Below are 72089 nucleotides of genomic sequence, written 5' to 3'. Positions count from 1 at the left end.
TAAAATATACAATGACATAATAATCAAGCTAGTGTTATTTTATATATTTTTTATAGTTAAAAAATCTCATGTGCAGATCCAAACCAGCAAAGTGTTAATCCATCTTGCAATACTTTTACTTTCCTATGTGTGGTTCTCAGCTCTAAGCCCACTGGTTCCTGCAGAATATTTAAATCTTTAAAAACACTGTTCAAATATATTTCATTTTTTTAAATTAAAAAAACAAGTTCAGATGACTTCCTGAAACAGCTGGTCACTGTAGTTTTTATCAAACAAACAGGAGGAAATATTGTGTTTGTTGGGAACTATATTCAGTAGTGGATTCATCCACAGTAGGTGCTCTGGTGAGCATTTGGGGCACAGGATGGTGTGTGCAGGGTCGAGTCGAAATGCAGTGTATTTCACCCAGTACAATAGTGTTACTTATTGGTGTTTTTTAAAGTTCCTCTCCTGGCTCCTCTCTCCTCTCCTGACCTACCTTAAAATGTCTAAGGTGTAACTTTACGCCTTTATCTTATTTAGTATGTGCTCATATATGAATATGCATATAAGATCTGATATGTAGCTACACCAGGTTTCTCATCTGATATCTCTTATTTTGCAGATTGACAAGACTGGTTCTAGATGTGATGTATGAGACATATGAAGTCACTGATGCACTGCAGGCAGAAATGCTCAAATATGTTGTTGACTGCTTATTTTGCTCATGACATGTCTTGTACAGTAGCATGTAAAAACTAAAGATCATCTTGCAATGGGATGACACAGCCAATTCTCATGCCAAACTTTTTCATATTTGTCAGTGATGTCAGTGGTGGAATGATACACACCTGGAGTGTCAGTTTTAGAGGCAGTGGGCAGCAACACAACTCTTCAAATTCAGCCACATTTTGTAGTCAGCATCAGATACCCTTCACGGTGGTATGATACGCACCAGACAACGGCAGTAATGCCACCAGCAACTACTGTAATATAAGAGTGGGCAAGTCCGTATAGGACAGGCAGGAAGTGTGGCTGATGGGTCAAACAAACTCTGGACTTTCACTGCAGAGCCCAATGTTCACTTCAACTGCTTAACCTGATAAACCAATTCCTATGTAGTTTTAACAAAAATGCATTCTAAAAATTTTTTTTCTAAAAACTCAGTTAAAATTTGTACTATATTTGGATGGGAACCTATAGAATATGGGCTGAAAGCGTTTAAAACAGTCATTGTGTAACAATTTAGTACGAAACTGGGGCTCAGATGCAGAGAAAAGCACCACACACAGTTTGTCAATTCCAAATCTCTTTTTAGGAGATCAGGGGTCATACACGTGTGGGTGGTTAGAAATATTCATTCAATGAAGTCACACAAGAAACAAAGTCAATAAATCCAAGTAGAATCAAAAACCAGGTTGGCAAACACGAGGAAAAGGCTGGAGAGCATGAAAACATGATGACCACAATGAGTCTGACAACTGAATGGAGGAAAAACAAGGGCTGATTACTAACTATGCACAGGTGAGTGAAACAAGACAGGTGAAACACACGTGGTGATCAAAAAAGGCGGGAAAACTCTGGAAGTACAACTAAACACAATGAGAACACATTTCAAAATAAAACAGGATGTGGACACAAACACATGAACAGAAACTTGACAGAAAATCACACTGGCTGTTACATAAAAGGCAATGATCCATACATCTACATAAACACTACGCCGCTTTGCACACAGTAGTTGTAATTTTTTATTCTGTCTAAATTATTTGTAGTAGGTATTTATTCTGTTTTTAGGAATACATGCTGTATGTCTACTGCCTGAGGCTGTTTTGCACTGTATGTTGAGCCACGTCTGAGATGATTTTCTATCATGACAGACAATAAAATTTTATAAATCTGAATCTGCCTCCACATAGCCTTTGCAACAAAACAATTTGCAAACAAATGAGTTGCATTAAAAAATCTGTTGCATTTGCAGATGCCCATGATGAACAATAAATGCTGATCAGTGAATGTTGTAGAAATTTATTAACTCAGCTACTTTTTTTTTAAATCAAATCACTCTTGACTTTATTATGTGATGAACATTAGCAGTGGGGGTATCAGTGTATTTGTTCTATGATCACTTGTTTCTGGCATCTTCACCCCTCAGGGACATGCAGAGAACAATAAGGACCAGGCGGGAAACAGGAAAAAGAACAACCCTGTTGATCACAAACCCTTGATTCCTAAACAAACCCTTGATTCCCACCACAGCAATGGGGCTGTAATTAAAATGGATGGTGTGTGTGAGAGTGTGTGTGTGTGTTTGTGTGTGTGTGCGTGTGTGTGTGTTTTGGTGTAACAGTGCTAGCTGTTACTCTGTATATATGATGGTGTGGCAGCTGGTCTTCCAACTGACACTGAAGGGAAAAAAACACATTTGCTGTTATTTATTTTGTTTTTTATAAAGTAAACTCTTGCATATAGTTGTGCGTATCCAATAGACACAAACAAACACATACAAACACACCAATCAGGTATTCAGACCGCCATCTGAGAGACTCCACACAATCAGCTGGTTTTGTTTAGAAATGACAATCAGGCAGTCAGAAGAAACACACACATCTGCACTTCCATACTTGTGAGGACCCTGATTTACATGATGCATTAACTTTCCCTTTATCTTGAGGAAATAAGGACAAAATGTTACCCCCCCCAAAAAAAAAAAGTCCTCACTGTCAAGGTCTAAAGCTCAAATTGGTCCTAAACAAAGGTGGAAGGACAAGAACACACACAAACACAACCACAAGGCTGACAATCAGTCCCTTTTGTGTGCGCTCAATTGATTTATTTGGCTGTGAAGGGAGTGAGTGTTATTTGTTAATGTCACAGACAGAAGACTCTGATTAACAAACTGCCACTTCTCTCCACTTACACACAGTTGAAGAAAATTTCGTAAAAGCACGTAAACACTTCAGTGCCATCAGTGGCTGCAAAATATTTCATTTTAAATTCTAGCTGATGTTGAAAGGAATACGCCACCCACAAAATGATCATTTGTATATCAGTTATTCAACATTACCTTGACTCCATAAAGAAAACTTTGTTTTTTTGCACGCCTCCTTGGTGAGCAAAGAATCCAAAATGGAGAAAATTCTTGATAAATTGAAGGAAATGGGAACCACGTTAACCAACAACAAAACTATATCAAAACATTTGTTATCAATCTCTCAAACAATTTGTGCAACATAATTCAAATCTTATGTATTCAGCCGTATGCTCAGTCAATTGCTCTCAGTCCTTTGGCATCAGGTGGTCACTGGCCTTCAGCGTCTGATTCCGATGCACTAGGCACCATTCAGCGTCTATGAGAGACACACTGGACTTTCAACTAACCCTGATGTGAACTAATCTGCAGAAATGACGCAGTAAAAACACGAAAGTCTGAACAGATGGGTCAAGCAAACACAGGACTTTCACCCAGGGGGATGCTGTTTGGGTCCTGTATGAAATGTTGTATCTTTTTGTGTTACCCAGATGATGTCACATCACATGTGTCAGGTAACATAGTTGTTATCTTATGTCACATCACATGTGTCAGGTAACATAGTTGTTATCTTACTTAAGTTACATAACAAATGTAGTTATTTTATCCCAAACCATGATTTTTATTTATTTATTTTTAAAAACTTCTAATTTTGCTGCCTTAACATATTAATAGTAATTTTGGTGACAAAGCCTGGGTGAACATGGAGGTTTATTTTGAAAAGACATAATGTGTAACGAGAAAAAAAGTGACATGCTGTCCGTAAACATCCAAAACTGACACTAAAAGGGGTACCAAGAGTGTTATAGATTAAAACAGAGGGCCACTGACTTGGTAGTGAGAACATGTTGACTCAGTACTTCCAAACGTGCATTTTCACTTAAACATTACTATTTAAGACACTTCTGCATACGCCTGGACAAGCATGTGCATTTGAATTACTCACCCTCACCACAGGCTACCTTTCGGTGCTGCAGACTGTTTATGCTGAAGTGTTTTTAAAAGTAAGGTTTTAGTGAAATGCATGCGTTTGGGAGGTACTGAGCATAGAGCTGTATAAATATGTCTTGGAGTGTATGCTGCATGAGCTGAGAGTTTATAGGCACATGTTTGATATAGCTGTTGTTAAACATGGACCTAATTTACTTCAATTCACCAAGAAATTTCTCCATTTCTGGATTTTAGTTCACCATGGAGGATGCAAGAAAAACAAAGTTTTCTTCATTCAGTTCAATGTAACTCTGGATAAGTAATTGATATACAAATTATCATTTTGTGGGTGAACTATTGCTTTAAGACCTGAAAAGGAAATAATGTGTAACACAAACCAATACAGCTTATTTGGAAAAAAAAAGAATTGTTCATTAAATATAACTTACTTCTGTCTTTGTGAAACTTTAATTGTCCAGCTTTCATCCCATCCTCATTACCTACTGGTCCCAACTGCCAAACAGGAAGTGAAAGCATCCAATGGGCTTTTCTGTAGAGTGAATGCAGACTGTACCATGTTAACAAGTATACAGAGAGGGGTTTTCTGTTAGGACATTTAGAACTTTGATTTAGATATTGTTTTGTTGTTGGAGTTGAAGATGCTTCATCTGTCAGCTTTTAAAGCTCTAGTGGCCCAGCTACATATTTGCAGCTTTAAAAACAGCTTTTATTTGTCTGAATCCTATTCTGTCAAGTTTTTTGGATACTGACTTTATGCATTTTCTCTTTTTGACCTTTAATGCTCGTCTGCGTTTAAATAATACAACACTTAGAGCATCAAAGGGCCACTCCCTGATGCAACCTCACAGTAATAGTCCAGTTAAGAAGCTGCTAAGATCTCTGAAGAGTCCAGACTGTTGGCCAGGGAGGCACTGTTGGTCAACTTTTGGGGTTGAGGCCATCTGTTGGGTGACTGGATAGGCAGATGGGGTCATTTGACAAATTTTGAGATGTTTGTTTAATGTATTTTTGATTAAAGAATATTGACTTATATAGTGGATTCAAGCATCTAAGCATGTAAAGGCATGACCATTATCAGTAAAATACTCACAGTTGAAAACAGAGATATATGATGCAAGGGACGAAGGAGCAGGTGTGCAGTTGGATGGGGAAGGTCAGATGATGGGAAATGGTGAGAACGCAGGGGTTACTTTAGGGCAAGAGGGAGTGGAAGGATCTGAAAGGAAAGCAGAGTTAATACATGGCAGAGGAAAACAGCAGACAAAGGAAAATGTGAGGCTAATATTATGACAAAGCAGCAGTAACAAGTGTTTACCGTTTAATATTAACATACTCCTGCATGCACCAGCGCACTGAAGTGCTTTATTTGATCAGGTGGTGGAGAAGACCACTGAGCACTGTCTGTGACAACCTGTTGTGTAACACACAGACGCGTGGGAAAAAAACAAAAAAAACAGTGGCAGTGTCAGTGGCATTAAACTGAAGAGGGACACAAATCACAGGGACACATAAGCTTTCCAGAGGCACATCCCTAAGGTTGAGTTTAAAGGAAGGTGATATACAACTGTCTCCTCTCTCCAATAAAAGCCACGCACCCAGCGGGATGTTTTACAGTTGATAAGTACCAAGAGCAGTCTTGTAAAAAGTCTCACTTTTAATGAACAAGCTTCGTGGCTCCACTGTGACTTTGAAACGTCCTCTGGGATTCACCAGGATGCTCTCATCGCTGTGTTAAAGTGCTTCACTGCTCTTTTCTGTGCTGCATGTTTGATCCTGCAGCCTCACTGTACCTGCAGAGGGCTGTGACAGCGCGGAGACGTGCAGCCAGTAAAACATTTTACTGCTAATAAAGACACATCTTGATATTGTTTTTCTTGCTCTTGTCTCGCACAGTTAGAACTGGCTTTGGCAGAAAACACTTCTGTCTCTGAACAAATCATTTGCTCATTGTTAACATGAGAGCTTAGTGTTTAACAAGACATTTGCCTCCGCTCAAACTAGATTTAATTAGCTTACAACTTTAACTGACTGCCTAAATATAACCATCATGACACATCCTGAGCTCAATCACATGCACTTTTCATTACAGATGCAGCAGTGAGCTCATGTTTCTTTACCAGCACAGAATGCACCCAGGCACGAAGGCTAGCACTGTTCCCTTTCCTCTGAGGAAACTGTGGACTCCATGTCCTGCAGGCTGGAGTTTGTGCAACCCGCACACCATGTTGAAAAATGCAATGTAAAACTTTTTTTTAAAATTACAACCAAACCTCACTACCATCTAGCCCGCTGACCTGAGGCAGAGTCAGGGATATTGATTCTCTGTGTAAAGTTATGTGATGCAATGTGAGGGAGAAAAAAAAACCAAAAACATTTTCACAAACATTGCTGAAAATGTCTACTTTTTGCTCTGAATGTCTGGTCTCATGTCCTGTGAAGCATACAAAATCCTGCATTAACTTTTCAAATGTGCATTTCCAGGTGATGTTGAATGAATGAATGAATAAAAAATATATAAATAAATAAATTTAGTAGGAAATTCAACCTGCATATTGCTCTTTAAAATGTTGGGTCTCCTGCAGGACCATCATGCAGTTTTGCTGGTGGTTTGGAGCTCTGTGAGGTTGTGAACGGTCAATTAACAAACTTCATCCATAACTTTTTATCAAACAAAGTGGAGTTTAATAGTCAACAAATGCCAGAGGAGAGTAGTGGGGTTGACAGATTATCGGCATGGCCATAATCACATGACCAAAGTGCTGATGGGAGTCAAGAGGGAGCTCGTCCCAAGCAGTCAAATCAGGAGGCAGGTTGTGGTGGATGGGACACAAAAAAACAGGACTTTTCCCAGGAGACCGTTGTCCAGAACCAATGTGAACTTTTGAATGATTTTAAGGTACGAAGTCACTATTCTTTTGTTAAACCTGACATTATGTTGAGGATGTAACATCATTTGTGGGGCACTTATTTGTTGGATATCATACAAACTGTTGTATCAGGATTTATTGTATTAATACATCTAATATTCTTTGCTATGGTTTGTTTCCAACGTGTTTTCTTTCCCTATTACTGCACTCATCAATGAATTTTTCTCATTTTGAATAACTTCTACAACTGCTAAACTCTCCCAAATATCTTCTACTGGACTGAAGAGATCCAAGTGTTTTCTTTGTGGTCCATATTTTTTAGTTTGTGTTATTTTTGTTGCACAACAGCTTTAGTCGGAAACATTCAGCTCCCCTGACCAGATGCATAAAATGTCATCGTTAATGGGAACAGTTATGCATTGATCAACCTCTGAGAAGCCCAAGAAGAAGTGAATCCGGGGTGAGGGATGGGCAGTTCAATTCATGAGAATAAAGGGTATCGATTGGTGGGATGTCTCATTGGAAATGAATTGTATCATTATAAATGCCTCCTACTTTCTGATGAAAAAAATAACCCTTTTCCACTCCTTCTTCTGGATGTTTTTTGTGGCCTATTTATGAACATTACTCATGCCAGGTTCGCTGCAAACAAAGCCCAGTGATGTATATCCAACCTGCAGTGAATAAAAGCCGTTGTTTAATGCCGTGTTGTCATTAATAGAGAAGGTCATACAGTGAGCCTGTTTGTTCAGACTGAAAAATACAGGTCCACCTTGAGATGAAGCATTGCTATCATCAAGCCCCATTAAGCCCAGGAGCGGCACAGAAATATGCATCTAATGTATTCTCCAAGGACTGAGACGGCGCTGTAGCTCATTTAGTGCCAAACAAGAGGTTCGTGTCATTATTTGGACGCTGTGCAAGTGCATTATGTTCCAAAGAGAAATGTGCTAGGAAGTTAAATTAATTTTTACCCACGTCTCAACCAATATGTGATGTTTTTTTTTTTAAATTTGAAGCTGTACAAATGAAATCTTAAATAGTTTTACTATATGACTTGAAAATTAAACTCAGTAGAGTGCAGATCAGTGAGTTGATCGTGGCCACCCTTGACAGTTCTTGTTATTCTAGCAGATGCACAGCAGTGCATTTCAGAAGCCTAGAAGCTAATAAAAATATGCGTCCTGTCTATTTTTGATGGAGCTGCAGGGCGTTGCACAGAGCAGAGTTTGTTATCCTTCAAATAGGCAGCGTATGTAAAATAAACAGTAGATGATTATCAGGATGAATGCTTTTTTAGTGACTAAAACACCACCACACATCTTTGATCGATGTGGTTCATAACTGGTTTTTTGACGGTAATACCTTTGACTGCAGATGGTGAAATTGTTACTCTCAGCTCCCTTACTGTCAAGATAATGAAATTTGGGATTTATTGCCTAAGTTTAGACATAACATATCAGGTATGGAATTAATCCACAGATAGTCTGGACCAAAAGAAAACTACATTTTTCTATATTTTTGAGCCATGACATAGGCTGAAATGTGGCCTACAACACACGGCAAGGCTTGTTGTTTTTGACTGATCCGATTTCTTGTGGCCTCATACAAGACAGAATATGAAAACAAATGTTCTTTTATTTTTGCTCATATCCAGGATTTGTTCTTATTTTGTTAGTACCAATTGATTTTTGGGATTCACCAGTGTGTCTTATTTTTGCTTTTTTTGTAGGTAAGAGAACATTTTAGTCCAGAGCACTTGTATCAAAATAAGAGAAAAATATCTCGCTTTCATAGTAAACAAATTATTGTCCAATACAAGGTAAAATACTTTTTATATTTGAGGAACATTTTAAAATGCATTCATTTCATTAATCAAATTTAGATGGGGTTTTAGAGGAATAATAGTGATTTATAGTGTATTATTAAATTTCAGGGGTAAAGGGATACTGTACTCTGTCTATTGATCCAGATTACTGTAATTTCAGTTACTGTGCGTCCCTCCGCTGACCAGAGCTGAACAGTAATAAACATTTAGTCAAATACAGTACTTAAGTACAAACTGAGGTTTCTTTTAGATGATTTGATAATCTTAATCTCACGCCACTTTCTTTTTCTACTCCTCTACACTTCAGAGGGAAATATTGTGCTTTTTACTCCACTACAATTATAAGATAACTACTTTTTTAATTATTTTTTTTCACACAAACCAAAACTGAAAATATTAGAAAGAAAATTAACTGGCAACTATTTCTGTCTATAAGTCATATTCATACAAAATAAATAACTAATAATGGTTCCAAAAACACACATATATATAAAACACTAATGCTCCAGTGCAATGAAATCACATTCACTTTGTTTAAGTGTATTTTACAGTTGGCCTTCATCAGTTTCACTGCTGCAGAACTTCTTCTTCTTCTCTCAGTCGTTTTTGGTGTCATCTCTCCAGTCTTGGCCATTTGCCAGAGCACAAAACCTGCCCTTATAGTGTTTAGGTGTTAGGTGTTGTTGGGATTCATCATTGAGCACACCTAGTTCAGAACAAATTTGGGTGATTTAGAGCGTTTGGTGCATCTGGAGTTGACTTCTCTGTTTTTTTCTCTGACCAGAAAATTAAGAGAAAATAGAACAAAATTTTAAGAGAATGTTGCTGCATAAGGCCCAATGATGTATAAAATAGTCAATAAAACAGGGGTTTTAAACAATCACATCAGTATCAGGAAATCCTTCAGTATACATTCATAAATGTTCCCACAAAAGATTAGGCTGATTGGTCCAGCGGTTTTTAAGATTAGCTCTGAATAGACAGATACACATAGTCACACACACACACACACACACACACACACACACACACACACACACACACACACACACACACACACGCGCGTGCGCTACCAGCTGCATGATCTCCTCCATTCTTACACCTGGCTGAGATAACAATGTTTTAAATGACTTTTAAGTGCCAAAATCACAAAAAAAATATCACCTGATTCTTCAGTACCACTTGGATTTCTGGAGCTGGAGTGTGTTTTGTGTTTTGCCCTGGCATTTCCTTCTGTTTCCGTGGTTCCCTGTTCTGTTCATCACCTGTTTGCCATCAGCCAATCAAATGCCCCGCCTCTCATCCGCTCATTAACACATTAACATGCAACATTTCATTTTTTTTCTCTGTCTCTCTGACCACTCACTGCAAGATTGAATGAATGACTTTATTTCAAACCAAAGATTTAAAAAATATTTTAAACAAACAAAACAAAGGAACAGTGTCTAGGTAGAAGTAAAACTTTTATGTTCCTACCCCATCTTACTTTTCCCCTTTTAACGCATATTATTTCAACAAATTCCCAAATTTATTTACAATTAGCACATGCAACCATCCCTAGTTTACTAACCACCCAAATAAATTAATAAATAACTATCCTAGGTTCATTTACATTCCCAATATCCTCCAGTGCTCCAAAATAAATACAAAATAAGTAGACACACTCCTAACAACCTTTCCTCTCCCATATACCTGCCAAAATATCTTTTTCTGTATCGTTTTTTTAAATTGATTTATGATGATTGATCAAGATTTACACCGACTCTTTTTTGTTGTACGAACATATGTTTTAAAATTAAATTCTCATCTTAAATCATGGCCCTCCCTCTCTGTCACAAAACACTTTCTGAATGTTGCCTGAATTGAATTATGTCTTACTCTAAACATGATTATTGCAGTTTAAAGTTTGACCAGATCTATGAATTTCAATGCACATCCCACATGATGTACTATCCTGGTTGCTCTCTTTGGAAGTTTGCATATTGGTTGTAGGTTGCAGCAGCCATTATTACACCTCACAGCCAACTAAGTTCACTCTGTATTATTTTGCTTTTCTTGTTTTTTTTCTCCCTTTATCTTGTGCCTTTTAACCTGTGTTTTCCTGTGCTTTATGGTCTAACTCACCTGCCTGCCAGCTTTACCTGCACCACACCTCTCACTGTCTGCCCACGCCAGCCTCATCTCAGCCACATCCACGCCTCTCAACGGACCCCGGACCCCCACACCTTACATCATGCCCATTTTAATCATCCTTGTGCCTATAAACCTTTTACCATCATTCAGTCTGTGTCTTGCGCTTGGAATCTTCTCCTGTTCATAACATTTAATGTCTTACAGATCACAGTTTTGGTTTGAATTTTGAGGTAAGATGCCAATTTTGTTTTTAAAGATTCTTCTGTTACTTGCTGCTTTAAAATGTGCTACATCATAGCATATTCACCATGTAAACAAAGAAATTAAAATGATTATCACACTCAATCTTACAGTCAATTCATTGCAATTTTTGTGCCCCAGGGCTGGATTTATTCCAAAATCTGCCAGATTGGATTATGATTTTAATGACCTTGATGAATTTAGGTTTAGGCTTATACTTTTTTCTTTTTAAAGGTTTGTGACTGGTTTGGGCCCTCAGACAGCATAATGAGAAAACAATTTCACTGCAAGTTTATTATCTGACCTTTGAAGATTATAATAACTTTCCAAACTAAAATTACAATTAACATAATCTTGTTCCTTATTTTTTTTCTTAAACAAGACAACGTAGATTAAAAGTTCTGGAATTCATCATAATCTGTACAATGGTCCCCAAATGTCAGAGCTACGGTTCATCGCTTCATTTGACCCACTCTGAAATGATGAACTTTATAAAGTGGGTCATGTGGATGTATAATCAATGAGTATATCGATATTCATGCGACAGCCACTTTGGAAAAGATTTCACATTTTCTGGTGTCTGCATGGTCCTGTGAATAAAAACAATCCTGCTGAAGGTGATGTGTTAAATGTTTTATGAATGTTTGATAAAAAATCTCTCTGATATAGAAAAGGCCGACTGTAACAAAAGGGATCAGGCTGTAAAGTATCTCCGCTGCCTCGCCTTTGAGCAGATGAAGTGTCCCCCCTCCTCCTGGGTCAGTGTGGAGCTCTGTATGTTATAAAGGCAGTCGCTCTTTCTGCGCCTTTGCTTAGTTATAAATCGTCCACCTCCATTTACAACATCCAGCAATGCAGTGGAACAGAGGCTTTAACTGCTCAGCTAATCTTCCCACTCTGCATCTCTGCCGACCATTACGACTCAGAGAGTCCATTCATCACGTCCGCGTGTGGATATATTATGGATCAAAGCGAGTCCAGCTGACACATCTGTAAGGGATGGGAGGGAAAGGAATCCATAACTGCAGGTCAGCATGGAGCTCGCTGCATCTTTAGAGGTCTCTACAAACCAGAAAAAATTCAGATGAAAGCCCTCATTTTATTTTATAATTTATGCTTTCAAATTCTAACTTTATTTGCTCAAATTATTGTCATTTATAACAATAATAATTTATGGCCCTCTCATTGCTTAATTTGTTCCCTTTAAGTCATAATTTGTGTGCGCATATTACCAAAAAAGAAACAGACTGTTGTGTTTGAAAGCCTCAATCTGATGGACATCCATGTGAAATGCTGTCATAATTTCCTCCCCTGTCTTTGGCTCGCAGCTCCAGGCCCACTGACTCCTACTAAATCTTTAAAAACACCTCACAAACAAACAGTTTCATCTTTTAAGAAGCTCAGTATTTTGGAAAGCTTAAGGTGGTGTGTGCTGCAGCTTGCCCCAATATGAGTAAGGGAGGAAGCTATAGTGCAAAATTAGCCTGACTTATGGTCATAATGAACTTATACCAGGTTAAAAGATGCTGGAATTACCTTGTAAGCTCCTTATCATGTTTGTTGATATTGTGTTTTGGTAGTGCATGTTAAATGCATGCAAAAAAAAAACCAATAGTTGATTGAGAAAAGTACTTTGCACAGTTTGCACACACAGTAAACGTGAAGCTTTTGAACATCCCATTTGAACATACCTACTATTGCTTCCTCATTTATTATCATTTAGAACATTTTATGGCCTAAAAAAGAATCATTTAATTCACAGAATACTCCATTGCTTGAATAATTGTCATCAGAAGTTTCAGCTGCAGTGTTGTGGCAGGTTACAGTTATTTTTGAGACACAGTAAGCAAAAGATTAAACTTAATGAACTGTAGTGATTCTCAGCTGCAATGTGCCTGATGTGCTGGAAGAAAATTTAATCCAGTTGGAAAAGAAGACAGGAAACAGGAAGTGTAATACATAGATAAATATATGTAAGTAAATACATTCAAACAGATGTTTTCCGTCATCACCAGCATGTTTACATCTGCGTACAGAGGAGTCATGACCTGCCACAAACCAGCAGTTTACAGACAGGCAGCACAGGGGGGATTTAGAACTTGTGTTGGGATTATGTCGGCCCCAAAAACCTCCCCGTTTCTTCTGCGACTGGCAGCCAATTTAATCCCGGCTGTTTACAATCCACCATGCCTTACATAACACGCAGATTCCCAGGCGGAGTAGCACACTGTAAGCATCCAGGAGATGTGACCACAGCAGGAGCGGGAGCTGGGATTCCTGTCCATCATATGTCTGAGTCATACCTCATCCTAAACATCACAGAAATCCCAGACATGACTCATCTGTGTTTGTAAATATTAGATATTTCACAGGGCATTACTTTGTAACGTATAAAACCAAAGTTTAATACTTATACGAGTCTTCAACCCTTTGAAACCTGTATCGTCATCAGTTTTCTTGTGCCACATTCAGGCGCCTTTCACAAGCATTGAAACGTCTGAAACGTGAGCAGATTGATTTGATTTATGTCAAAAGCATGGTTAAAAAAAAGGCAAACAGCAATTTGTCCAGAAATGTCAAAGTGGCAAAATACAAGTATTTAGGGGGGCAATTATTACATTTTTTTAAAAACTGGATAACTTCTAGTTCTAATTATTTTACTTATATTTTTTATTAATTAATTAATTAATGTATTTTTGCACTTTATCCAGGTTATTCGCCATTCTCACAGGATCTGCTTTTGTTTCCACTGCTCTAAACCCACTTTGGGGGCAAGATCTTGGATCAAAATTTCAACACTTAATCCAAGTTCCAGTTACTTACAGAGGAAAGAAATGTAACAGCAATACGACGAACATGCCAATTATTAATGCAGAATGAGTTTGAAATGCACAGATTCTTATTCAGAATATCCAAAATGCGTGTTTGGCTGCCTTCTTCTTGTCTGTTAAAATGGTAAATTGTGTGCACAATTTTGGGGACTACATTTATCTTTTTTTTTTCTTCTTTTTTTAGGGTTTTTATTGCCTTTATTATAGCCCTAATATAGCCCTGCTGGAGAGTGAAGGGAAAAGCGGGAAAAGACAGAGGGGATGGCACGCAGCAAAAGGTTGGAAATGAATCCGAGCTGCTGCAAAGGACTGAGGCTGTATGAGGCACACGTTTAACCAGGCGAGCAAGAGGTCACCCCATAATTTAAATACATTTCCCAGTAATGTAGTTCAGCTATGTGCTGAATTGTAACATTTCAAGTAGTAAGCTATTTTTTCATTCCAGGATGCATATTCAATTACACATATTTTTGAGATCTTACAGGTATCTTTTTTTTCTGGCTGAAATGATGAAATATTTGCCTGATTAAAATCAATATTTCAAAATACTGTGCAGTGCCGCTCTGCTCTTTTTATCTGCTCCTCTACCTACGGGAAGTGACCAGTGCCGTCTTTGGAAATACTGAATTAGACGCCACTTTCATCCAAGGCGATTAATTTATCTTTTTTTTTTGATAACAGATTTGTAATATCATGAAAATACCATGGCAGATACAACCCCCTTTGAATAACATTAAATAAAGATTACTATGAAACCTAATTACAGTGATGTATCCAGAACTGTGTAAAATCATGTATATTATTGCGTATCTCGTTGAAAAATCATGCAAACTGTGTGTGTTATGGCAGAAAACCATGTTTTTTTAAATCACTTGTGTCAAGGTGGAAAAATCATGTGTGTTATCACGTATGTTACAGTGAAAAGTCTTGTGTTATCGTGTGTTACAGTGGAGAATCATGAGTTATCGCATGTGTTGAGGTGGAAAATCATGTGTGTTGTTGTGTGTGTTACAGAAGAAAATCCTATTGAGTGTGTTATGGTGGAATGTCACGTGTTATTACATGTATTACAGTGAAAAAATCCAATGTTATCATGCATGTTACATTGGAAAATAACGTATGTTATCATGTATGTTGCAGTGGAGAATCGTTAGTTATTGCATGTGTTAAGGTGAAAAAATTGCTTCCTTATCAAGAAATAATGTTTACATACCACTGTATTATATTGTGCAGTGTATTGTTTAACGGCCTCATCGTTAATGACCACGTTGTATCACCTCTGTGCTACTGCATAAGTAGGTCTATTATAAGCTTACTGATTACTGATTAGGCTAATGTATCATTTGTCCTGCTTATCATTATAGATAAAAATGTGTTGCCAACACCAGCACAGCTAGTGAGTGTCGCAAACTCATGAAGTCAGTACAAGTTACAGTTATATTGAAATTTGAGGTTGCATTGTTAACCTTGGTGTCATTGTAAGAGGGGCTCGTGGCTCATTCAAACTAATGAACACAAGGTAAGGATGATCGTTTTAGGCACATCTACACAATTTCTTCTCCTACCTTGGGTTCTGAAAGAGTCTGATGGAGGAGATGGGCCAAGCTTGGAGCTCTTAAAAGTTTTAAAGGGTTCAAGTTATGGAAAGCTCCAGGTTACAGGCTGTTAAGTTCCCACAGTGGAAAAAAACCCCTTTAGATTGCTGTATCTCTTTTGGCCTGGACATCACCATCTCAGTCCACTAAATCCATTGTCTTTTAGGCCGCTACCTTCTGAACCATGGACACAATTTTAAGCCTTTCATAGATTATCTTTAAAATATTCACGGAAAAAGAAATAACACTTCAGTGTCCGTTCAGCTGTGATGTATAGGTGTCAGCTGCCCACACAGCCGCTCAATTTCTGCTCTTTCTTTTTGAAATCTGGAGCGCTCACTTACTACCAGGATTTATTTCATAAGTACAGTATTCATCCCCTTGAGACACACATGCAGCACATTTATGCAGTTAATTTTCAGAGAGGTCAGAGGTGAATGGTTCCCCTGCAGCAGGCGGAGGTTCGGCAGAGTCCCCAAGGACACTGTGCCGCTGGAGCACATTAACTTTCTGAGAGGATTGACCTTCTGACCTCTGGGTGATGGAGCTGTCAGTCATGGGTTTGGCCCGAAAAATATGTATGACCCTACAGGCCTGCCAACAAACAGCACTGTCAGAATGGGGACACTTTCCATGAAATATGTTTTATGAAAAAGAATGAAGTTAGGACAAGAGTGAAAGCCTTTATCATTTGCTTTGTGCTCTATTCATTTTTTTTTTATTTTATTTGCCTAAAGCCTTTTCAAAACTGTCGGACTGCTGCATGTGAAAGGATTGTTCCTCTTGACTTCTTAACTATATTTAAATATACACAGACAGTATGAATAAAGACTCATACCAGAACTTTTTCACATTCTTATCATGAAGCTCTCTTACTGTATTGCCTTCTAAGGGTGTTCAAAGTGGGATTCTCTTGTCATAAATTGTTCGTTTCAGCCTGATGAATACCACCTGTTCGTGAGCAGGTGCGCAACTGCGTCGTTTGATCATTAAGGTAATTGATGTCCTCAAATTGCTCCATTTGTGGCGAAGTTTTAATTAACAAAAAAAAAAGTCAACTTCACACAGGTCCTGCTGTCTGGAATCAGCAGACAAAAACAGAACAAATTTAGCAGTGACAGTTGTAGGAACCGTTACTAAAGCGAGGATGTTTTGAAGCTAAATCAAAGTGCTCAGCGACTAAAATAAAAGGCAGTCCCGTTAAAGTAATGAAAATAAATAGCGACTGGTATAAAGAGTTTGCAGAGGCAGTTTGAGGGTGAGAATCAATGCTGACAGCTATTGAACTGCGAGTTGTCATTCCAATTAAATATTTTTCCACGACTTATACAACAGACTGGCACTGTTATTAAATCTTGCTTGTGCCCAAGAGAAAAATCTAGATGCAATGATGAACTTCTTAAATCACTTGTACTTGCCACTTAAAGGTACCTTGTGGAGGTTTTGACTACTAATAGCGCTGGTGACGTACTTGCCAGTGGTTTTATGCTATCACCACATAAATGCAGAGAAGGGAAACTGTAAAAATTGATGTTCTGTAAACACAGCAGATTTAAATGTTTTATGTGGAAGGAAAAACACTGAGGAATATAAATGTGTTTGTTTAGTGGAAGAATCCACCTTTAGAGTGCATTTGTTTGTATACAGAAAGGGATTCCTGCATGAGGTCCAGTGTGAACTTATTTTTGACAAATCGTGTAGTTTTGTAGTTTTACAGACAGTTTGAAACACCTACACCTAGAGAAAAAGCAATAGCCAGTACAACTGTTATCATGCCATTAAATGGTTATTATAAGTGATTCTAAGCATCATAAATAAAGCTTAGAAGGGGCCACACCTACTGTTAGTTCAAGAAGGCCATAATCAGGCCATTAAATGGCCATTTACATTTATTTTTAGGCGGCAATCTGTTGTGTTGGTAATAATTAGGACGGGAGCAAGGGAGGTAGCCAGGTGATGTAGAATAGTTACAAAGTCTGTGGTGGGTGAAAAAGGCAGGTGCTGAACGGGTCAAACAGTCACAGGAATTATGCCCTGGAGATTGGGGTTCATGTTCCGTCTGAAACCAAAAGACACTGTTGTCACTTACAGCGTCAACAGTAGTTGTGTCACTTATTGTGACTGATGTACCATGAAATTATAAAGTGAGATTTACTTTTGTGAAGAGAAGTCTGTGGATAACCTTGTTCTATTCTCTGGTTTGTTTGGACAGTTGGGTTGAAACTGGAAACTACATAATGTGGTGCACCTTCCCTTCAAGGTCAAGGATGGTTTAGATCATGGACTGATATGAGAGATGTGAAGTGACCAATCACCTTGCTTTGTGTTCAATTGACTAGTTGTTGTTCTACTGATGAAGCAGACATTAAGGTGACGGAAAAACTGAGAAGACATTGTCCCTCTGCTTTTCTTCACCATAGCCCCTACAATATATTTCTAAACCTAATCAAGTTTTTTTTTTCCACCTAAACAGGTAAAAAGTCAAACTAACAAAACTGCAGATGTTTCACAACGCTGGATGTGTAAACAGTCATTCAGAGGGCTGATAAGTCTGAATCTATCAGTAGGTGTGGCAAGCCCCTCAAACACAGAAAAAGGTAACTTAATGGACTGATGACACCCCAATCAGTCCTCGTTTTGCCCTTCGGAAATGACCAGGCTTTTACTTTTGTCACAATTCATCCTGAACCTAGAATAAAATATGAAAACCGTCACAAAGCCGCTATGGACTAAAGAAGGACATTGTTATTCCAAACTTTTGTCATTACACTCCAGTTTTCACCATCAGCAACAACACAGATGAAAAAAATGAACAGACATGTAGTTTTAATAACTTTTAACACTAGTTTCCACATTCAGCGTCATAAATAGAGCATAGCCCGGACACAACCTGTTTAAAAGGGCTATGTGTAGTATTTTGTGTTTATGAGAAGGTTTCTGTCCTGAGGCAGATCATGCTCCTTCCTTGTTCCCTGTTTCACCACCTCTGAATCAGTCTCTGTTTGTTCTGAAGATCCAAAAAAAAAGGATGAGAGACAGTAATGGACTTTGTGGACTTTAAAGCCAGTTCTTCTAATGGCTACAAGGTGCTGGTGAGAAAACAAGAAAATTCATAAATAAAGCCGAAGTCCTGACATCACATCTGGGCTAGCTCCTGCTCCTCTACCTCCTCAGTAAGTTTTTCTTTTGTCTCCTCCTGAAAAAGTGACACATGTTCCTTTGGTTTACTGCCCATATTCGGGTCTCCTTTGTGATGTTAACAAAGTTAAACAGTTAAATTCTCTGCAATTAAACTACAGCTCCCATTAATTTCAACCTGCATGCATAACACTCGATTGTAATTGTTGATTTTTCTCTTATCCAAGATATCCACCCAAGCTCTTTTCTAATGTCATCTCTCTGACTTTTTAGTTGTAATCTGTCTAATTATATCTATGACATAAATATAACATATTCCTCCTGTAACAAACAAAAGGTTTAATATATAAGCAATATACGCTCCTCAACTCAGTTCACTAATCTCAGGTGTGGCTATAGCCTCGGTTTGTCTGGTACAACTTGCACCTTATGGTAGCTAATGTTAGCAACTTTAAGGTTGGTTCCTGTAACACTAACATTACAATGGTTCTCTAGTTGTGCTACTGATGCGCTACTTTTCAACATTCATCATTATTTCGTAACTGCCACTTCTGGCCACAGTGGCCTACTTTAATGTATCAAAATTGATAATATTGATGTTGAAATACTACACATAGCACCTTAAAATATGCTGGAGAAACACCTGCTTTCCATCCATGAAGAATTGTAATTCTCAAAGTCAAAGCTGTTTTTCACACTTTATACTGGTTTTCATTTAATATATAAAGAACATATCCACCTAATTTAATTAATTTCTGTGACTTCATGTGTTCTTTTCAAGTTAACCTTCTTCAAACAGAAAATAAGGGCTGCTGTGCTTTCGTGTTCGGTGGCGGAACTTGTGGCAAGTTCTCACCTAAAGGAGCAGTTCGTCCTGTCATCCCACATGACCCTCACGTTCCCTGGATGATTCAGCACTGCTCCTCCCCCAGTGAGTCTGTGTTCTCCCCCAGGTCTATAGAAGCCGACGCGGCTCTCATCTTGCCCCTTCCGGGACCAGGACCCGGACCTGGTCCTGGACCGGGACCGGGGCCACCGACGACAAGTCCGGTTCTGGTCCCACCGTGGCCGGGGTAGACCTCCACAGTGCTGGAGATGGACTGGAGGGAACGGTCCCGGAAGTAGTGGAAAGCTTCCTGGTCCAGGTAGTTCTGCTCCTCGCGCAGGCCCTGCTCAAACAGCTTGCGTTTGTGTCTGAACTCGATCACTGTCTTGGTGTAGGAGTTGAGGGTGGTGACGGAGGCCGCCATGCAGCAAGTGAAGGAACCCCAGGCCATGCTGGTTGAAGAGACACAAAGAGGGAAGAGGAAGAAACAATGAGTCTTTAATGTATTATGAAATATTTTAATCAGACTAGGGGATGTGACTCCATTCTTCTGTGTCAGCTGTTTATGCTGCAGGATGCCGTTTCCGTGATTTCAACAAATGCACATGTTGGGATGAAGCAGCACAACAACAACAGCGTGGACAGTCATGATGGTAATGGCATAGAGGGGAAGGGAACACACAAGCAAACTTTACACCACAACATGCTTTGTTGACTACATCCCACTTTGGCATGCACTTTAGCTGTGTCCCAATTCAGGTTCTGCATCCTCCGGAGGTTGCATTTGAACACACCATGCGAAGGCTGTCCCAATTTGATGGCTCCTTCAAATACAGCCCACAAATGCGACCTTCTTTTCCCTCTTTTTGGAGGATACACCGCTACTATCCTTCGCAGCCTTCCATATCCCAAGATTTTTTGTGCGCCCCTGCTCAGTTTTCAGAGATATTTTTCATCATGGTGGCACAGAGCGGAGACAACGATTGGAGCGTTGATTTCACTTTTAAATGTAAGTTTCTTTAGTTTGTCTTTTGTACTTTTTTCCTTTCTCTCTGTGTCGCGCAAGCCTGGGCAGCAGAAATCAATTGTGACGTGAGGGTAAGAGCAGGAACATCTGGTGACGCAACCAGGAAATCCTTTGAAGGCCAGACTGTCCTGTTTAACAATGGTTGATGCGGCCTATGGAGGTGCCTTCAAAAGAGTCGCCTCCATAAACTGCGTAGGCTGTGTCCTTTGAAGGATGCAGACCCTGAATTGGGACACAGCACATTGTCTATCATAATGATCCCTTCCAGTCCTTCTAAAAATCTCAATAATTTGATCACAAAAAAAAGGATGTTGGCTGGCGGGAGTTTATCAGGATGTTGGCTGGCTGGAGTTTATCATTGATTTATCACTGGATATTCACCCAAACGTCTATGGAAATCAGGCGAATAGCTGCCAAGATATTTTCCTTTTGACCAAATTGTTGGTGCATTAGGGGACAGATTGACAGACAATGTCGCTGAGATACTCTGAGGCAAGACTCAAACCACTCAGAGAAACATCTGTGGTGATTCAGTGAGTTCTCTGGGCTCTTCAGCCTCGGCCTCTGCTCCAGTTAATGTTAGCGGGCACATAACTGATGTGCTGCTAATTGAGAACGTGTCTCGGCTTTGACAGGAATTATCAGGTAGATAATAGGGAAGCTAACAGTCCCTTAGAGCAGACTCAAAATACTGAACACCAAGAAAAATGTCAAGCAACGAGCTGTAAACATGCTGCACACGTAATCCATGAAAAGAGACAAGAACAAAAGTCCAAAATGGCAAATGCAATACATCGCTCTTAATCTAATAAAGCAAGAATCCAAACTATGGTGTATAATTTAATATCACACTGTTTAATGTCAGTGGCTTTTTTCTCCACTGTAAATAATTTAAGGACTATTCTCACAGAGGAAGCTCAATGTGCTAAAAGTCAAGCACAAAAAAAACAGAATAAATTTACTATAATAAATCACAAAGTACCAACAAGATCAATGACACTTAAATAAATAACTATTGTTCCAAAAAGTGAATTGACTTTCTTTTCTGATATGATATGATGCAGTTCATTTGATTATCCATCTATTAGAGAATTTCTTAATGTGTCAGCTATTGTTTCAGGCTGTAAATGAAGCTAAGGTCAGTTTCTAGAGAGCATTAAACAGAATATGTGACATTGCACATCTCTCTGTCCTCAGAATAGACCTCATTCACACTTTTTATTCATCCTGAAGGAGCTTTTTGGCCTCCCGCTCTGCTAGAAATTCATCATTCCTGCTGATTTTATTCATCTTTAACGACATTGAACGACTCCCTCGTGGTGTTAAATGAGAGGCCTTCAACTGAGTGACTGACAGAGAAAAATCTACTTTTAAAAGCTTCTTGTTACAGTTATTTCACTGTTTTGTCGTCATGCTAGTGTCAGAAAAGCAGCCCTGTTTTCAGCTGTGTGACGATGCATTTTCCATCTGATCCAAGAGGGTTTTTAAAGAGTTTATTTAGCTTAAGAAGTAGGAGAATCTTCTCAGCACATATAGGAAGACTTAATCTGGCAGTTTATCACAAACACTCAACATCAACACATGTGGAAATACATGCTTTTCACTGGACAAGAGGGGAATGGAAAACTGTAGTCTTGAGAGTCTTTTTGAAATTTGTGGTTCAGCTTCGGAGCCTGTGTGAATGTGAAGTCCTTACGGTGCTCTTCACTGAAATACCCCATTTTTGATCCACAAATGAGCAAAGTGAGCTCAGACAGCAGCTGCAGCTCGGCTTTACCTTTGAGTACAGAGCCGTTGGAGGTCAAGGTGCATCTTGTCTGGCTAATTATCCCAGAAACAACAAGCGTGTCGCTCCCTGTGTACCTCAACACGCTCCAACAGCAAATGCCTCAAGCAACATCCTCAAGAGATGTTTTATGTTGACTAGATGGAGGGATGATGAGACTGTTTGTTCATCTCTTTGTTTATCCACATCGTGAGTGTAACTGTGCTGGATAATTATATATTTTGTCATCTTAAAACAGGTGAAAATACAAAAATTAAATCATTAATTAAGCAGGGGACTTTAACACAAGTTTGATCAAATTTAGGGGCATACAAGTGTGTGTGTGTGCGTGTGTGTGTGTGTGGTGTGTGTGTGTGTGTGTGTGTGTGTGTGTGTGTGTGTGTGTGTGTGTGTGTGTGCGTGTGTGTGTGTGTGTGTGTGTGTGTGTGTGTGTGTGTGTGTGTGTGTGTGTGTGTGTTAGTGTGTGCGAGCGCACTGACCAGAAGGACCAGCCATAGTCCCAGCTGTGTGGCCTCCAGTCTTCAGGACCCAAACTGACTGTGATCTGGAACACCTGAGTGTACATCATATGAGCCACCATACCCAGAAGACCTGTGACACACACACACACACACACACACACACACACACACACACACACACACTCATTAAAGGCAACATTTTCTTTAACAAACACAGTCCCCAACAGGAACAAATAACTATGAAAATGATTCTCCGTAAGTCTGTGAAGCAGAGTCATAAAATCCTGAGATGCAAACAAATCGCCCATGTTGAACATTTTAAAATCACATGGACATGTCTCCATGTCTGGAATGGCATAAAATTTAGTAGGCATATACATTTAAGGTCCCCTGGGGATAAATCCTACTGATTTTGGTGATCCTCTACCAATTTTTTCTTGTGCCTTCATCAGTTCAATATTTTATTTGTCCATTTTTGGCAAACATCGGCATGCTGACATGCTAAACTAAGATGGTTAATATGGTAAACATTACACCTGCTAGAACATCAGAATATTAGCACTGTCAATATGAGCATGCTAGCATGCTGAGGTTAACATTTTCCTCAAATTACAGCTTCACAGAGCTGCCAGCATAACTGTAGACTCTTGCTTTTTTTATTCTCGCTGTTATAAACTCAAAATCATCCCACTGGCTTTGCAGTTTCTCTCCTTGGATAGCCTCGGCTGGTTGAAAACCATTGTTTTGTTGCGGACTGTAAAGCCAACTGACATACATCTGTAATATTGAGAAGACACAAATAACATTTGTATTGACATTTTTCTGTGATTCTGCCCTTGCATAACTAAATTAAATCCCCCCTTTTGTCAGGAAGTGGTTCAGTGATCTAATGTCTGTCCAGGTGGTGAATTTAAAAATCCTAGGACGGCCAAAGAATGACACACCTTACTCTGCTTTACTTTGCCTCTGATTGGCTCATCCTGGCATTCTAAATCTAACCCTAACTAAACCCAGTCCTCTTGCCTAAACCTAACCAACCCAACCAATGAAGGCAGCAAGTACCGGCCACTTATAGGAAGAGTAGGCCGTATTATTACTTCTAGCTTCCTGGTTGATGGTTAGCAAACAGCTTGGTCTGCAAATCTCCACAACTAGAAAATAAATTGCCATTGCATTTGTTATAAATATTCATAGTCCTACGATGATGATCCCTGACTTTTCTTCTAGTTTCATCATCAGGTCAAAATGATCCCTTCACCATGACAGGATATCTCAAAAAGAAATAACTTGATTTCCATAACTGGTGCTGTAAGTCAAAATAAAGTAATTTATGTTTTAAAGTGTCATGCAGAAAAAGGTACCCACCCCACATGGGCTTACATGGCACTAAAAACATTACAAAAATGAGAGGAATAGCATAATGAGAGTGACAGAACAAATACACCTGCATGCATGCCAAACAAAGTCAAACAAGTCAAAGCAGCTATAAACACAAGCCTCCTTAGACATTTGTGCTATAAAACATAATTTAGGAACATCTGAAGCACAGTCTGTGCTTTTAAGACATCAAAATCAAAGTGCCCTCCCAAGCTGTTGGTAGGCATTTAACACAAACTGAGGTGAAACACTTAGTCTGTAAACAAGAAGTCGACATTCATTAGACAGAAAACACATCTGGACATTCTGCGGACATTTTAAGAACTCTATATCTTAGATTGTGATACAAAGGACAAAAGAGCACAAAAAGTATTTCATTTTTGACCTCTCAAAGATCACACTTTCAATTTCACCCTGGAATTGAGTCTAGTTTCTTACTGAGATACTGAAATTCATACTATGGTATCCTCCAGAGGCAAGATACCACATCCCAACTGGGCACAGAATGATCTCTGTGCTCTGGTTGGGTTAATGGTGACATAATGCTGGATGTTAAATATGTTTAATTAAACTGTATGCTCTCAAGTTGTTTTGACAAAAAAATCTTGCAACCATTTCTGTTCATATTTCGGAATGGTATCATTTTATTTGACTACAACAAGATCATTTATTTCTATATATAGATATATCATATTGGAGATCTGCCTTGCCAAATATTTTTGAAAACTCCCTTGCCCAAGGATAATTATTTGAAAAACCCTAGGAAAATGTGTTTGTGTGACAGCCCCTTTGCTAGGTTCCTCTGCTTGTGCTTCGTTGTCTCATCCCAGGGAAGTACATTTGATTGAGTGCAATCAATGGCACAGGACACACCTGGGCCTGGTGTGTACCATGCACACATAAGACAGATCAGTAGTCAGCTGATGCTGGCAGACCCTTTTTCTTTGTGTCTCTTTTACTGCACAACACCTCCTACAACACATTTTTACACACCCGATCCCTCCATAAGTGACTCTACAGATTTCTCTTTTTATTTTTTGATTAGTTTTGATTACTATTTTGGTTAACAAACCACTTAATTTGTTAACTGACATGTGTGTCTCTTTTTGTCCAGCCTAGGCTAAGGTTGTGAATCTATTCCACAGTCGTAACATGTCACCCTTGTGCCACACTTCAGATGGCTCCCATCCCGTGCCATCACATACTGTAAGCTTTGGCGTCATATTCTGTACATCGAGAAAACAGTGCATATCTTTGTTCATAACCATGTCACATTTATTTTGCTTGCAATAACCCCAGACCCCTGCAACATAATCTAAAACAGGATAGACACAAGATCGATACAGCTATGTGTAGGTTTAATAACCAAGATGTCTACATAGCGTAACCTTATCAAGGACAGCTCCCAGTGCCCTACCTGCACAGTCTGATAAGACTTTTATTCCTTCTTCAAAGGTAAGATGCTTATCTAGAACAAGTCTTAAGTATTTGTAAATCTCATGCATTTATTAGTCCCTGCAAAGATGACTATATCATCTGCACATACGAGAGTGAAAACCATAAAGTCATGTGATGTAAATAGCCGCTTGCTTCATGTCAAGAGCTAGATTGTTTCTATATACTACTATAATAACAAAAACTTAAATGCAACAGTTCTTTGTTGTTTTTTTTCTTACATTTTTAGAGATTTATGTTGAGGATCTAAGACTTTTTTTTAATGCCACAGATGTTTCAGATTTTTAGGGAGTGTGCCATTGGCATGCAGACTTTCAAAATGTCCACCTGTTGCCCATGAACTTAATGTGTATTTCACAAGAAGCCATCTCCAATGCTGGTCAGTGAATTTTGGCAATACATCCAACCAGCGTCACAACAACAGACCACATGAAGCCACACCAGCCCAGGACCTCAACATCCAGAGATTTTACCTCTTAGATCGTCTGAGACAAGCCACCTGAACAGGTGACGCAACAATTAGTTTGCACAACCAAAGAATTTATGCACAAACCATCATCCTGCATGCTCATTAAGCTGACAGCTGTTCATCGTTATAACCAACTTGTGTTGTTATGAGGTTGGTTGGATGTAATGCCAAATTCAGGGCAACAACACAGGAAACATCTTACAGTTGTAAAATGAACACAGAGTTCATGGTTAACAGCTCTGATAGACATTTCTGCAGTCAGCATGCTAATGACATGCTCCCTCGTGACTTGTGACATCTGTGGCATTGTGTTGTGTGATCAAAGTGCACTTTTTAAAGTGGCCTTTAACTTTGACCATCTGGTGCACCTGTTTAATAATCACACTGACTAACCAGCATCTTGATATGCCACATCTGTCAGGTGGATAGTTTGGATAATCTAAAAAGAGAATTGCTTACTAACATGGATTTCAACAAATCTGTGACTAAAATTGAGGGGAAACTATTGAGTACATAGGTCAGTCTTAGATCTTGATCTGTGAAAAATGGAAGTAAAAACAAGTGTATCTAGAAAACAGTGTGGGAGAGAGCATGCCCCATTGTTTTTCACCAAATGTGGCTGGGAACCTACCTGTTCTATAGTCACTGACCTGCACACCTGCAGCTGCGGTTTGGTAAAAAGCTGAGGGCATGATGAAATTTACCACCTATACTGGATTTTAGTCATTTGAAACTGAGAAGGTCATCTTTTATACAGGCAAAAGCCTTCTGAAATTTTATGACACGGCTAAAAGGTGTTTCTTCTTGTATAGCAGATAAACCACATATGTTGTCAGTAAAAGCTCTGTTATTTCAGAAGCCATTTTGTTCTTTTACCCACAGACCAAATGTTTCCAAGTAACAAAACAATCGCTCATTAAGATTATGAGAATAGATTTTTATTAACACAACTGACACACAAGCACCACCATCAGGATGAACCCACACTTTAAAATTCCACTAATCTTAAGGCTCTCAAATAGTGCAGCAACACCCTCAGTATGTTTTCTTGTTCTTACATAACACTAACCCTCAGCACAAGATAATCTGACAGGATAATTACCATTAACAAAACAACAGTAAATCACTTCACCTCTAAGTTGCAGCTCAACATATTATCAGTAATAAATCAGAACACGTGTAACTGTAATAATTAGTCATTATACAGCACCAATTGATTTAATGTGAGACGCCCAATCAATTAGAGATGGGGACACAATCACTCATAAACATACAGTAAATCAAAAAAAGCCACTATGTAAATAAGTGAATTAGAAAGAATGACATTAATGCAGCGGTTATACATCAAAACCTTTCTATGTGTGCGTGTATGTGTGTGTGTGTGTGTGTGTGTGTATGTGTGTGTGTCTCACGTGGATGTGTGTGATGGGTTAGAGCCACGTGTCTGTGTTTGTAATCAGTTTGTGTGTGTATGTGTGCAGCATCGTGCCACAGTAAATAAACCTCAGCTGCTCCAGATTTACAGTTCACTATAAAGGGAGCATAATTTCTCCCTGACCTTGACACCCTGACGGCAGAGATTTCGAGGAAATATGTGTGTGTATTTATGTGTGTGTGCATGTCACACACTAGCAAGTGCACAAGGAACCCTCATCATCTTTACTGCATTTGCAATTGCAATTTGTCGATGATATGGCTTTAATCATGGATGTGTGTGTCCAAATCAGCTGCTACAAAAGTGTTTAATGTTCTCACGTTTTGCAGTATTTAGCATTTCATACAATATTATGTTGATATATTTCACTAAATAATATATCGATTATAATTCTATATCAAAACAGACAACTTTAGTGGCACTACTTTGGCACTATTCTAGTTTTATAATATTTATTTTTTTAACTTTCTGAACTTATATTGGTTCTTGCACTAAATGCTACAACCAAGTTTACCCACATAATTTCTCAATAATTACTAATCAAAGAAATTGGTGACTTTTGTTATCACCTACTTTATATCACATCACATTGGTTTACACAAAGTCAGGACGGGTATGAGAATTGACGGGTATCATACCGTTTTTCAACACATAATTTCTTTAAAAAAATAGTTTCAAGTTTTCAAATGTAGTAATAAAACATTTGTTACAACTGATTATATTAATAACAACTATTCTGTAATACTACGATTGAGTGGCATCGCAATATTTTCTGAGATGGTTATCATAACATGAAAGTCTCATACTGTTGCAACTCTACTAACAACATGACATGGTACAACATAATTACAGCTGTAATTTCTTAGGTTATAGTTATAACTAATGGCCTGTATTTATTGTTCATTGTGTAACCTCAGTTAATGTACAAAACATTTTGGAGGATATTTTTTAAGTCACCAAACTGATTTATATGTTACACAATAATGTGGAAAAATGGATATTTTACCTAAAATAATTCCACATTGGTATTTTTGACTTAGTTCCATTGAATTTTTAAATAGAGTAATTATTCCTTTAGTATTTATAGCATCCGTACTTTCAAATGTACTTTTCACTTGTAAGTTTGTATGTTTTTTTCTGTCCCCCAAGCCTCAAGTGAGAGTAAAAGTAGCCTAACTATAGTTCTTACTGCCATTGTTTGCGGGAGTCAGGTGTTAATGTAACAGACTCAGGTTAACTTGATGGAGTTGAGAAACAGAGAAGCTGAATGTCCGCTGTCTTGCCATATTTTGGCTTGAATTAAAGAAAATACAAAAAGAGAAACTGTGGCGGGGTCCGCCATGCTTACTTAGACACAGGGTGTTGACAGGAAACTGTGCAGTATGTAATCCAATGTTATTGTATTTAGTTTCATGTAACAGTTATGATAACAGCTTCGATCTCCTACAGCTGTATTAGAGCTAAGCTAATGCTAATGCTAACCCAACATTTCCTACTGATGCTGCACATTTAAAGCAGTCAGCTGGTGGAACATGGGGAGTTGTTTCCTGTGCTTTTTTTTTTATCTCCAGATCCCGTTAAATATTTGCAAAAGAAGAGATGAAATAATGGGATGATGGGAAACAGTTAATTATTGCCTTTTTTCTTTATTCCAAGAAGGCAACACATTTAATCCTTTCACCCAGTTTGTGTGCAGATACACAAATTGCTCCTCTTATAAATGAGACATGCTTTGGTTAAAGCACTTGTCACTGAAGTATTAGTGTTAACCAGCATTGTAATGTAAATATTGTAACTGTACCATGACAGTCACTCAAAGAATGGAATTTTTTATTTATTTATTTTTCACATTAAATAATATATCATGAAAGTTGATGGATCTACTGAATACAGTTTTAAGTTACATGCATGATTTAAAAAAAATGTGTACAATCAGCAAATCGTTCTTTTCAAAGTGTGAGTGCTGTAGTATCTTTAAGAATTCATGTCTCGATCCTGTTTCAGTAATATAGGCTGGACTCCCCACGCTGCCGCGATATTGATTTTTCAAACGTCGATTAACATTTTCCTGATGAATGATATTAGCATCTCATGTCATTAGACACTGTAATACAGATAAAATCTATCACCTGTGGCATGATGGGTAAGAAATAGGAATTATGATCACAGCTTCACAGGTTAGCGGGGGAAAACGGTGCTGTAAAAGAATCACTGGTCAGCTGTGAGACATCCTCAGAGAGGTCTGAGGAGGTGGAGAGCAGTGCCGCACACAGAGCCAACTTCTTGTGTAAGAGGTTTAACACGAGTTGGGAGAAAAATCCTACAATCTTACACAGCGAAGGCTTTCAGGATAACCTCTGACCCCGGTCAGCCTCTCACAAATCTGCATCAGTCTCCCTCCTTATCCTCAGGGCATTTCTAAATGTTTCCAGGGAGAAGGTAAATAGGCCTAAAAGGTTTTGGGAGTTCTATCAGGGGTCACGTCTTACCAGACAGCACGGTGAAGACGGCGGCGAAGGCGTTGAGTTTGAGCCCGTCGATGACGTTGCTGGAGTGGAAAAGCTCAAGACACATCAAGCTGAAGCCGACCACCAGCAGCAGGATGTAGAGCACCTCCGACACAACCGACAACCACAACACACCTACAAACACAGACAACTCTGTTAAACACAGATATTGATTAGAAATTTGTGATTTTTCGGTGCAGTGTCCCTTGGATGCCTGCTTCTTACAGTCAGGTACCTGGGCACCACACTTTTATAAAGACCTATTTTGCCTGAGCATTGAAGGCACACACCGCCAAAAACATCCTTCACAATGAAAATAAGAGGATAATAAGAAAATACAGGCAAAGGGGAAGAAGATCTGCAGATAAAGACACCGCCACATACTGAGAGTGGGTCAGAAGTGATGATTGAGAGGGATTACCTCTATGTGAGTCTGAACTAAATATTGTTTAGGAAAATCCTGTTTATCTTAAAGGTACAGGTTATTTTTTTAACAGCGTTTTCCAAACCTCTCCCTGAATACCACTTGTCCTGCACACTTTAGATCTCCCCCTGCTCCAACACAGCTGATTCACATGATCAACCCGTTATGAGCTCCTGAAGCTGCTTGATGACAGGCTCATCATTTAATTCATCTGTGTAGGGGAGGGAGAGATCCTGCAGGACTAGTGGTACTGGAGGACAGATTTGGGAAACGCTGACTTATTGGCTCCCATGTGAGAAAATTGTCTTGGATTCCAGTAGGCTGTATTGCAACAAAACACACAGGCGTTATAGCATTATATATAAGCCCATGTGCAAACATTAGCCTGAAGTAAAACTAATACCATGTTAAGGACTACAAACATTTAAAGAGATAGTTAAATTGCGAGGCAGGTAGGGTGCTGGGTGTCTTACTGACCATTTTCTGACTCACAACGAAAATAAATTGATTCAAACTGGGATTTTTTTTTCTCTCTTTTCTTTTTGGTTTTGCTGCCGGAGTGCATAAAAAAAAAAACATCAAACATAAGCTTGTTAAAAATAAATAAATAAATATATAAATAAATAAATAAATAAATAAAAGTGCTGGGGAAGGCTCCCCAACAGAGACGTCTTTGCTAACCCCTGAACATCCTCAGATCCTTTAACTTAGTAAGTCAGGAAATTTAAAAGAAAGATGAGATGTGGCCATTTTATGTTTATTCATTTTAACTGATAAATATTATTAATTTGTTAAGCCTACCATTTTGCAAAAGTGGCCCCCGGGAAAAGCAAGCTGACCATCCCTAACATAGGCTACATTTCACAACATGCACTCCTTAGTACATAAATTACAAGGAAACCAACATGTCTCACTTAAAATGTTAACAACATCGATAAAAACCTTCAGTTATCTGTCCCCTCACCCTTCTGTCTTTCCTCCAGGAGTTTCCCATTGATCAGTTTAATGGACAGAGGGACAAATGAATGCTTCTAATGACTGTTTTAATTAGCTAGCTAACTTTAGCTGATCAAATGCACTGCTGATTAGAAACAAGAAGCTGCTTCTGTTGACTTCTGCGAGCACACAAAGACCTACTGTAGCTTAGGATTTTGCTAAATCATCCTTGTAAACGGCATGTGAATGGGGAGCTTGACAGGTGTAGCAACAGTAAATAGTGAACGGCCAATTATGACGGTTTTTTTTGCTGACCCAGAGGTTCTTTCACAATAAATGCAGCTTCTTGTACATTTATGGTCAAATGTGAAGGTATCAAATAGAGCTAAAGGAATTATTTTGACACTTGCCTTCATTTTATGCACCTTTTGGTTTAAAATGCTATCTTTATGCCTATTATACAAGCATTTACAATTGTTTTCCCATTCTCTGGAAATTATCATTTGAGATCACTGCAGGAATTGTCGCAATGCAAATTAAAAACAATTTTCAGCATTACTTTAAAGTGAACACATTCTTAAGTAGAAGTCTGTTTGAAGCAGGCGTTGTCTTTCAGATGACACAAAAAGACTGGGGTTGGTGTCAGAAGAGGAAATACATCAAACTGAATGCAGCAATGACTTGTGGGATAGCGCTCCTCTTATTCCGACTATATTTTTTGCCTTTTTGCTCTTTCTGCTCTGTGTCACTCTCTCAGAAATGCACATTGATACAGAAGTTCACGAAAAAGAAACAAAAAGTTTTGTTGAAAGAGCTCCTGGACTCTGGAGGTCAGGGTTTCAACTTGTCAAACATCTGAGGCTTTTTCTGCTCGGCACTCAGGGAGGAAAACCACAGAGACCCTGCTGAAGAACCATGAGGCGAGATGTGTCTGTGCTGATGATTTCAGACAGAGACAGGATAGAGGGGGCATATTGTTTAGACTGAAGGAGGTCATTTGTCAAATTACAGGAAAAACACAGTACGCTCCGATGAAGCTGGCTCACCTGTAGCTCAGCAGTGCATCACAACATTGAACACAGTGTAACATAAATACTTTAGAAACAGTAACACAAAGCTCTTTTATCATTTAAAAAATGATTAATGACAAACTTCTCAATGCATCAGTGTGTAAAGAGGTCTTATCATGAGCTCCGAACCTAAATAAAACATATCTGAAATAAGCAGAGTTCTGGTTTCTACCCTGGGATCAGGGAATATGCAATCAAAGAATGTGATGCTGCGTGCGATGCCAACTTTTAACGTTTGATACTCACATTTGCAGTCTTTTTTTCAGGTTCAAATTGCCACAACCAGTGATTAAATTGAGTCTAGTCTCACTAATACAGAGAGTGCCTTTGACATATGTAAAAACTCATACATCATGCAGTAACAAACATACTTATTTCAACCAAAACCCAGATCTTTTCTCTAAATCTAACCAAGTTGTGACTGCTTCATAACGTTAACCATATGCTTAAAAATGCAACTGTAAACAGTCAAATAGGACCTATTCTGTCCTTTGAGCATGATGATGTGTTTACCTCCTGCAGTGTAAGGGCAGTAGTAAGAAACTCTTCTGTGGATCATAGAGGATACAAACAAACAACCTATTTGGTTGTGTTAGTTGGAAGACTTGTCTGAATGATTTACTGCACAATGAATACTTTACTTTTCATACTCAAAAGGTCCAGTGTGTGGGATTTAGGGGTATGCATTGGCCGAACTGGGACATACTACTCCTAACTATATTTTCGTAGATAATCACCCGAAAATAAATATGGTGTTTTCATTATAAGGCCTGGAAATACCAAGCCAATGGTTGATAATCAGTTAATGTTGGGCTGTTCTTGACCTGGTTTTTGTTGTGTGTCCCACACCATTGGCCCTTGTCATCGTAGGCATCTTTTTTTGCAGCCATTTCAGGCCATTGAATCAGCATTAGAGATGGCAAAGCCTGTGGGTGAGTGATATTACTCTGATTGGCAGTTTAGCTCAAATGGAGATGAGAAAAGCAAACAAAGGTCACATGATGGTTTTCCAGTTTCCCTTTTTGAAAGATGATTACAGGCAACTGCTGTCTGCTGGTATAAAGGGTTATTTCCTCTCATGCAGGCACAGAACGTATATTCTAGTTGGCCATTGCTTGTAGTCTTTGCAGTGTGTTCATGTGCAACATACTGGCCGAGACATAGGCATCACAGTCACCGCTAGCTCTCTTGTGTCAGTTTGGTGTGTCAGTACCTTTAGAAGTAGTTAATAGGTCCTCTCCCACATGATGTTTCTACAGTAGCTCAGAATAGACAAACCAAACACTGGCTCTGAATAGGGCCATTGCATATTTGCCTTAGCCACCACAATTCTCCTGCATATTTGGCACATGGGAGAAGTTCATCAGTTCTCAACTTCATGCTAGATGCAACTATATTTGCCACACTGGGCCATTAAGTCAGGTGTTCTCAAACTTTTGATGACCGACTGCCACATTAGGGAGACTGCATATGAATGCAGGCCACCCAGCAAAATGCAGTAGCGAGTTGTGCACCAGAATTGCTAACTTTAGCTACCAGCACCAACACTGATCACCAAATGGGATTTATGTGACACTCACAAGGTGCCACTAGTTGCTTGTCGTGCAACCAGTAGCTTTCTACAAGTTGTCATCCCTAACCTGACAGATGCTTGTTCAGGGGGCACAGTTTGACACATTTATTAAGTAGTGTGTGATATGTAAATATTTAAAAGTACTGAAATGGACCATGGATGAATAAAATGGAATGCACTCTTTCCCTGTTATGTCATGATCAGGGGCTGCACAGAATATTTCTCAGGGCCGTCTTTGACAAGCAGGCTACAACTACACTTTAATTACATTTTGCTGAAAAAGAAAATGTCTGTGCCGACCTTCAGTCCTGGTCCTCTCCTAGAACAATGTGAATATTAGATTTCCATTTTTGTCGTAGTTTTGTCCTCCAGGCACAAACTGAGGGTGGGACATTGAATTGTCCCTTTGTTCTGTCTTCATATATTTATCTGGTATTCAGTTATCCACAAAATACTGATGAAACTCAGGTGGATCTTTGGAGGATAACGATACGGTCTCTCCTCTGCAGGTAGGACATGACACTTAAAGCTCAAAACAAGGTGAAGTATTTGTTTCTGATTGGGGACGGGAGCATGTGTTTGATATCAACGCCTACTTGTTTGACACACACTGATTAACTCTTTACTGTGTCGACATTGCCCTCTGGTAATACAGTGCTGTAGACCGAAAGAAAAAATGAAATCCCATCAGAGCAGAGAGAGACATTATGCAGGATGATGAACAAGTTTTACAACCCTACTGTACTTTTACACGCTCCGGAAATGTGAACATTTTTAAAGCAGAGAGGAGTTGTCATCCTGTAACCGAAGCAGCCCTGAGGGTCCACTCTCACCACCACAAGTCACACGGCTCTGCAAATTTAGAATTTCTAAAAGGCAGAAGCTTCTCTTGAATCGTTGAGGCTCACAACACAGAATTTAACAGGATTATCTGCTCTGTGGCTCCGTACGACCTCCAGGCTGAGTTTTCAATTTGAACATCAGTGAGTTAGGGGGAGCTATGGGATCCCTGAACAGCCAAAATTGGTCGCTAATTTTGTGTCACACTTCTCTCCAGGCAGGCAAAAGCAACCTTATTGCTGCATTCAAAGTGTTTTCCAAAAGACATTGACTGAAATAACATTATAATGGCAAAATTAAAAAAAAACATAAGGGTAGAGCCAAAAGTTTAATTGAAAGCAATGGCAAAAGACGATTTAGAGAATAGCATCAGGAGACTGCTTCAGGCTTGTGCAGCTTTGTTAGGTTGTGTTTTAATTCTAGCAACAATAGGCAGACCAGTAGCAGATGATATGTGATGTCTGCAGGGTTTACATTAAAAATACGTAAAGTAGAAACCAAATTAAAAACATTAATACACATGGGCAGAGCCACAGCTTCCTATCTGAGTATTTCAGTTTTAAATTGCAAAATTTTCTATCATTAGAGGCATGTAACAGGAGGTAAATGCATCTCTGGATTCAGTTTGTGTGTTAAGTTCTTCCTAAATTCCTAGCAACGACTAACTTGTTTCAAATTAGTGATTTAATTAGCCTGCGTCATTAAAATTTAAGAAATGTCTTATCTTGTAAAGACTTTGGTAATGTGTGAACTGGTTGTTAAGAATCCTCTGCAGAGCCATGCAATCAAAGGCAATCAACGTTGTAAACAGAAAGTCACTGTGGCGTTACAAGAATTTCAATTTGGCCAAAGTATTGGATTTAACAACAGTAGACAGTTAAAGGACAGTATTCACCATATAAAAGCTCAAATAAGAGCTTATATAAGGACTCAAAACATTCCTTTTTAGCAAAACTTATGACTTTTAAGTGACTCCTTGCTGGCTGCTCCAGTTGCTTTTCTGCTTTTATTCTACTTTTTTTTATTTTATTTGTAAATATGCTTTTGTTTTTGTTGTTTTTATCTGATTTTTTATGCTGTTGTTTTTATCTTGTAGCACATTAATATTTGCTGGAATGTCTGAATGTACAATCCATTGCAAATTATTATTATTATTATTATTTTAAAGCTGGCTAAGGCTCAGTATTCATTTCAACATTGGAGGGGGACATATATTTGGAGGTCCTGCCCAGAACATTTTGAGCATCAAACACTGAAATTCCTGCCTTCTGGTGAATTCTTTTTCACTATTTTGTGCCTTTTCTGCATCAATCTATGGAGTAATTGTCTTCAATTTGTCAAAAACAAATGTCCTCCGCTACTCTTATGTTATGACATATGCTCTGTGTCTGTCTCCCCCACAAATATACACCTATGTTAGCTGGGATGTACACTGACTTCCCGTAGAAAGCTCATACATACAGTGTTTCCTATGAGGCCATGAATACATGTCAACAGACTTCCTGATGGAAGTGGACAGACACTCAGAGGGAGCAGTGATGGGTCTGAAACAGGCATAATCTTTAGAAAGTTGACATTCAGTTTAATGATATAAAAAACTTGAAGCAAGCTAAAGACTGAGAGCAGAAGAAACCACAGAAAAACAGAAAAGAGAAAGAGGAAAGGAGAACAGAGAGGAGTAAGACGATGAGCAGAAATCTCAGGGGGGCATCGGTGATAAAAGCAGCACTAACCACTTTACGGTGTCAAGGTGCTAAATTAATGTGATGGCTTCAGATCATCTGAAGGAGAAACTCAGAACTTGCAGCCTCTCAGCAGCTGAAACCTTCAGGATGACAAACACCAAGTAAACTGGGCAGAGTTTCCTCATGGTGTTGTTTTCTTTATAGAACAATATGTTCTGCCGCCGGCATGAGTCAGTGGAAGGCAACGTCAGGCTGTTCGGACTGTAATATCTCAACAACAACTGGATGGAGTGTGATGAAATGTGGTTCACACAGTCATGTTTCCTTCAAGATGAGTTGGAATAACTTTGGTGATCCTCCGGCTTTTCATTCAGGCCATCAATCGGTAAAAAATTTATAACTCTGTCTTTGGTGCCATCGTTGTCTGACAATGACGCTCAAGGCATCCTTTAGCCCCTGTTGGTTAGGTTTAGTAGATCAAAAAGATCATGGTTAGTTTTCAAAAAAAGGTAATTTTTTTATGGGTTACTTTTGACGTAACTTGTAAATACATGACGTCACGTCACGGGAAGTAAAGTGATGTCACCGGACGTAAAGTGACAGGACGTAAAGTGACAGGACGTAAAGTGACGGGACGTAAAGTGACACAACCCAACATCAGGGAGATGAAATCTATGTGAAATGCTTCCTTCTACAATAACAGGTAAGGAAGAGGGGAGTGGTATTGTCAATGGAGGTGGGGTTGTTTTCGGACATTACAGGTGTATGTGAAGCATAAAGAAGACAGTAATTTGGTGTTTGTCATTTGAAGGAGTGGTGGAGTGGTTTTGAGATATTGTGCTCCAAAGTTTTTGCATTCCAAATTGCAAACAAGACACTCTTTTGTTTTTTTAAATACAAAGTCCAAATACAACTTATAAAACAAACAAAAACCACCTCACATAATGTTAATAAGTAAAATACGAAGATAAAAATAACTCAGATAAGGTCATATAGAACCTTATAATTCCAAGGTGACGATTTGTCAAACATTTTGGTTTATGACCAAATACATGCAAAACTTATGACATTTCCATCAGTCTCAACTGTATTTTGTGTTTACAGCTAAATTAGCTCATATTTCCATGCTAACATGCTAAACTTTTCAACCCCCTACTGCTCCTTCACCATGACAAGTGCCTCTAACGGGAACAAACTCATACACATCACACACAATACCTCCAAAATTATTAGCCTCCCAACCTGTCAGACCTTAACAGCAACGCCATTGCATGCAGAGCACACGCCATGTAGCACACAACCCCTCAACCCAATTTTCACACCGCCTTCATCTGGTTGCAGATACAGATCTCTGGCCTGAAAACAGGCCCGCAGTGGCAGGAGTTTTGTCCCCTCTGCCATCATCACTCAACAAAACACACCGGTAAATGTCATGTGTGTCAGTGCTGCGTGTAGAGTTGTGTGTATAAACGTGTGTTTTGTATGTAGTTAGGCAGTGATGTATGATGTATTCATGTGTACTTTCCTATCCTCTATAACAGACTATGGCAACATATTTCCTTGGAAAAGGAAAGAATCTAGAGAATCTATCTCAGACAGTGATCATCGTAACTGCTAAAATCATCATGTTAGCATTACAACACTCCCTCAGACCTAGAATAAGTAGATTACCACTCTTTTCAAAAATGACAAATATCGATCTCAGTTCTTAACACGTCCTTAAGGTTATGAAACGGTCACCAATACACTAATAAATTTTGGAACAAATCCCAGTAGTGAAATGTCATTTTGTGGGGTAGTGGTACTAAAATGACTGTATCAACTGATTCATAGACATCTCTTTTACAATGCAAGTCTATAGGAAAGTATTTTAGGGCCCCATGTCATCACGTGACAAACATGGGCGATGTAAATCCACTTTTGGCCATCAAGAAAAATTAGCCTCAAAACTTGGCGCTGGTCCTGAAGGATTGCTTTTTTACATTACATGTCACTTCGTCCTTTGCTCCAGTAATAATTACTACCATCTCTAGAGGGCGCTGCCTTACAATACAGACAATACAATTACATTGCTCGCAATAAGTTTTTTGCATACCCGACCTATATGACCTTTTTTTGGTGAATGCAGCCTGTAGCATTGTCATTGTGTGTAACATTCACCTTATACGAAACAAAAGGAAATTTAATATAAAAGAGTATGACCTGCAGGACATCTTGGTATAAACCCTAAAAGTTAAATGAATTACATATTTTACGCCTCTGATTGTCAAGGAGTCTTATAGGCCAAGATTTGGACGAGAAGTGCGCTACTAAAAACAGAAATGTTGTTCCTTTGAATTTAAAAAAAAAACCTCTACATTCATATAATAATGTGAGAGCGATCCCCGTGTGCACGGATCCACAAAACAAACCAAAAACACTGTAGTGTGCATGCCAGGCCAAAAGTTGGCGGTGTAACTTTGTATTGACACAGCACAGAAGGGGTTGCCTTTTCAAAGAATTGCAATCTGAAGCCAGGTTTAATAAGTTTGTGTTTTCAGGCTCCCAAAATACCGCTGTCGTGTGAATGAAAGGCCAAACCGCAACAAAAGCTTAACATTTCATGTAAGAACCGTTACCATGTAAACGGCCCCTTAATAATCAGATTTTTTTTTTTTCCAAGTATCGCTTTGATACACCAACCTCACTCTCCGGTTTCTGGTTGGCTGCAGCTTCAATTTCCAACCAGTCGATGAAAACAAATTCAAGAGGGAAACTTTCCTTTCAGGGAAACTCACGGTGCAACAATATTGACCAAAATCATTTTCTCCCATTTCTGTTCATATTGAATATGTATCAGTAGACAGAGGAGCAGAGTGAGACTTCATTAAACAGTAAATAAAACACGCTTTGAGCAACTGATAACAGGAAGGAAGGAGCTCATCAGACCGAGCCTCATCTCAAATAATTACATCTTTAATTACTCTCGGTGTGTGTGTGTGTGTGTGTGTGTGTGTGTGTGTGTGTGTGTGTGTGAATGGTGTCAACAGTTTCTGTCTCCTCTACACTCTTGACACCATCTTACAAAACATTTCCATGACGAGAACCCAGTTTTATTAAGATTTAGACCCACAGGGAACCTCAATGACAAGATTATTGATTAATTGATTGAATGCTTGATTTAGGATTAAATATTAAATCAGTAGTCAGTTTAATATACTTAAATAATTTGTGGTGAATTAAATGAAGGCTCCAACTAATGATTTATGTCACTACTTTTAAATATTTTACTTAATTTTGGGATCACTTAAAGGATTTACTTTCAGAGAAATGTCAAATAAAAAGCTAATGTGTCCATTAAAAGTTCTCTGAGCACGAACTGAAACTCCTCAAATTGGTCAATTTCAGCCAGTTATAAAAACTCATTCAATTTGCACTAATATGAAACAGAGGAAAGGAGCACACTTGATAAATGAGAGAGAAAGAAAACCATTAAGAGGTTCTTCAAACTGTCAGATTAATATTCCTTCCACTGATTAATTAGCTAATCGTATTAGCTCTAAATTAAACAACAGATCAGATACAAGCTGATTTAATATTAGACTGTTTCTAATTGAATTTTATTTACAGAAAAGTTTTCAGAGCTTCTTTTCACCTTTAGTTCACAAGTGCACAAACGTGACTACCAGACAACACTTTGTCTCCCATGCCGTCGCTCCACAATGGATGGATGGATCTTTAGTTTAATTTGGGATTACCTGATAATCTCTTCATCCTAGTTTTAGTTCTTAAAAGTTTTTCGTCTGGTTTTCTTTAATTATATTTGCCAGAGAGGCTCTGCTTTCTGCTTTCTTGTTTGTTTTTCTGCAGGAGTTTTTAATACCTGCATTCAAATTTAATCAAAGTTTGGTGAAAAGAAAAGCCAGGGGAAAAGTGACTTGTTTGCATGTGCATTTTAAGATTTGCAAATTTTGGTGCAGATCCAAATGAAATTAAAGCATTTTCAAACATTTTCTATGAATTTGGTGAACACAAACAGACATCCTATGATCACTCAGTGACTCTATTTTCACACTATATATCTTAAAGCAGCACTTATCATTATCTATTTTAACAGTGGATCAAATGACAAAGCACACTGTGAAGGGTGGAGTGATAAATCTCCTGACTGACTTGACTTTCCACATCTCTACAGAGCTTTACAACATCCTTTAGCTCATTGTTTTGGCTTTACAGCACATTTACTATTGTGGCTCAGCCTCACCACTCTGATCAACACTTCCAGCAGCAGTAGACACAAGTCTTCAGCAATAAAACCCTTGTACACTTCCTGCTCTGCAGCAAACAGCAGACACACAGTAAGAGACAAGCTGGTGAACATAGTGGAGCATTTTACAGCTGAAGAGCTAGATATTTCCCGCTGCGGTTGGTAGAGCCCATAATCAGAGCTAAAAGAGATTCATCAGGTGGATATAAACACCACTGGGATAATCATGTTGCTCTGCATCTGCTGTGTAAGTAGGCAACTGCTAAAATATTTACCACACTGAGAACTTTATGAGTTGATATAAGGGGTTCTGCCTCAGCGAAGTTGCCAGAATAAAACGCTGGCATTGTTTGTTTTTGCAAAACCAATATGTTACATTTGCACGTTTTATACCTGTCATATAAGCATTTCTAAAGAGACTGCAGACCAATGTTCAAGACCAAGGAAGAACAAAACTGATTGGTTTTTTTTGGTGATTCATCAGTACGTCTTCCAGTGGGTTTTTTAGCCTCCAAATGTGGTTGTTTTTTGTGACCCATCACTGAGTGGCAACCGAAAAATGAATGTTTACTTCTTAAAATTTGCATTTCCTGCCGGGATAGTGCCAGGTGAAGTGGTTGTTTTTTACCAAGATATGTGACGTGGCTCTGTCATCTGGAGGTCGATAGAATGGTGGACGGCTTGACAACAGACAACTGTTCAAGACCAACCACAACAAAAACAATTTTAGTAAGTCATTGCTGAGTTTCTGGCTTTTCTTTTCTTTGTTTTTTAGTGAGCCATTGCTGTTTCTAGTGATAATGCCAGGAAAACTGGTTGTTTTTTTTTTTTAAAGAAATATTACTGCCTTTCAAGTGGGGATTATGCCCCCCAAAATGGCAATTTTAAATCAAAACATTATCCTTCCTTAACCATAACCAAGGGATTTTTGTGTCTAAACCTTAATACACTAGCATTGTACATAAAGTGTCAATATATTTGTTGCATGATAATGTACAATAGTAACGTATCCTTGGTTAAAATAAAATGTACAACAAAAAAAACTTTTTTCAGGCGATTAGGTTGGCTGCCTCCAAGGGGGCATAAATCTCTTAATGAAGGTTTAAAATTTGACTTAAGGGCAGACAACTAAGTAAAACAGGTATAATTTAGTCTATTAGAGACATATACTGATGCTGGCAGTGACCAGGGAAATAAAATGTACAGAAACTGTAATTGAACGTTTGAATTAATAAATCCGAGTACTATTTACTGGTATTTTAAATACTGAGAACATGATACAGAGTTGAGTTGGTGGTTAGTCACGTGTTTCTCAGGTGGGTCTGACTCTGCTGGGGGACTCTGCAGTCATGACAGCATATTTCTAAAAGCCTGGCTATGACCCTGACTCTTTGAGTGTTTCCCTCTAATCAAATTGGATTTTTTTGTTTTTTGTTTCAGTTTTCATTAAGAACGATCTTGGATCTGACTGAGGAGCAGCTGTGTGTTATAAAACACAGCAGTGAGCATGTAGGGCTCAAAGGAAGGCCGATTAACATATTGTATCCTTGTGTGAGAAGCAAGGTCGCTCCACTCGATACATCATATCATCCACCACTGCTCTGTGCAAAACACTCTTGCTCTTCTTCCAGATGGCATTAACAGATGAAACCTTCAGAGAACTTCCATTATTAACTACCGGCTCTGCATGAAACAGCGAATTAGAGGCTACGCCCACATGCACCAAAATATTCCCTTTCTTCTGGACGCTCAAATATTCCTTTTATGAGCTGCAGGATATAAACACCACGTGTTAGAAATAACCTGCTCTCATCTGCAGTTAGGAAGAATCTGTAGGAGGTAACTGAGAGGTAACTCATTATCCAGCTCCTCATACATGGAGATATATTCTCTCTGTTTTTCATAAGGATCATATTAAAAAACAAATAAAGAAAAGTTGAAACAAAGGACAAAGAAAACAGTTTCTTGAAACATTAATTAAGACAACAAGATAACGTTAGCGATAAAGATGAATATGATACTTTGAAAATGAAGACCTTCTGATTTGTTATGGTTTAAAAAAGGAAAACTGATTAAATATAAGAGCAACATGTGAACACAGCTTCCTGAGAGGAAATCAGGTCATTCACGAAGGTAACATAATATCAGCAATTAAAGATGATGGAATGAAGATGTGCTCCTCTGAAAAGATACGTCCTGATGGAAAAATACAGTGATTTTCTTCTGTCTGGGAAATTGGCTTGAGATTTACTTAAATTTCAATATGAACACAAGGCGTCATCTTCATTTTTATGAGTGCAGGGTCCTATAACTTCCATAAATCAAAACTGACAACACACTAGAAAAGACTGAGCTTGCTTCATATCAATTAATACATGTCACTTTCTTTCTGCTTCCTCCTCCGTCAATATAACCTAAATGAAGGCCCCAGGATGCTGCAAATAAAGTGCTAGTTGAAAAAAAGAGCATCTAAAACCAAATTTCTAATAACAGATAAAAGATTACATGAGAACAAAGAGTACCCCAAAAATGAGTCCTAAAACTCAAATCTGTTAGCATTTCAGCACCTCTGGTTCCCTCGTCTGAAGCCAATGAGTTTTTTGAATGTGTTTTTGGTTAGATGCCTGAAAAAAGGTGTGTGATTAACACAAGCTCGAGAGACTTTCATGTTTTGTTCTACAACACAAAATACATCCGTAAATATCTCACACAGGAACTTCGGAGCTTTGTCTTTGTCATTAAGTCAGGGAAACCAGAAGACTGACAGGGTGGATTCAAGATGCCAGTTAGCACATTAACAACACAACCTGATATGAAGTATATTTTCTCATGAGCTAGCAACACAAAAAATTACAAATTTGCTAGAGCTCAATGGCTAAAAACATAATCTTGCCTAACATAACAAGTTTGTATTGATCTCACGCCCTCTTGACTTTAGTCGTTTGTTTGCTTTCCTGACCTTTGTTTCTCTTTTAACGCGCTGAGGTAAACTGGCAAGTAGAGTGATTCACTTACTGATGGGCTCTGCCAGCTCCGACACCAATTCAACATGCTGAATCAGTCAAAAATAAAAAAAAAAAGGGGCGAACTGATGCTAATGGTGCAGGACACACAGCAAAAACAAGGGTGACAAATGCTAACAGCTCAACACTGATCAACCGTCAATTTGGTGTGTCAGGGCCGTAAAGGGGCCGGGTCAACAGCAACTCTTTTGATTTTGCCTTTCACACCCCTTTTGTAACCTTCTGTATCTTAAAAATAATCATCTGTTATGTCATTAACAAGCATAGTACACAGGCAAGCAGGTGCACAATACTGTTCAAGAATGCGGGAAAGCTAGTATGAATCTGGCCTTACCAACCGTCAATGGACCAACAATGATTTCTTTTAACCAGGGCTGACATCGTTCTTTAACCCCAACATTTTTAATATTTTAAATATGAAGGTACCCCAACCTTAACAAAGTTCTTATTTTTATGCAAACCACAAAATTTGCTTTACCGAGTCATTTTTGTTCCGAAACCAAACTGAATCTTAGTGTGTTCATCATAAAATGGATTAATGAGCAACTTTTGGGGGCAAAGACGTCACATGAGAAAACACTTTCATGTGTCGACATGAAGGTTACAAATGATTCATATTGTGATTTATTTTGGAAGACTTGTTGAGAAAATCACCTTTTTTACCTTTACCTCGCAACAGCAAATTATAAGCAGATTAAGACTGCTGTCCGTCAATGAACGCGAATAACCACCGTATCATGACCACCGTCTTTTACTGGTCTTCACCAAGAAACCAAACCACAATCTGTCATTAAAATAATTCATGTTTTTACTTTAAGCTTCACCCTTAACTGTCACTTCTTGTTTTGGCACTCATGCTCTGAAGTCATTAGAGATGACCTTGATTTCATTTACATTAAGGACATGTCACACTGTTTCTTTACGATTAGATGTCCTTCTTACAGCCTGACACAAAAGTACCCACTGCTGCAGCATGAATTGTCTCATTGTACTTGAATAAGATGACTAGCACAAATTTATCAGAAAACTATGTCTACATTTATATATTTTTGAATTGTTAGAGTGTATATTGTAAGTATAAGTAGAGGTTTGGGGTGAACCAGTAGATGAGAGATTTCCAAAGAAATCTTTTTATGAATTATGACTTTAAAAATTGCATATTCTCCTCTGCAGGTAAATGTGTCTGAAGAGTGTTAAATGCAGATGAAAATAAGCTTCCTAACAAATGCAAAAGAGCCCAATAAAGAGATGTGTATTTCTTTTGTTTTTTTTCTATGGTTTTCCCTGGGCCCAACAAACAGGTGGGGAGCAGCAGGGAGTGGCGGCGATGCCTAATGACGGTCATTACTCACCCCTCTCCGACGCCGGGGCCAGATCAATGAAGCTCCGACACTTCTCACCTGAGAGAGAGAAGAGAGGGGAGGGAGGGAAGGAAGAGGAGATGAATGGGGAGCGGAAGAGAGGGATGTAAAGAGGAAAAGAGGTGAAGAGCACAAGGTGAAATAAGCTGGGAATGAAGCAGAGAGGAGATGAGAAAGGGAGGGAGGGGAGGAGAGGAAGGAATGCAAGGAATGAGATGATTAATGAGAAGGAGAAAAGGATGAAGGGATGAAAAATAACGCACAAGGTGGAAAGAAAGGGATAAAATGAGCGTTAGTGTCAGTGCATGAAAACGATAATACAAACTAATAATGTGTCAGGCCAGCAAACAGTGACACAATGAGTCATTGACTTGGTTGGTATTCCAGTAGCAACACACTACGTTGTAATATTCTGCCAGCAGGAAGGAATTTGCATCACCTTTGCTGACATTATATGACAAAACCATCAGCCATGATGCCACAGGATGATAGAATTTGCCCCCCCCCACAGCAGTGATTTCTTTGGTCCATCACTTGGTTCCAAATAGAAATACCTCAACAACTAATGGATGGATTGCTATTTATAGTTTTATATTCATGGTCCCCAGAGGACAAATCCACCTGACTTTGGGGATTTTCTTTTGTTCCAACGCCACGATGAGGATCACATTTGTGGTTTTGAAGGAAATGTATCAAAAACTGTATGTATTGTGTTGGCATGTGGTTCAGACATGCATGTTCTCCTAAAGATGAATTGTAATCACTTTGGAAATCCTCTGACTTTTCATCTAGCACCATCGTCAGGTCAACATTTTAATGTTTCTTATACTTTGGTTAGTGACCAAACACTTGCAGAACTAATGACTTTTCCCATGAGCCTCAGCTAGACACTGGTTTTCAATCCCATCAGCAATATAAATATTTGCATGACACATTTCTGGAAACTATTGATTTGTTAAATTTGTATGTTATTACTTAGCAGATATGTTGAAATTTATGTTTTGACAATGCTGTGGTAAATGTCTGGTTACGTTAAGGCATAAAAACGTATTATATTTTGACTTAAAATAACATAGTTTCACTGGCATAATTTCTACTGCAAATTCAGCGAAATCTCGGTTAAAGAAAAACACGCTGCCTGCTGTTTTCAGTAGCACTATCTCAGCAGAAAACTTCTTTTCTTAGCACTATATTCTGTTTGAAACCATATAGACTGTATAAATAATGGATGTAGCTACCGTTACATCACCCATTGGTTTGTGGACTTTTGAAGCCTCAAGTTGGGCATTTGAGCCACCGCTATCTTGGATTTTTGGAACCAGAAGTGACCATATTTGGATAAGAGGCTGGAGCTGTGGAGGAGTGAGGGGTGGATCTGACATACAGATGGTGGCACTCAAGCAGCCCTGCCATCAAATATGTGTAACTTTTGGCCTTAATAATATGTTGACAAGTGAATCATTCAAAAAATCATCCATACCCATACAGCTGTCATGAATGTTCAAAGTAGCTATAGAGACCAAAACCATTTTTTAAACCAGGCTGAAAACATGTTTATTTCTGCTTTAAAATTGGGCATTTTCACATGGCAGATTATGGGGATTTAGTCTGTTTTGGATCCAGCCTCATGTGGTCATTCATCAAACAGCAGGTTTTGGCACTTCTGCTTTGGCTTCAGTTTTTATCCTAGGAGAATGCTGTATGATGAAAACACAGCGACAGGTTGCTAAAAAAACAGCTTTTTTGTATGTTGGTCTCCAACACTGGTTTGCTGCTTGGCAGGCATCTCACCTATGTGTCATGCCATTCTCTATTCCCTCCTGATGACACACACATACTACGACCCTTTAGAAATAATGTAATATGTATGAAAAGTACATATGTAATATATCAGTGGTTTGCAGAACCGTACAATGCCAACGGCTGCTAGCTTTGTTGGACACTTTGTGTGTTATTTCTTATTTCTTCAGGCATTTTTTTTCTTGTGTATTATTCAGCTGTTGGTGTTGTGGATCTTCATCCCTACTCCTCACAGGTGGAATTTAATTCCTGCTGATTGTTGATTGCTTTGATGTGTCTTTTTAAAAAAAGAACTGAAATGTGTCCTGTATCCTCTGGTTAGGGCTTCATGCAAAACTGTGTCAGCAGATCCCGTTGTGAATAACATTAGTGACAAAATTATCAAGACATTAGAATTACCTCTTAGTTATTTTTGCATTAATGCTATCACATTCTGTTTAAACTTATCAGTATTTAGTGGGTTTATCAAACCTTATCCTACCCACACCTGTAACAAACTCAACAGTTGTATTTAATAGTGGCTTTATGGTCTTTTTAGTCCTACATTAATGTAGTAAGTGTTTTGCATAATGCACTATCAACGTGGCTTTTGTTCCATTTTTCCTGCCACACTCTGGCAGCAGAGAGTTGATCAGAGCTCGGTGGGACCATGCAGGTCACAGATCAGCGACCACAGGCTGAGCCATAACTCAGCCTCTGCGGTGTCACAGGCAGCAGGCAGGCCAATCCATAACCAGCCTGGTTCACACTGCCATACACACTCCACCCCAAGCCTACCCCGCCAAACAACAGATGAAGATACTCTGTTTGTCTCCTGGATACCGAGGATGATTTAGTTTCAGAGGATAAAATAGACTTGAACTGAAACTTGAGTCTTTGGTGGCCAAGTTCAAAACTATATACAAAATAGGAGGTTTTGGAAATAAAGTGCAGCAGAAAACTGACCAGATTGTAAATGATCACAAAAAACAACCAAAAATAAATACAAAAACCTTTTTGCTTTCTTATTGTCAATGCCATGTCTTTGAGAGTTACAATTTACTGAGATCTATTGGCGCTTGTACAATACAATGAATTTTTGTGCAAAGCAGTGATGCGTTCATATTGATGGAAGGTAGAGATGAGAAAAATTCCTGCATGTGTTAAGTTTTGAGATAAATGCTGTCGACAGAATAATTGTTATTACTGTACTTCTCTGCAAACAGACGTGTTGCATTTGTATGTTGTCATGCAGCAGATATGTTAAAATTTTTATGTTTCAACAACGCTGGGGTTAACTTGTAGTTATGTTTAAGCACAAAAAACACCTGGATGGTTCGGAAAAGATTCCCCTTTGGCTTAAAATCCTTGTTTTTTTTTGTGGCACAATCCTGGCAGGAAACGCAGACATGACAACGTATAAAACAACTGCTTTTTGTGGAACTCTCCTCAATAAAAACATAGTGACAACTCGCTAAATAGCACCCACGTTTGCTCATAACCCCCTCCCCCACCCCCCCAAAAAACGGAAATGCAGCAATGACTTGCTTAATAGCTACTGGTTTTGTTGTTGTTGGTCTTAAAGTGTTCTTTAGCTTACTAGATGTCTCGTGTAGGTGACATATCGTCCATCTCCACCTCCTGATGACAAAGTCTGCTACAATACTACATCACTTAAGAAAAGTTGATACAATACCCATGAAACATACAAATATCACATATCCAGAGTTTGCAGAAATGTGCAATACCAACATTATATTGGTGACGTTCTAATACCTTGGAAACTCAAGACTCATACTGTACAATCAATCCAGCATGCACTGCATTTTTGCAACATGCATCTACATCTCAGAGGCAAATATTGTGCTATTCACTCCAGTACATTTGTCTGCTTTGTTGATTCAGATTAAATATACAAAATATAATCAAAAATCAATTATGTATCACTGTAGACAGACAAAACTATATTGAACCCTTGGTGGAATTCAAAAGCTACCAAGCATTATATAAAGTATTTCAAATTACCTCCAACTTTACCTCCTGCAAGATTCATGTGATACATACTTAAATAATTATAGACCAAGTATATAATATATATGATTCTGAAATAGGCAATTCTGCATTATTAGTATGTCAACTTTTGTACTTCTGTAATATTTCAAAGCTGGTAATTTTGTTATTGACCTATCGCTAAGTCCCACTGGGCGAGCTCCCTAAACTAACAATGGCAGCTGTCAGTGTCAAAAACATACCCAAAGATGCTATACAGAACTTTTGGGTACAGAAGCTCCTTATTTCATAGCACATAACTCATCACTTTGCAGTAAATTTTGCTAACACTATGTTGCCTTACCTTAGAACGAGTGTAGACATCCTTGTTTATCTTCTTTACGTTGAGCTAAATCCCAGGAGACACTTTTGCTCTGTTTCTGTGAGGTTTAGGGAACAGGATAAAATAACCTCCATTCTCTAGCCTCTCAGGATACCTTGGGTCAGTGTTGCATTTACCTCATGCACATTGTTGGACCATTTTGTAAGCTATTACTGCATAAATTTTTATAAAACCAGCGGAGAATCAAAATTTGGTGATTATTTTCTGTGGAGGTCCACAAACAGGAAGTCCAAGTGCAGCTGCAAGAAATGTGATTGGCTTGTGGAATTCGAGGGCAGGGCTTTGCGATAGGTCACTTCAGTGCCATCTAAAGAGAATATGTGTATAAAATATATGTATCTTTAAGGTACCGGGTCAATTGTACTCAATTCTGAATGCAGCACTTTACTTATAACAGAGTATTTCTACTCTGTGGTATTACTTTTACTTAAATAAAAGGTCTGAGCATCAGTTGCTGCTGTCAGTATCTAAGTGTCTCTACAAACACGGCAGTTTCAGTGTTTTTGGAGTCTGCAGAGGGCAAATGTGTTCCATCTTACATTTTCTTGTGAGTGGCTGCAGGCTCCCATGGTAAAATGATGGAGGGCCAAACACACTATCTGCCATATCACATGTGCCCTCAGGTTTTCCTCAATGAGTTTCCTTCACATGGAGATGATTTGGTCTTTACACCTTTTTGCTCAGCTGTCTGTCATTCCCTCATTTATGTTGTGTTTATGTCTTCTCTTTGTTTGTTTTCCACCTGTCTGCCAGGTGAAGACGAGAACATAAACCCGTTTTAACCATCTGATGTCTAAACCTTTTGCATCTGAGTCCCTCTTCTTGTTTGCCACTTCCCCAACTTAACCTGAAATAAAATATTAATAACCCCTGCTAAAATTTGGTTCGTGACTTTCCTTCCGTTATGAATGCAGCGTTTGACAAATACTGCCCAAAAACTCATCTGAAGCACTATAATTCATCTTTTCCAAGGTTAAAACTCGAGGGAAGTGAAGAAAGAGAGAGGAGGCAACGGATGAATTGGTGAGTCGCAATGAAAGTATGCCACAGCCAAAAGGTGAGCAGTGCAGCGTCTGATTAGGACATGAATCTAAAATGTAATTAAAGTGAGAGCGGGCTTGTCTGTGACCTGACGACAGCACTAACTAACAGAACAATCAGTATTCCTACACCTTCCCACGGCACATGGGAGAAAACGCTCCTCTAATATGTCAATTAACCAAAGAATCCCAGTTATCGCGCTCCCAGTCCATCAGGTTGTAATGGAATCGATTTATTTTAAAGAGGCTTCAGGTGGTTTAAAAATTCTTTCTCTTTTATTTTTTAGTTCACAGTCTCAACTCTCGCTCTCACCACACTCATTCGTTATTCCCTTGCCTTTCAGCCAACAGCTCCGCAGTCTGTTTAATCAGTGATCCGATGTCATTCGGGGCTAATTGCAGCTGTAATGAGTATGAATTGTTTTGTGAGACAACGGCTAACGTACCATTACTTCTACAGTGGTGACTGCATTACTCAGCCGCATCAGGTACAGAGCGCACACAGAGAACTCACCTCAATCAGAAGAAAAAGTGTCTGTCTACTGACAGACACTTTTTCTCATGTGCCTTTATTGATTCACATACAAACAAATATGCTGAACAAATTTTTATGGTACATGCATTTAATATCTTTAACCCTTTGAAATCTGAGAAAATTTGCAATTAGCAACTCACAAGAAATTACCAAAAAAATTAGTAAGAAATTAATTTTAAAAAAGTAACAAGAAAATGACCTCCAAGAAAGCAAAAATTAAAAAAAAAACAAAAAAAGGAAAAAGCAAATAAACAAGGAAATAACCTGGAAAAAAGTGGAAAAACATAATAAAATACTGATAATAATGAAATAAAATATATCTTTTTCATATTGTCTTTATGTAACATAACTTAAAATACATAACGTTTTATTAAACTGTAATGATTCTCAAAATGAGCAAGAAATTAGTAAAAAGCTAAGAGAAAATTACCTAAAAAAAAAGCAAAAGGAATAAAGAAAATAAACAAGTAAATGACCTGGGAAAAAAAGTGAAAAAAGTATGATAATAAACTAAAATATTCATACTAAAATTATATTTTCAAACATTTTCTTTATGTAACATATTTTAACACCAATTTGCTCACGTTTCAGAGGTTTAAATGCCTGTGAAAGGCGTCTGAATGCAGCACAAGAAAACAGTTGTCAATCCAGGTTTCAAAGGGTTAAAAGAGTACGTCACTGACACTCTTCCACACACCATCTGATTTTTAAAAAGGATCAAAATCAAACAGAAACAGAAATATAGTCTTTTTTATTCCATGTAAACTTCCACCATGTCAAAACCTAGTACCTATATTACCCACAATGCAACTCAACCACTAATATTTCAGTCTAATATTCAGTCATGTTATAGCCCAAAGTCTGAAGCAGAGATGAGAGGCTGCAGAGGTCTGGTGAGCTCACTTCTTGTTAACTCCACACCTCCAGACTTCACACATTAGCTCCCTCTGAAGGCACAAAGGGCTTTGGACTACTTCTTTACATATGCAGCCGTACTACCCAACACCTGGAAACACACTTTGATGTGTAAAATCAACAATGTTCCCCTTTAAAGCAACTTCAAGGACCAGACTCAACTCTGACATGGGGTCCAGACTTCACCTCAAGGCCAGGTCAGGTCAGACTGAAATTGCTCAGGCTTTCAAGTCTGTCCTAATTTTGTTCAGACTCAACGCTACCTGAGAACAGTCGCATAACATGGAGCATTAATGATTCTGCAGCTTGCCATTTTATTTCAGAGTAAACTTTCAGGGCCAGTGCAGCAAGTACAGTGCCCTTTACCACTCCCATGTCACTCCCAGTATGGTAAATATATAGCTGTAGCCCATTAGCTTAGCACAAAGACTGGACACAGGAAGAAACAGCTTGTCTTGTCCTCTCAAACGGAATGTGGCTGCAGCTATACATGTCTCAGTTAATACACTTTTAATTTAATTGCATTCATTTTGTTCTCCCTAAGTAAGCGTGTGTTCCCTTTGGGTTCTCCAGTTTCCTTCCATAAGATATGTAGGTTAATAGCTGACTCTAATAGGTGTGGATGTGCAGTCCGTCCTCATTCTAAAGTTATCAATTACAGCCGCTTTGACAGTGCTTTCTGTGTATGATCCTGTCAGCATTATACGTCGGTGGCATCAGCTGAAAACACGGCCGGACAGAAATGGTCACAGTGTTATTATACGATGCCACAAAGCACCTGCTGTGGCAGCATGATACGCAACTGGGTGGTGTCACGGTCAGAGATCCATAGAGATCCAAAATCCTGTCCCAGGTCTCCTTGCTAATCAGCAGTTATTGGGTGCACCTGTGATGTTCTCCTGAGTTGCAGTTATCAGCCGGCTGGGAGGTTTTATAGGGAGGTTGGCTTTTCTCAGTTGGTTGTTTGTCTCCAGAGAGTCAACACCTTCAGTTGGCTTTCTGTATTTTTTGTTTTGAGAGGACATCTGAGTTGAATTTGTTTGAAGTGTGATTCTTCTTTGGCCATTCATTTTGTTTCTATCATATTCAGTGACTCGCACTTTACTTTTGTTTTGGGACCAATTCTTTCATTTGTCTATCATTTTGATAGAATCTGTGACTGTGGGGACTTTAATTCCAACGCCACCTTTTAGAAACCAGAGGGCCCAAATTTGCTTTCACTCTCTTGCAAATGTACAGCAAAGCGTGACCCATGTCCTTTAGGTTTTGTTTTCTGAGGAAACTTAACAGTGGCATCACTTGAGAATGCAGCTGGGAGGAACCCGTCATGCCACAGAATGGCATCATGTGATCTAAGGTCCCTAGAGGCCAGCAGACGGGTGGGCCACTTTATGGGTCCAACAAACCCAGGACTTTCATGCAGGATTCCAGTGTTCACTTCCTGTCTAAATGTGATGTTTTTTTTTCATTCTGTACGATGTGCCTTCTTTTTGTTGCCTAAACATAATCACATGCAGCCACCATGTACTTGTGTTGACATCACAGAGGCGGCATCCCAGAAAGTCATTAGCAGATACCTAGAGTGTAATATGTAGACGCAGAAGTCCACTGCAAAGCAGCAATATATGACAACTTGGGATGAGAATGTGCTGGATATTTAAGCCAAAGGCAACCTGTAGCATCTTTATGAGACGCATCAGTGATCATGTTGGAATGTGAGCATGAATGTTTGTGTATATGTGTTGGCTCTGTGATATCCTGGCAACTTCTCAAGGATGCACCCCGCTTCTTGCCCAATGTCAGCTGGGATAGACTCCAGCCTTCCTGCGACCCTCAATAGGATAAATGTTATGGACATGAATAACGAATGAATGATTCCATTAATTATGCCAAACTTGGAAACAATAAAACAGCCAGTACTGCACACACAATTAATTGTTAAAATTAGAGAATCAAAAGCTGCTGAAAGATGAATAAAGTAGCATGAAGAGTTTACAAACAGCTTTTTGATGTAAAAATGAATTTTCTGCAGACTAAAGCCTTCAGACTCTGTTCTCATTACTGCTGTTAAAATAGTATGGAGCTGAGCTGCTTACGCGTCTCTCTGCCCGTCGTGCCAGATTGTAGTGATGTAATGAAATAAGTAAGCCTCACTGAAGTGACCATGACAGCATGACTGTTTTTAAACTTAACCTTTAATTGTTCAGGTAGCGCAGTCGATGTCTCTCAGAACAGATGTGAAAGCAGCAGGATGAATCATATCACAATCAAACTCCTGCAGTCAATCTATCTGTAGTTACAACAAAGGTTAAAAAGTCGAGCAAAGTCGGAGAATCAGACTTCACTACACGTCTGACTCAAGTCGTTTCATCATCCTTTTAAATTCTTGAATCTGCAGCTAGTTTCACAGCAGGCTGCCTGTAGAAGAGGAGATCTGGGACTCTGAGGAGCAGCACAGTGAGACTGATAAATAGAAGCAGTAAAGTTGTACGACGTCGATCAGCCTGGCCAGGCTTCAATAATAATGGGACACTGAGAGAAGATGTGGAGACTGAAATAAGCCCTGGATGTCTCTGCACCCGAGGCCAAATATCATTTTGTGCCACATCCCACAAAAAACTCATCAGCCTTCCCCCAACTTTTTTTGTTCACAGGTTTTTGACAGTTAAGTTATTTTCAGAATGGCTGTTATGCTGAATGCTGTCAACAGCAGTCATCTGTATGTGAATGTATGAAGGGGATTGCCAGTGTTTCATGTTAGAGAGACGCTCTGAGCCATAATCATTTAAAAAAGTCTTTGGATGCAAAATCAAAAAACTGATATTCACAGTTTTGTCACTTGTTCTTTTTGCTACTTCTATTTACTACATTTTTCTGAGTTTTGGAACTACAGTTCCCAACATGCTTTGGGTGATATAAAAGAAAGTTTGGTGAGGGAAAAAAGGCTTTGAATAAACTCAATTTTAGGATCAGCTTGTTTTGTTACTTGTTGTTTATGCAACATGAAATGACTGGTTCTGTCAACTGATTACTTTTGTTTAGTTAAAGTAAATGTTACAAACAAGACACAACAGCTGCTAACTTACATAATCAATTGGATTTCCAGCATTTGTTTTTTACTTATTGTAGCTCTTTCTGGTTGATTCCCGTCACAACTCCCTGCTTTAACATTACCACTTTTTTTGCACTGTTAACGCCTCCCTGTTCGAGTGTAGTAAAGTACAGAACTCTGAAATGAATTACAACTAAAGATTTCAGGACTTTTGTTGAATAAAAAAACTGACTTGGTATGCTGCAACAAATGGAAGTTATTTCTAAGCAAAAAAAAAAAACCAACTCATAATTTACAAGGATTGAGCTGGATGAAACTAAGAATGATATTGTATTAAGTCCGAGTGTAATGTGTCAATGTCCGTACTCGTGATAAAAGAAAATCTTCATTTAGGTAGCTGTTTTCAATCTGTTCCTCTTGTGATTCCTCAAAATTATCTGAAGGTCAAATCGGAGATTGTTCTGAAAATAGTTATATATATATTATAATTAAGAATATATACCATAAAATTTCAAATATAAGCCTAGTCACAATTAATTAGTTAGAATAAGAATTCAATAATTGCTTGCCATGCACTTCATTTCTATAGAAGTTACCTGTTGAAGGTTAGTTAGCTGCTTAAATCATACATATAAATATTTATGTTTAAACTTTTGTTAATATGGACATGCTACAACACGGTTAGATTCTCTACAATTCAGTCATTCAATCATTTTACTGAAACCATGAGCACCAAAGAATCACTGGCATAGCAAACAAGAAAGTTGCAAAAAGGAGTTTAAATAAACAAATGAATTGTATTTCCTATCTTTGCTGAGCAACGGTTTTGTAAGAAAGTAAATAAAAGCCTGTCCCATGAACTATACTCCTGTTGAGTTCAGTGATTTGAACAAATAATAGCCTGGGCTATTGAAGTTTTATGATAAGCAACTTCTGATCAACCCATGTCACTTTAAGGCTTACAAAAAAATTGGGTTAGGTCCCACACCTCCAGTTTAAGCCTTATACACTTTCTGTTTAAATTCTGCCCCTTCCGAATATGGATGCATATACAGATTTCTATCTATTATAACCACTGACAATACTACAGTCTATTTAAAGTATAAATCAAACTTTTCTATTTAAAAAAACATAATTATTTATTGTATTTTGGCCAGTCATCATGGATGTGATGAAAAAATAACTTTTCTCATGCTGTGTCTCTTTCACGCAGGCAGCCAGGAAACTGGCTACATTGTGAAAAGTGGCATTAATTAGAATCACCACATGAAAATACTTTAAAGACATGTCAGCTGAGCATAATAAAATGTAGACTCGTTTTGAGTTTTACAATATTTCCAATAAAACAGAGAGCCCCTTTAAAATGGACCTTGCTAAGACGGCACACTGATGAATAATTGCTGTAATGTTTTTTTAGGCTTGCAGATAAGCTTCCTTTCATCAGGAGTCAGCAGGAATAATTAAAATATGTTAAATATTTAACCACAGAAATAGCTAGAGCAACCAACAGCGCTGATCTAATATGTAGATGAGTTGGTTCAGCATGCAACAGGTAAATCTTTACAAGATTTAGAAAATAGCTTCGTCAGTAAAAGACAGTTGATAAGACGTACAGTGAAATTCTCGTAAATATCTACAATGAAATATAGAGGAGGCATCAAGTTTGACGACAAAATATCACAAAGAAAGATGTCAGAAGCAGCTTTATCAACCAACAGGAAAGTGCGGCCACAGAGGGAATCAATCAAACCAGGAATTTTCTTACTGTAAGCTCACAACCCGCCCAGTGTAACCACTACATAAGCTGATTTAAACCAGCAGCACATACTTCTCTAAGCAGAGGTCTATTTAGTGAAACAGCATACACCTGTGTGAGTTGGACATGTAAAAGTAGAACCAGGTAAAAAGTTCTTGACTATGTAGGATTTCCAAAGCCTTCCTACCATTGTTTCATTCTCACTGTTTGGTAAAAAGCCAGTAGTCTGATGTCTTTTGTCCCATAACACCTTGTGTCTCTTTTGGTAAAACACTGTCTCAGAAAAGTGTTTTTGCTCAACAGAAAGGGATAAAACCAGATTCAAGTGTCACTATGAGCTGCCCAAATATTCCAACTATTTGCCCTTCATGCCAAGAGACTGAGAAACTATGTGCTGAACTCACCGAAATCCCAACAATTCACATGCTCATTCATTTACATCATCAGCTTTGAAAAATTCTGTATGGGGTAGGTGTAGTTTAATGAAGAAATGGGGGAAATTGCTTTAGAGTTATGTTCACATGCAGCTAATTGTGCTCGCTGACATGTTTTAGTTAATGTAAAGCCCAAATTTTGTTCATCAACATTGACAATTTAGTTCGACATCACATCTCAGTAAAAAAAATTAGAAAATTTTACTATTTCAGAACTTAAACGAACACATCACCCTCCAAATGATCATTTGTTGATCAATTACTTAATGTGTGTCAAAATTACTTAATCTGTGTTGAATTTGGAGAGAAAACTGTGAAAAAAAAGAAGAAAAAAAAAGAAAAAAGGTTTTCTCACACGCCTCCATGGTAAATGAAGAATCCTAAAACAGCAAATATTAATTCGGGTCCAGGTTTAAAAACAGCAAAACTATTTTTAAAACATGCATACAGTATATGGATGTTTGGATATAGTTTTGCTATTTTTAAACATGACCCTCCTTTTACTTCAGTTGATCATGAATGTCCCCTGTTTTGGGATTCTTTGTTTACCCAAGGCAAAAAAAAAAAAAGTATTCATCCCAAATTCAGTGTACCCCGGGGTGAATAATTAGCATACAAATAATCCATTGGGGAGTGAAATATTCCATTATGAAAGAACACAATCTTTTCCCTTTGTTTAAACAACGCTGATCTGTCTAAATAAAATAAAAATGATCCAAGGTAAATGTATTGTATTTGAGCTCAACATTAAACATGGAGTTGATGCATAACGTAAAGTTGCCGGTCTCTGTACTTTGTGCGGCCAACTGAGGAGACAGTCAACTAAGTCAGTAAAAGTTGGAATATCAAACGTTTTGTTTGTATTCTTATATAACTTGATCAGACAGGTTGGAACCAAAATCCTCAGACACAAAGGTGAGTGGCAAAATTATGCCCCAAATGGTCATTTGTAAACATCCATCACATCACACCTGCTTCAGCCTTGACCTCCTGTAGTTGTGCTCACACTGTTTTATACAATGAAGGATTATTTATGACATTTTGGGTGCGTTCACTTTTAGTTTGACCCCTAAATAAAGTGATTTCGATGGTTTATTTACAGCCTGTAATGTGCTCCCAGATCTCAGATATAACCTTGGTGAGTACATTGTAACCATTACTGATAAAAAATGATGGAGAAATCTGTGATAATTCGACCAGTGTGTAATAAATTCTGAAGCACCAACATTTCCTCTGCAGGCTTGACTGTAAAATTAACCCTACAATATGCACAGTCTTGATTGTGATTTCTTTTCTATGACTTCTGGTGATGTACTTTATGTCTGTCTAGAGTTAAATGAACAGTCTGGTGTTATTTCATATTCAGAGTGATGATGTTTGTTAATTACTGAGGCTGAACATGTTTGGAAGTTAATGAAAGTTAATCAGCGATTGCTGGTGGCTCAAAGTGTCTGTCATCTCCTCAGGATGTGCTGCCTGTCATCCTCACAGGGAACATTAGAGGCGGCTTTGAAATTAGTTTTTTTGTTTTGTTCTGGGGGAGGGGGGGTTGCACTGTAGGATGTTAATTAACATAACTCTCTGCTCAGTGATATATGTTGCGACGCCCCTCCCACTGTCTTGGAGGTTATCCTCATCACGCCGTTGGCTGACATGGGAGGGTCGTTGGCTTGATTGAGCTTACCAGGGACTTCCAGGCAATAAAAGCTGCCCCATGTGTGAACCCACTCTCTCCCTCGCTGCAACAGACATCCACCCTGCACCTTCAGCACCTCCACAGCACACCTGACACACAGCCATGCATGGCTTTCATTACTGACGATGCTGATCTGCACACTTTGTTGTAAGAGTTAATTTGTGCCCTACACACACTTGTATTACTCTGCGCACAAAATGTGCCTTTCAAAAACAAAAATATCATACATTGATATTATTTTTTTTTAATTTATATAAGTTACATTTTTTAACCCACATCAGTCCTAATCATAATTATCAAATATTCATTAATGTTCTGAATTTCAGCCCTTTTAATGCCCGTTTTTTGGCACTATGCCACTATGTTTTTAGACATTAGGGTTGATCCTACAAAAGTGTAAGATATTATCATGTGAGCAGTTTCACTAGATGAATTGTCCTTATGACATAGCTGTAAATGTACGTATGATGAGACCCTAAACACGGATTTAAGAAACCTGACAGCCACACATAAGTCATTTTTTAACTTGTGCAAAAACACTATTATGTGTCAAACAATTCTACTTTTGAACCATTTTTAACAAGAAATATAAAAAAGTAGTGTAGCTGAAAATATTTATGGTCACCAAAATGGCAGTTAAATAAATGCCATCATCTTAAGTCTCACTGACACCACATGGTGTGACTCAACTCAACTCAACTGTGTCATGATCCTGGATTTTTGTTAATATTGTTGTGTTTTGGACTATGTTTTAGGGTTTTCTGTTTGTGTTTTTCCTTTATACTGTATTCATCATGCCCAGTCTGTTTCCTGATTTATTTTGTAGATTCACTCCTCCATGTGCCATGTCTTGTGTTACTTTCTGCCTTTGTGTGTTTTCCGCCTGTTTTCTCCGCCTGCATTTCATCCCCTAAAAGGCTGAGTCCAAGGGTGTGTTGGGATTTTTAAAATTAAACTTAGTCCAGTTGTCTCAACATCATTTCACTTTTCAGATCACTGAAACTGGAGACAAAATCCACAAACGTCTGCTCCATTAACTTAATCCTTGATGCAAAACAAAAATTCTGCTGGTGTAACATCCGGGGTGCATGACTAGGTTAAAAGTCATGAGGTGGGAGAACTGCTGAGCTGTATGATTCAAAAATATATCAATAAACTATATATGTTTGCTTCATCACAGCACAGACAGCCACCATCATATATTTTGAATTTGTTCCAAAAAAAGGAGGCAAACAGCTAAATAAAACATTGAGTAAAGTAGGAAATCCACCACAGTTTGTCCTGGTGGGTCTTCCTGTAGAGTTTCTCACTCAACCAGAATTCATTTCACAAATCTGTGGCATTTACAGGTAAAAGATGCTCAAATGCCCTGAACTCCAGCACAGGTGTTCTCAGTCATCCTGGCTGACCTGATCTCAGGATTAAGTTGAGCTGTGACGATGTGACGTAAAGGCAAGAAAAATATGGTGCAGGTAGAATATGAGGCAGCAGGTTTTTTTTCTAATATATATTTTTGCCATTCCCTACCTTTATTTGAGGAGTCACTGTGGAGAGATGACAAGAAATGAGAGGAGAAAATGGAAAAGGAAATGACAGGCAACCAAGTCCCAGACCGGACACAAACGATGCAATCACATGGTCACTGCACTGAAACCCCCAGACTGCCGGGGTCTTTAAAAAAAAACAGTGACCTGCTGAAACGCTCTGCAGGTTTCAGTCAAGAATCCATAAAAAAACACACAATGACCTCTCAAAAATCCACTACACTCCCTGCAGAAATATAACCACGAGAAATATTTCTTTTGCAAATCACAGCTAGCATAAATTATCAAACAAGACTAACAGTCTACAGTCCTGCTTTAATGTTCATTACAGCCACAATATGTATGATCACACACCACACACTGCTGATTCAGCTGTACTAATAAGTAGTCAGTACCCCAGACAATTTTTTAGTTAAGCTTCTTACACACATCTGACAGTGGGTTTGACTGTTTTTTGTTTTTTTTTGGGGGGGGGGGCATCCTCTTAATGTTCCTCCTGGTTTCAGAAATCTGTCTGGCCTGCACCATGACGCAAGCTCAACAGAACCAGGCTCTCTCTGTGTCATAATGAGGGATACATAAAAATATCACTCTGGTTTCTAGGAATATCTAAATGAAATTAATTTTATTGATTGAATATTATCTGTGATAAATATCAATACTTTAATCAATTTTGTGATAGACACAGTAAGCGCTACTGTAATTGCAGAGCTTTGTTCAATGGCATATATGTAACGCTGGGGCCCAATAAGTTGGATGAAATGCATTTATAATGTAACTTGACCCTTCAGCTACACTGTAAAATCTGACAAGTTGATCTTATTTTAAATAAGGGCACTGATCGCCTTGAAAGAGGACAGTAAAGTTAACCATTAATCTTAATTTATGTTGTTATTGGGTTTTTAAAAAAAATTAAGTGAAATCAATTTGTCAGATTTTACAGTGTAAGAATTGGCATTGGTCATGTATTGACATTGACTACAGAGCGACACTCAAACTGTTTTTTTGCCGTTTAAAGGCGAAACTCCTAAGATATACTAGTTTTGACCAGTTTAGGTCTGCAGCATAAGTTACCATGGTGATTTAGCCACCATCAGAGCATGGAAAACTCTACCTACCCACCCACCTAGCTAACCCACTAATGTCACTCTGATGTTCACACCGTCTCAACACAGTCATGTAAACACTTGATCCTCGCTTCTGATCTTTGTTGGTACAGAACATTGTGACTGAGGGGCCTTTTACATGGCAATGCTTCTTGCATGAAACGCTAAATTTTTGTTGCGGTTTTGCCTTTTGCTCACAAAAAATGGACCACTGGGGGCCTAAAAACGCAAAGTTTTAAAACCAGGTTCCAGAGTGTAATCTTTTGAAAAAAAAAAAACATTCTGTAACCGTGTAATCTGGCAATGTACAGATCCTGTGAGAACAGTGACGTCATGGCCGCACTTCGTGCATGCACATGATGTTCTTCTGTGTTGTGTCATAACAAGTTACACCACCTACTACTGGCCTGGCCTGCACACTACCGCATTTTTGTTTTGTTTTGTGGATTCCTGTACATGAGGATTGTTTTATATTGTTTATATGAACGCAGATTTAAAAAAAAAAAAAAAAAAAAGATATTTCCATTTTAGTTGGGCCGTTCTCGTCTAAACATGGTGAATAATAAATACAAAACAGCACACAGATGATCTAAAACCCATACACTCTTATGATCATGCATATTGAGAGATGAATAACCAGATTACGTATGTTCTATGTAAGAAGCATACCCTGAATATGATTAAAAGAAGGGAAAAACAGCATCCTGAAGTGACTCTGAAGCAGGACTGAAGGTGCGGCTGTGCAGACGTGCTCCTTCTGCTACACAGCTGGTGTAGACAGGGAGTCAGAGCGCTGCTAATAATGGAGCACACCGGCCAACTTATTGAAAGTCGCTCTGGGCAAAAGCGTGTGCCAAATGAACGTGATGTAATGGAGCTAAAAAGTTTGCCTTGAGGCTAGAGCTGTAGGTCATAGTTAAGAAAACTAATAGGGTCGATCCTGTTAATACATTATAACGTAATCACCCGTGCACCTGTAAACCTCAGCAATTATGTAACTGCAGCTGCTGTAGCCCTTCGTTGATAATTGCCTTGTTGCTCTGCCATCACCAGATAGCCAACAGATTTTAAAAAAGCCAAAATAACACATGCCAAAATTTCCTCACTGCCAGTGCTCACAGTTGTGTCTGTTGGGGATTTGGTTCATCCTCCGAGGGGCAGGATGTGGTCAAATGTACAGATAGTCAACATCTGCAGACGTCTTTACAGCTCGAAACATCAGCATTTGCCTTCAAGACCCGAAAGTGGTCAAAATACACACTGTTTGTTACACCCATTATTCCCGTCTGTCTCACTAAACTGTTTATTTACTCTCACAGGCTGCCAGAATACGTCTTAACACACACACACACACACACACACACACACACACACACACACACACACACACACACACACACACACGCTGGTTGCAGAACAGAAGCTGCAGATCCTGTTTGTTGTTTGTCGGGACGTGACTGTTCAGCTTTGTCCTCTCAGATGGACAGAAACACAGAAACACTTTCTACAGTCTAACAGACCATCACAAACGGCTAAACATTAAACGTGGATTAGTCCGCTGCTGAAAATAGTCCCCCCAAATGTAGACTATTTCCTTCAGTTTCTTTGAAAAAAATGACAGTTAGTTCACAGTTCACTCACTGAGCCTTTTTCCCTTTTGTTTTTTTTTTCCATTTGTTGAAAATAACAACATTAATATTGATATATTTTCATAAAATTTCAGGGTAAGTGACGAGCAAGGCTGAAAATAACATATTTTCATTATCAATTCCACAAATATTGAATTGTTGAGACTGCAAAATGTCAGAAAGATCAGGTACCCAAAGTGATAGGTGACATTTTGAAATTTTGTTGTTCGGTCAGAATAAAATCCAAAACCAACATCCTGTCAATTATAGGACTGAGAAGCTGTAAATCTTCATATTTGAGAAGCTGGAACCTGAAAATGACCATCAAAATAGCCGCAAATTATTTTTATGTCATTCAATTTATCAATTAATTTTTCACCTTTAATGAAAATTATTCTTTTTTTCTTTGGAAAATCAGTACAGTGAAGTCGACACAGTGTTTAATGAACCCTAAACGCATCAGAACAACCTTCATAAACCTCCTGAATATGTTTTCCAGTCACGATTAATCAAAACACAAAAATACCAACTTGGTTTAAAGAAACTGAAGTCATGTCGAATTTACGCACTGAGATTTGTGCGTAAAAATGACATTGCTGGCGTGTTTCTTTCATTTATCCAAGACAGACAGTTCGCGGAGCCAGACGTGCTCTGCTTCAAAAGCAAACTAAACTTCTGGGCACAAACCCAACAACTGCTGACAGACAAGATGCTGAATTATTTAAAGTAAGTGTGTTTCGAGCCAAAACTGGTTCTAAACGCACCCAGGACACATTTTTAGCGCTGATAAACAAGAATATTTACCTATTTTGGAACAACCTGTTGTGATATTTGCCGTCTTTAAGTGCATGATAAGTCCTAAACTCGCTTTATTTTTATGGTAACGACACCTGGATTGATTTGCCCACCTGCTTCGTGGATGTTTTCCTCGCAGGAGTACCAGATGCCGGTGTGGAAGCGGCGGAAGAGGAAGCGGTCGTCCCCGGTCTCCCAGCTGTAGTGGACTTTGTTCTGGTCCGTCTCGTTCACGCCGTAGTCGATGCAGTTGTGGCGCCGCTGCTTGCTGCAGTTGGGTTTGGGGACGCGCTGGGTGCCCTCGCACCAGTACGTGGTGATGAAGGCGGTAGTGGAGAAGAACAGGGCCACCAGGTTCAGACCCACCGATAGCAGCGCGCGACATTTCCGCGTCGTCTTCATGATCTCTATGCGAGCGGCCGCGTCCTCGCAAGCGGCGAGAAAGTTCATCCAAGAAGGAACAGGCAGGAGGCGGTCAGAGGAGGTCGAGGAGAAGGAGCGGGTGATGCATGGCGCGGCAAAGACGCAGAGAAATTACGCGCGTCTCTGCCTCTTTTCTCCTCTTTGTATTAGTTTGTCCTCAGAGAAGTGACAGGTGGTCCGGACTCTCCGACAGAAAACCATCAATTATAGATCTTCCATCTACTTCAGCACCACATTCCACACCTCCCAGCATCACCAACAGAGGACCGTTCACTGTCAGAGAGCAGGACGCTCACTGAGGAAACGTGATCCTCACAGCGGAGTCTCTCTCTCTCTCTCTTTCTCTGTCTCTCTCTCTGTCCTCTGTCTCTCTCTCTTTCTCTCTCGCTCTCTCGCTCTCTCTCTCTCTCTCTCTGTATCCCGGTTCCTCGTGCGTCATCACCGTGACCGGACTGTTCTGATTAAGAAAAAAAAAACCCTACAAGGCACTCAGAGCTGCTACAACCAACTGTCATGATCATTATCGATTTGTAACTTAAAATACTGACAAGTGCGCATCAGAGGTTCCGTCACATGTGACCTTCAGAATGTCTCGTGGTTTATTATATTCAGTTTATTGTCATATATGACAAAAAAAAAAGTTTCACGTGTGAGAAGCTGCAACCAGTATATTTGTAACATTTTGGCTTGAATGATCATTAAAAAGATGAGTTGATTAGCAAAATATTTGCCTTTTTAATTGTTGACTAACTAATATTTTTTGCTCAACTGATTTTAATAGCAGAAATTTCTCGAAATGTGTATGTATATAGAATCAGCGATAAACAGTGATAGAAGTGATAGAAATTTTCGGTTTTTTTTAAATGGTCCTTCTAGGATTAAAACCTGGTGGAAAACAACTGCCTTGCACCTGCACCGATATCTGTTAAGATGTGCAACTGGCATCAGAAAATGTAATTATTGTCATACCAATATTTATAATCAAACAACAATGATAAACAAGCCAGAGTATTTTTTTACAACCTGCAAACCCAAAAGTTTTTCTTATTGATTTGCTTATTATCCCTTCATGCTGTATTTAGCCCGTTCTCAGGGTTACAAATACAGTAGCTGTCAAAGTCTGTTTCTAAGGTACAAGGCACTTTTTAGTGTCTGTATCAGATGTTCTGGGCTTTCAACTAACTCAAATGTAAACCCATCCCTGAGAAAGAATGAGAAACTCCAAATTTGGTAGGCAGACGGAAGGGAGGTGTGATGGATTGGTCAAATAAATACAGGACTTTTACCATGGGGAGCACTGTTCGTGCCCTATGTGAAATGTTAACTTTTTTAAAACTTTTGTTATGCTACGTAAAACTTCAAGTCATTTTTGTGACAAAACCTGTGTTTTCTGTGAACACGGAAATTTATTTTGAAAATACACAATGACATGCTATCCCTGAGGGTCCAAAACTGACACTAGAGGGGTACCTACAGAGTCACAGTTTGACGCGTACGACCGCTGACTAAGCTGCTTTATTTGACTAGTTGAGATATGTTGATACAATATAGCAAGCAGTGTGAGGAGTTTATAACAATCATTCAGAATCAACATATCTGGAGACACATGGTTTGAGAGGAAGGAATGAAAAATGTTATCTGTAAAATATTAACCTGTCGAACAAATATAGTGAGCAGAAGTACAAAGCTGCACAAAAATGGAAATACTCAAGTAAAGTAGAAGTGCAGTTCTTGAGTGAATGTACAGCACTTTGTGACATTTCGAAGTATAATATAGATTGCAGCCTCAGCTGGACACGCTGTATGTCTTTTTTTATGAATCTTACATATACATCAATCAAACAACGACAAATCCCTCACAGAACGAGGATGAAAGATATTTCTAGTTATTAGGGAAACCCCAGTCCAGCATGACAGACTTATAGATCTGCTCTAATGCAACAAACCTCTCTGTTATTTGTTTTTCCAGGTGTGACGTGCTGGAAGAACATGTAGAAACCAGCCCGGCCCTTTTATCGATCAGCCAGCAGAGAGCTCACATCTGTAGGCATGAAAATCAGCAGCGACAAGGCCGAGCCGCCCACCGCACCGATCCATCACCTCTCATTTTATGGTTCCCACCTCCAGATCAATAAAGCTTGCCGCTTGTGTGTGTGTGTGTGTGTGTGTGTGTGTGTGTGTGTGTGTGTGTGTGTGTGTGTGTGTGTGTGTGTGATGTATGGCAGCTCAGTCTGATTCAGAGTGACAAAGCACTTCAGGAGAGTCAATAAACAGAGCCGAAAACGGTGCATTGATAAATGTGTGATAATGCTGTTGGATTTATCTGCAGACAAACTCTAAACAGTTAAAATATTATCACTAATATGTAAAATGACAGCGGTTCACTTCAGCTTTTAGTGACACCAGTCTGAACACTGAAAGTCCAGATTGTGACATCAGAGAAAAAGTTCATATATCTTGAGTTCATTTTATCCTCTGGAACATAGTTTATTTTTTTTCTTTTTCCATGATGGAAATATGTCTGAGCCTGATATGTTAGAATATTTTCAATAAACTAAATCCACTCAGGGTTTTTACCATGTTAATTTTCGTGCCATGGAAGGGGCCTGGTCTCACTCTCTCCTCTGTCACCTCCTATGTGATTTGCAGTCTTGGGAAAGGAGACAAGAAGATGTTTATGATAACTACAGCAAAATTAAGGATGAAGGAACACCAGCAGAGGGAGACATTCAAGGTAAAATTTAAGAAAAGACTGTGGTTTTGGTTAAACGTTGGAGGGAGAGTTCGTTCCAAAATCAATGATAAATATTTTCCTCTTACCTATAGTGCTATTTATCAATCTGGACTGTTTTGGTGTGAGTTGCTGAGTAATGGAGATATCCGAAGATATGTCTGCCTTCTCTCCAACAAAATGGAACTAAATGGCACTCGGCTTATGGCGCTCAAAAGCTTAACAGAATTGTCTCTTTTCAGGAATGATGATTATTTAAGATAATCCAGCCCTTTTTCATCTCCAGGTTGTCAGACATCAATGCTTAGACATGCCAATTGGTTTCTGATAGCAACGCACACTGCACCTTTTTCGCAATTCTTCATGAGGCACAGCTGAAACACACTGTGTGGGTTTCCATGAACCCTCAATTTGTGCAAATTGTGAAATTGCAAATATAAAAATACGCCTGATGGAAACATGTCACTCACACAAAAACAACCTAGATTGTTAAATAGCACTACAGGAAAAACTTAAAAAGTAAGAGAAATTTTTTATTTTTTTTTAATTTTGGGGTGAACTATCCCTTTAAAAAAGGTGCCTAAACCAAGAGCATCTCGACATAATGATTAAAAAAAGTTTAAGCATGCTTTAATTGATAGGAGTGGATGTTACTAGCAAAATAAAAAAATAGAACTAAGTTATCAACATTTGGCACCTTACCAGATACGTACATTAACGTTTCCTCATTATGTTGATAAAAATGTACATTTTTGCTGTTGCTAATTAGCCGCATAACACAATTTCTAGAAAACAGAATTGTTGTATTCATATGTGTATCATTCTCCCAGACACACAGATGGACTGAATCATGTGCATTCTTCTCACCAGGAATGCAGAACCCTTGACCAATTAATGTAATGACAAAACAAAATACAAAAAAGACAATTACCTATAATACCTTGCTTCCACCATAGCCTGTGGTGGACATGGATGTCTTTCATGCTCCTAATAAAAGACATGACATTATCATGCTGCCGTTATTGTGAGACTATTAAGAAAATTAAGAAAATTATGTGAGAAAATATTATACATGCATCAAACTTAACAGCAAATCACAAATTATGTTTTTAATATAGTGAGAATGAAAACATATTTTATCTGGTTTCTGCTTCTCTGTCAGCATGTAATTTATTAGCTTTAGAGCTCCTAAAATAGAGCTGTGAATCATTTTGTCTGTGTGATGGTTAAATCCTCTCTCTGGCTTGAAAACACACACAAAGACACACACACCTGCACACACATAAAAACACACACTAGCACATATATTTTGCTGTGCTGTTGGATAGATGCCCCTGACAAGATTTCCCATTGGATATATGGGACCATCTGTGGGTTCACCCCAGCTTTGTTTGCCGTCTGAATTAAATCCCGGCACCAGCCAGTAGATCACGACGTCCGAGTTAACACAGCTCACTGCAGCAGCAGCCAGTAACACGATACACTCCAGGCAGCTACAACAGCTACACATCTCTGCTAACTTATCTTCAAGTGCATACTCAAGAACAACAAACTTCAAGCACCTTTTACTCTACAGTTTCGTTTCGTGTCGAATCTTCTGCCGAGGGCTGGATTTATTTAATTTATTTAATTTTATTGGCCTCGGCTTTTTTGTCCTTTGTTTCTTCCTGTTTGCAGAGTTTTCTACCTGCTGCAGGCCACAGATACTGTTCATGAAAAAGTCAGATTTTGAGCCTAACAAAGTCATCCGAACTCTAGGCTCAATTATGTTTTCTTCAGCTGTTTCCCTGCACATTTTAGAGTGAAATTTACAGGAAAACACAACACATCCACTTTTGTTTTGAAAGGTAGGGAGCTGGAACATGACAGGAATCTTGGTATTGAAAATAAATTATGGCCTACTGAAAAGGGAAAGATTGACAGTCAAAATAAAATCCAAAGAAAAAAACACAGGCAGTAAAATGATTTTTACTTTATTTTGATGTGTTTTGTATTCTGATGTGTTTTTTAAAAGACTTACATAAATTCTTTGTCACTCTTTTTTTAGCATCACATTTTTTTTAGCTGATTTTTATTTTTGTATTTATTTATTTCAATTTCCAGTTTCTGTCACAGTTTCGGTGTGAAGGAGAAGAGTTTGAGGGAAGGGGCAAGGATAACGTGATTTACATTTGGCCTCCATCCCAACTCGCTATTGCCACTTTGTCAGTGTCAATCATGTCTTCATAACACGCACTAGGTACCCTCCTGTATTTGTTGTTGATGTTCTGGGACAGTGTGTCAATTTAAGCCTGTTATATGCATTGGGTCTTTTCAAATATACTTCTGTTTTGACAAGAAATGTACAGAGTATGCTCATTAGATACATAATATTTTTCAAAATAAACTTAAAACGCAAAAAAACTCCAAAAAACCTTGTGTTTATGTTTATTTTCTTGTGAAACACAAGCATGTGATTAGGTTTAGGCCAAAAAGCTTGAGTTTTGAAAAAAAGTTTTGTTTTACCCATCCTCCACAACTCTGACCTGTAGGGACTTCTTGGCTCCTTATATTGCGTCGTTACCGACAGTGTCTCAGCTACATCTACCATCCAAGCAGCCATACTTCTGCGAAAGGTGGCGGTATGATATTTTGTCAATAGATTTTGGTGCGTGTGTCTGATGCCGAAATCACAAACAAAGCAGCAGCGTGTGATGAGTTCAAAAAAAGAGTCATGAGGAGAAAATGTGCACATTGTCATTGAGAAACCATAGTTTATTTGTCATAAACAATACTTCCTTACATACTGCAGCTGTCATTCAGAGATGTTGTAGATTGTAGGTGTTTTGCAGAATCCTCCAATTAAAATTGACATATTATAGTTCCCATAATCCTCCTCATAGTAGGCATGTGTGTGCTTGCGTGTGTGTATCTTTGTGTGTGAGTAGAGACAGTGAATTCCCTCCAGCTGTTCCTCAGTGTGTACTGTGGGCTGTTATAGGACTCTACTGATCCTATTAAGACTCAGTTTATACAAACACACTCATTAGAGGGGAAAATGACTCCACTCTCCAGATTAACCCAACACACACACACACACACACACACACACACAGACACACACACAGAGGGAATGCAATCTCTTAGCCAAATGAAAGTTGACATTTTTACCAAATACAGTGGCATGCCGGGATAAGGATCCCTGAATATGTGCACCATGTTTCATGTTTGGAAGAAATTAAGTTGGTTATTAACATTAGAATTTGTACAAGTAAACAAGTGCAAAAAAATCTGAGGAGAAAGAAAATCTATAGTGTCATAAGAACTGGATATTTGCACATACATGTAACATTATTATCCAACGGCAGAGTAGATGGAAGTCACAAGATGCTAATGAGTTCTGTCTGCCAGCCACAATGTTTGCTGCTGCTTTAAGAAGTCAAGAAAAAAAAAAGAAGACATCCAGCCGCCTGACTGTCAGCAAGAGCTGCAGCTGAGTATCCGCATCCTTTACTGTGTTCAATAAATAATCAGAGCACAGAAGATACTACTTTAAATCTTTGCTTTTTTTCATAGACAGTCCTGAAGGCCCCAACATAGGAGTGGTCTGGGTCCACCTACAGCCTCCTACCAGCTGTGCGTGCCCAATAAAACCTATAACAGCTCATTTATCCTTTCTTTATGTACAAAAAACATCCATTCATTTCAAACATAGCAACTATTACTGCCTACATACTTCAGTGCATCCTTTATGTTGACATAGATACAGCATATAGCCACTAGAGAATGGAGTCAAATGTCAACAAATGATCTGTAGGAGGTTATAATAATGTTCCTTTTAATGGAGGCAGCCTTGTAACCGGCAGCGGTCTGAGAGGCCATAAAATATATTGTGACATGTAAACGGAGAATTCTTTTCACCTTATCACAGATTCATTCGGTCCCGCCATTTTTAAAAAGTCTTTGTTGTGTCTTGCTTGAAATGCACTATGCTGTCCCCAGGATTTCCAGTGCTTTCAAAAAATGTGCATGAATACTGACGAAATGAATGCAGAGTAAGGACACAAGGCTCCGTCTGTGCCTGTATACGTATCTAACATTGAGCATAAATGAAACCAAATGGGAGGCATGCAGGAGGCATCCTGATTAGATGCAGGACAGGAGAGCTCTCCTCAGGCTGAAGTTTGGCATAGTTATAATAACAAATTGCAACCAAAGTCCATTAACTCATCTAAAAAAGCAGAAGTGGTAAAGGTGTAAATCATCATTGACAGACAAACAGGAAAAGTGAGGGGTAAAACACACATACAGGAACACACACGGTCCAGGTGAGACAGGCAAAGTAAGTGAAAACACCTGTGGAGGTCTTTCTCTCAGACTGTATTCTTGTCATCAGGCCCAGGTACAGACCCGATTCTGTATTTAATCAAGAAGAGTCCAATGTGTTCCTGTTCCATCTGGTTTAGTTTCCGAATACACTTGAAGCTGTGTTTGTAAAATTGGAGTAGATAAATATCCCAGAATGCATTGCATCAATCGACATTTGAGACAGATACACTTCTGTTTCTGTTATTGTGGCACCAAATTAAGAGTTTGCTTCTTTTTTTTAAAAAAAAAAAAAAAAGATATTTCTGATATAAGTGCAGTTGATTTATTAGTATAAGCCCACTGAAAATGTGTGCCGATGTTTTCAGAAATTAGGACTTGCAGGTCAATCGTTTGATCTCTTCACTGCCGAATTGGTTTGTCTAAAGCCTAAGTTCAAGTCTGGTCAAATCAATATTATTTATAAAGCCTGATATCACAAATTTGCCTCAAGAGGTTTCACAATCTATATGACACCCTCTGTCCTTAGACCTTCAGAGAGAAATGAAAGACACCTCAGGCAGAACATCATAGGGGTGCTCTCTCTCCTGGGAGTGATAGACATGTAATAGATGTTGTGTGAATAAAAAAGAGTTAAAATTACAGTAAGGTCAATAAAAGTTGACAAGTTAATCTTGTACTACAGGGCTGCCTTTGTGGACTTTTTGCTCTTCATATGAACAGATCTCAATACATTCAAATAAAAGATAATAAATATATGTACATGAACACAGAGACAGTGTTTCAGGTTTCACTTCATTGTAAATATACATTACAGTGAAGATCTGTGCACTGTAATTTACAGTTGCCATGGCTGAAAGTGTA

At 38.7% G+C, this 72089-nt stretch overlaps 1 protein-coding gene and 1 long non-coding RNA gene across 2 annotated transcripts; both read right to left on the bottom strand.

Annotated features, from left to right (window-relative positions):
* Positions 1–5051: 5051 nt before the first annotated feature.
* On the bottom strand, positions 5052–9915 carry LOC148186426 (uncharacterized). The gene is made up of 3 exons (XR_015774809.1): positions 9821–9915; positions 5277–5372; positions 5052–5177 (listed from the first exon to the last, which is right to left on the bottom strand). It is a non-coding gene; the product is annotated as an uncharacterized LOC148186426 (long non-coding RNA).
* Positions 9916–13537: 3622 nt separating this feature from the next.
* Positions 13538–64522, bottom strand: gsg1l (gsg1-like). The gene is made up of 5 exons (XM_042505100.2): positions 63880–64522; positions 45086–45133; positions 29919–30071; positions 22712–22823; positions 13538–19871 (listed from the first exon to the last, which is right to left on the bottom strand). The coding sequence occupies exons 1-5, from the start codon at positions 64214–64216 to the stop codon at positions 19505–19507; spliced, it is 1017 nt and encodes a 338-aa protein (XP_042361034.1). The 5' UTR covers positions 64217–64522; the 3' UTR covers positions 13538–19504.
* Positions 64523–72089: the final 7567 nt, after the last annotated feature.

Source organism: Plectropomus leopardus, chromosome 18 (genome assembly GCF_026936395.1).
Source record: "Plectropomus leopardus strain MGB_pleo_1.0 chromosome 18, ASM2693639v1, whole genome shotgun sequence".
In the NCBI taxonomy this organism is placed as follows: domain Eukaryota; kingdom Metazoa; phylum Chordata; class Actinopteri; order Perciformes; family Serranidae; genus Plectropomus; species Plectropomus leopardus.
Note: the sequence above shows the minus strand (reverse complement) of the source record. Positions and strands in the feature narration are given on the sequence as shown.

Excerpts from the sequence above, each read along its gene's own strand:
- gsg1l (XM_042505100.2), bottom strand. The coding sequence starts at position 64,216 with ATGAACTTTCTCGCCGCTTGCGAGGACGCGGCCGCTCGCATAGAGATC. Across the intron at positions 30,072-45,085 it reads GGCCCCGGCGTCGGAGAGGG|GTGTGTTGTGGTTGTCGGTT; the intron begins GTGAGTAATGAC and ends CTGTGTTTGTAG. Across the intron at positions 19,872-22,711 it reads GACTATGGCTGGTCCTTCTG|CATGGCCTGGGGTTCCTTCA; the intron begins GTCAGTGCGCTC and ends CTCTTCAACCAG.